The sequence below is a fragment of the Pinus tabuliformis genome, chromosome 1_2 (assembly GCF_031772625.1).
Source record: "Pinus tabuliformis cultivar Carrire ecotype Pingquan chromosome 1_2, CPIR1, whole genome shotgun sequence".
Taxonomy (NCBI): Eukaryota; Viridiplantae; Streptophyta; class Pinopsida; order Pinales; family Pinaceae; genus Pinus; species Pinus tabuliformis.
In genome coordinates, this window is record NC_142298.1 from 350,930,907 (window position 1) to 351,002,995 (window position 72,089).

General features: G+C 38.8%; 1 protein-coding gene across 5 annotated transcripts; it reads right to left on the reverse strand.

The window, feature by feature from the left end:
• Positions 1-5,931: 5,931 nt before the first annotated feature.
• Positions 5,932-57,876, reverse strand: LOC149205812 (uncharacterized). Of its 5 annotated transcripts, none has more exons than XM_089395160.1 (3): positions 57,179-57,875; positions 56,054-56,343; positions 5,932-5,973 (listed from the first exon to the last, which is right to left on the reverse strand). In XM_089395160.1, coding segments are annotated over exons 2-3 (270 nt in total). In that variant the 5' UTR covers positions 56,323-56,343; positions 57,179-57,875; the 3' UTR covers positions 5,932-5,972. The 5 variants fall into 5 exon arrangements, with proteins under 5 accessions (XP_089251286.1, XP_089251287.1, XP_089251283.1 ...); XM_089395161.1 differs by lacking the exon at positions 5,932-5,973 and adding an exon at positions 12,366-12,793 and having other exon boundaries at positions 57,179-57,876; XM_089395157.1 differs by lacking the exon at positions 5,932-5,973 and adding an exon at positions 12,765-12,813 and having other exon boundaries at positions 57,179-57,876.
• Between the last annotated feature and the right edge of the window lie 14,213 nt (positions 57,877-72,089).

Sequence of the window (72,089 nt, forward strand, 5' to 3'; positions counted from 1 at the left end):
CATTTTTGATGATGTGGTCAACGATGAGGCTGATTTGGAGGAGGTCAATAAGATGATGTGGGTTTCTTAATGACCTGAACTTCTTGATGATGTGTTTTTTTTCTTGATGATGTTGTTTTCTTGATAATGTGGATTTTCTAATGATGCAGACCTCTTGATAATGATATAGACTCAATGATAATAAAATGGAATGAGGTTGTTGATAATGATATGAACAAGGTCAACTCTTTGATGGTGATATGCAAACTCATTGATAATATGGGCTCATTGATGAGGATGTGGAATACTTGATGATGAAAACTTCCTGATGTGGACTTTTTTGATGATGTGAACGAGGTGAATTCCTTGATGATGATGAGGACTCCTTGTCTCCTTGATGATGACATGACCAAGGTTATCTCCTTGATGATGTGGACAAAGTTGACTGGATCTAAAAAATTAAAATCAAGAGGGAGCTAACACACTCTCAAGAGATAAGTACTTTTGATTATTACTATTGTTGTTTTTTTACTTATTAGTCTCTTGTCCTTATATATCTTGCTTGGATGGTTTTTTTCTTCCATTGCCTCCTAGTGAGGATTGCAGGTGCATAATGAAGACTACCAGAGTTGTGGCAGAAAATGAAGAAGAACAAAGACATGAAGACTAGTGATTGGATGAGTTTTTGGACTCAAAGAGCGTAGATAAGATATGCCATTGTTTTTTATTCATGAAAAAATGAAGTTGATCGTGACTTCCAAGATGAAGATGGCTTGAAGTTTGAAGAGCGATGTTGATCCAAATCTACTGGAGATGGGGATGTTATGTGCTCATGACATGTTTTCGACAAAAGTTAAGGACCTTTATGCCTAGTGTAAGAGGGAGTTGATTACTTGTGAGATTGAAAGTGTGGCATGAACTTGATCTTGGCAGAATGCACTATGAGTCCATGAACACTTGATGAAAATTTGAGGAAGCTACAGAACTCGGTAGTTGATATATCCCCATGATTGGCATTACTGACCCTATCTGAACTAGATGTATTTTGGATGACTTGGATGATCTTGTTGCATGTTGTGTGAGGGAAGCTCATTGATTTGTGAAGCTTGTTGATGATGTATGCTTCTACAAGAAGCCACTTAGTGTTTGATGGATACGACTGTGGTACACATTTATGTGGTTGGGTTGTTTGTTGATGATTATGTAGATGGGCTAAGAATGTTACAGACAGAAAGTGCTCATCTAGATGTTGCTTTAATCCGAGATGATTTCTTCGATGAGCAGGAAGCTAAGATCCATACAATCAAGGCAGAGTATATTGCAACTAGTATGGTTAGTTGTGAGGCAGTGTGGTTGCGGAAGCTCCTTGCAAAGTTGTTTGATCATGTGCTAGATGCAATCTTCATATACTATGACTATCAAAGCGGGATCAGGTTTTCAAAGAATCCAATGTTCCATGACATGACAATATACATCGATATCAAATATCACTACATCAAAGATATGGTACAAAAAGGAACAATGAGGCTCCAACACATCTCAACAATTGAGTAGGTTGCATATGTTCTCACCAAGCCTTTTCCAAAAGTGATATTAATTTTCTTCAGAGAGCAGCTTGGAGTGCAGGAGAATGTATCCCTCCTTGAGAGGGACCATTGTTGATTAATAACACAAATCATATGCTTTTCCCTCAATCTTTTGACTTGCCATAGACTTGGTGAGGGCGAAATGAGAAACAAGGCTCCTGGATGTGAGGGTACTCCTTAGAGCCATGGAATTGGCTAAGTACATGCCCCAGTATGCAACTTACCTACAAGTCAACTTTATGTCTTCATTGACCAAAGGCCATGGAATTAGTTAACCTGGTTGGGACTGTCACCCATCTAGTCAGTGGGTGAGGAGACTCAAGTGCGTGTGATCTTTAGAAAGGTCATTTATGACTACCATAGACTTGGTTGTGGTAAATCAATCTCCCCTATTGTCATTGTGGATCATTCTTCTGAGATGAGATGCGATGAGATGATGCAGCTATCAACTTTCCTTATGTTGAGTCATATGTATATGAGATCTATGATATACTCTTTTAAGTCATGGAACTTGACCTAGAGACCAGTAGGGTGTGTGTAATCTTTACCAAGGTCAAATGTGACTGCCATGGACTTGGTTGTGGTAAATTGATCTCCCCTATCATCCATTATGGATCAAGACATCATTGTTTAGCTGAGATGAGATCTATGGAGAAGCCAGAAGAATACCTCCCTAGCTGAGAGGGAGCGTTGAAATTGGATTGTGATGTTAGCTACTGTCCTTATGATGGAAGAGATGAAAATAACTTCCTTGGATAAGAGGTATTGTTATAAATTGTAGCCATGGTCAGTATTTCCCTCAACAAAATAAAAATGAAATAAATGTGAAATTTAATATTAAAATTTTCCCTCCACAATGTTTAAGTCAACCTCATGATTAATTCAAGTCGTTTGGGCCCCCAAAAGGCACTCATTCGAACCCCCTTAGATGTCTATATAGAGGAGTAGGTTCCTCCTCATTTGACAAATCGAATTTTTCTTGTGCAAATATGATCCAACGAATTTCAAGAGGAGATAAGGAGGCTGAAAATCTGAAGGAGGGCTATGGGACTTGGTTTGGCATATATCTTGTTTTTGGGTATTGGTTTGGCTATTCTATTGATGTTGCTTCTGATGTATTGATGTACTATTAACTTTCTCTCTCTCATAAGGAAGAATTTATGGGTTTTCCCCTGGCCTCAGGGCTAATTTCTGTATCTCGTCTCATGGTTTCTTGGCTATTTTTCTACTATGATTTTTATTGTTCTTTCATGCTTATGAATGAATTTTCTTATAGCTAATTAATGATGAATAATGTGAATTCTAACAATGATTGAAGTTATTATCTATACAAGAAAACTACTTCTAGCAATGCCCTCAAAATTAGCAAATGGTTAGTTGGATAAAGATGCTAGATGGGTTGGTCTATTTGTGATCCTCCAAGGCACCTTGTTCCTCTCATTTGTACTTTATTGATTCCCTCCAAGAAACCTTCTTCCTCTCAAGGTGGGCAAGCATGCCTATGGTTTTGTGCATGGGTTTTGAACATGGTTTTGGGCATGATGGTTTTCTACCCATGGTATCTTGTAGATCCGTTCAAGGGAGCTACGGTTATGTTCTAATCCAGGGCTAATGGATTGGGCTTTATGAATGCTCCGATATATATATATATATAGTAACATTGAAAGGAACATAATGAAAAATCAATCTGGTAGTCCCGATTTTGGGATCCAAGGGAAAATGTCTGTGTATTTGTTTTGTGTTTCTCGCCATTGTATATTTTCTGTTTTTTAAGAATTCGTTTGCAAGTAATTTTTGTACATGGTTAAAACCTACAATATGATTATGCTCATCAAGTTTGGTAGTCAACATACTCTAAAATCAATTACAAAATGGAAATGCCAAACTCTTGGTAAAATAGGTTTACTCATATGCCAAAAGTTATAAAGGGTCTTCAAGGATAACCATTTCTTAAAAAATTATGGGCATCTCTCCCCAATTATCTTTGCTAGAAAATTTTACTTTATCATAATAGGGTTGATTTCAGGTAAGAATTGGATGCCCCCATTAGAGTGGTGGCAAAGGTTAAAGGAATTTTAGTATAACACATCAATTTTAATGGTAAACATATTTCTAGAATCTAATATTGGGATGAGGATGAAAAAACATGGATCTAATGATTTCAAATATCTCCTAATGTGTTCAATAGAGTGAATTATAAGCCCTCCTCTAGATCAAATTGACAGCTCCATTTGGATGCTACTAACTTTCAGTTATGGAAATCAAATCAACACTCACTTTTTTGTTTTAATGGAGCATCAAATGAGAATCCAAGGGCAACATGGGTAATGGGAATCCTCATCGATCCTAGAGAAAAATCACATTATCATATACGTAGAGTTTCGAGACTTCATTCAACAATTAGGAAGGAACCTATGCATTTCTCTAGGGGTTGAGGCTAGCAATGGAAGCACAAATCCATCACTAACAATTATGGGAAACTTCAGCATAATTATCAAATTGAAGCGCAAGAAATTCCTTCCAACCTATTTTAAACCTACCCCTATCCTAATTTAAGCTCAACTTGAGGCTACAAGCATTCAAAAAATATCATTCTATCAAGTCTTACAATGTTTCAATTGTTAAGTTGATATATTAGCCAATAAGGAAATGGGCCTAAAATTGGGGGAGCTTTGGGTTAATGGTCAATGAACCACCCAAGTCATACCATAATCACCCGTCTTTAATTGATGACAAACACCTCAAATTTATTATGACCCACATATTTCACATGCTAGTGTTTCCCCTGCCATTCATGCCCCCGCACCCCCCACCCCCCTACTCAAGGAAAGACAATAAACTTGACACAACCCAAGGATAGCTCATGCATGCTTGAGCTCTTGGGAATGCAATTTATTGAAGTTAGAAGCTTATTTCACCCTATACAAGGTGGGATAATTGAGCATTGATCCTAAGCATGGTGGAAAGATTGTTGGAAATTTTATCCAGTCAACCTCTGCTTGGATTTTTCATCGGTGGTTGTTCCTCTTGTTACTTTGCTTGCTTTGTGTTTGTGGAATCTGGTTGGTTTACAAGAGTTGGCTATTGATTTAGAAGGGATTTCTTACCTCAGTTTGTGTGGTATTGTGTTTGATGATTCAAGGAAGTGTGTATTGGATGCTTAGATATTGAGTTTTGATCTTCAAAACTCGGTCTTATCTCTGCTTTGAGTTGTCTTGTTGCAAGTATTTTCACTCTATGTCTCTATTGTATTGCATTGGCTTTCCCCTAGCTCTATGTTGATTTACATCGAGGTTTTTTAGGTTCAAGTTTGTTAGCCTATTGGATTGATAAGTGTCATATTTCTTTTGAGCCTTTTGGGTTGGTTTATCCATCATGGATCACCAAAATTTGCAACTAATATATAAAGAAATGAATCATGGCAACTGGACATACATTTTCACTCACACTTCTAAATTTCGTGATTATGAATAACAAAAGTATCTCAAAAGTTATAGTTGTTATGAGTACTTTGGTTTAGTTTAAGTAACAACTTGTTATTCTTGAGGTAGAAGGAAATATGATAAATAACTTGGTGGATAATTTGCACAAAAATACTTTGTCTACGACTTCTATCTAGCAATTATCTAGTTAAGTGGATGGGAAATTGGATGATACAATGCACCAACTTCTTAAATATGTGGAAATTGGAAAGCATGAGTCAATGCATACTAACATGAGCCTAGAAGAGGCCACCAATCATCATATTTTCTGCTCATTTATGTTTTATAACACTATCAATATTTAAAGTGCCTTTTATAAGTATAAACTAGCAACGAGCATAAATTTTGCATTAAAAACTTGTAAACTATGTGTTTTGTTTTGGACATGTGCAAACAACTTGAAACTTAAGGATATTATGCATGTTTTATTAATATTGCTAGCTATGCTACAATCATTTTTATAATTTAAAATTATTCAAGTTTTGCTAAAAAATGGATACATAGTTTTGAGAAAAAAAAATATTAAACATTTGTTATCATATTTTCAACTTATCTCACTAGGGGAGGCTTCTATTGTTGTACAGTGACCATTGGTTGTTATAGTACTAGTCCCACACATCCATCAAAAAATCATCATAAAACATCAAAAAAATGCACATAAATAGTTTATATTAAGTTATATAAGTTATTAAATTATGTCTAAAATAGCCCATATATTGATTGGACAAACAGTTGTCAAACACCAAGCTTTAACATAACAAGTTGGCAATACATATTGTCCCAACTACATCCAACTCTGAATTACCAATTAAGTCAAAATGCACTACAAAACATTCCATTGAATTTTTTCCAGGAGTACACCAATCCCATCAAACAATCACCCATTGATTTCCACTAGAGCAACATATCCCATTGTTGGGTAATACCTACACAAGAACAAGTGAAATGTGTGTCAACCATATCTCCATATGTGTTTAACAATTCAACCTTATGAAGGCAATAAATGACACCATTCAATTCAAGAATTAGTTCAGAGGATACAATAAATGATGCCAACCCTTTCAATTCAGGAATTAAACACAAGAAAGCACAAGGATGAACCATTGGATCATGTACAAATCAATCCAGAACACACATTTGAATTTGGGGCATGGCAATCCATGCCAATCTTCCCTACCAATCAAATTCTACATTAAAAAAAAAAAAAAAAAACTATAAAACAACCTCAACCCTTACTGATTTGCATTTGAAACATTCATTCTACTCATTAGCTGCTAGAGACATACAATCAGAGTGTGTGCACAATGTTACATTCATTTTATTAATCAGCTACTGGAGACATATAATCAGAGTGTGTGCACAGTGTTACATTCATTCTATTGATTAGTTGTTGGAGACATACAATCAAAGTGTGTGCACAATGTTATCAGGTTAATTTTGTTGAATAATGTTAGCATATTGATTTTTTTACCATTATTTTTGCTTACTTTTGTTGTTGTTATTGTTTATATGATTCATCCATTGCCATAATGTTTACACAATATATTCCTTGATAGACAGATTCTAACATCATGCATTCTTTGAAAGATAGAGTTCACATGCGTTAGAGGTAATATTTGATTAGCAAAAGCACCCAAAAAACGAATAGCTAAAACACATAACCAAGAAACCAAGGAACCTAGGAACACTTATTACTCTGCCACGCTTCTTATCCTTATTCTGATATTGAGGGCTCCCTAATCTGATGTAGAAGAGGGATTAAGATCAAGACTACACCCTAATTGTACGAAGAATACAAGAACTGTGTAATTACATGCCCAAGTCTACATAGACTATTCACCAATTACCATTGCAAACAATATGTAGTGTTACAAAAAGAAGACTGAGCAAAATCAACATGTTTATTTTCTAGTGATGTATGCTCTCTGGTACAAGTTATGTTATTGTTTATACACCTCACATAATTTAACCTATCAAAGAAGTAATTGCGATCAAGCTGCAAACAAGGATTTGATAAACAATTTTAAATTATTTGCAACCCATAATTGTTTAGGGACACATGGCTTACCATGCACATAGTCCCAGAATTCAACAAAAGGAAATGTTAGATTGAAGTTATAGTACATAGCTAAAGCACTGATTGTTGTTGCTCATTGATTACAAAGGCCAATGAATTACCTTGTTTGCTAATACTACATTGACATGGTATTATTCATTCTATACTTATTTGCAAGAGTTGTGTACCTGTAATTGACTAGAGGCTTAGTGGGTTTTGGTTCTTCCGGCCTGTAGCAATTAGGGTATAATGAGTAGTGAACTGGGATTGTTGTTTGGTTAGATTAGCAGGTCCAGTTGGGTCAATGTCGAGATCAACAATTTTGTTTTTGGATCAGGGATTTCATGCTTGTATACCTTGAAAATATACATCAAATTCCATGCAATAAGCCTTATTTTAACTAAGAAAATTCCAGTGCATGAATGATTGGTGATCTACTAAGCAAAATCAACATTTTTTTAAAATCAAAGTTTCGTGGTAAATTTGCAAGTTGTTGCAGCCATGCAAAGAGTTTCTATTATAGATCGTACAAGGAACATGAGGAGGCGAGGGACCAAGGGGGCCCAACTGCAATCCAGTTCATCGAATGAGGATGGGGGGGGGTGATGGAAATGCTCCCAATTCTCCCAGCAATGTCGTTGAAAATGACATTGTGGTGGTAGATCATGCTATCCCACCATCAACCACAGAGCCACCTTCAACCACAGTGCAAGGTGCAAGTTCAACAAAGAAAATCAGTGCCATAAGAGGCTGGACAAAGCAAGACATGCTAGTTGCAATTGATGACATAGAGTTTAAGGGATATTCAATTCGTGCCTCTGCAAAAAAACATGGTATTGTTGCCTCTAACATACATTATTGGATAAATGGGTTGATTAATACAAAGTGTAGAGGGCTCGTTACAGTTATGATTGAAGAGGATGAGGACGAGGTGGTTGAGTGGTGTAAGGAGATGGCCCAATTGGGACATGGGTTAAATCTTATACAACTTAAATCCACAGTAGCTCAAATCTGTCAGCGGAGGCCAAACCCCTTCAAATATGGGGTTCCTGGTAAATCATGGTGGAGTGGGTTTTCAAAAAGGCATCCAGACCTTGTGCTACGTACAACCGAGGGCCTTGACAGAGATAGAGCTTTAAATCTACGCCCTGCAATTGTGTCCAAATTTTATAACACTCTTTTTGTTGCATATGAGAAACACTCGTATGCCCCAAACCATATAAGGAATTGTGATGAAACATGCTTACATGCATGAAGAAATTGTGGTATGCAAGTAATTTCCAAGAGAGGGCGCAGAAATGTGCCCAAGATTTTGTCTAGGAGCAGGGTGTGGATCATTATTCTTTTTGTGTCAATGCAATTGGTTCTTAAATCCCATGAGTTTATCTATTCAAAGGTAAAACTCAACTAGAAAACTATATACATAATTGTGAACCGAGTGCATGCATGGATACACATCTGCATGCATGGATGACAAATGAACTATTCTTGAATTGGCTTTGTCACTTTGTGGCATCTTCTGTACCAAGTGGTATCTCGCCTGAAAACATACACCTACCGATTTTAGATGGCCATGGAAGCCACATGGTTGTGCAGACAATTGAGGAGGCCAACAATTTGGGGATTTTGTGTAGTTTTGTCTTCCGGATTTATCGCATCCATGATTTTGTTGTATCGACGTTTCTAACCAACCTCTGTGGTTCATCATCAAGATCAGAAGGATCAGATGTGTGAAAAAGTCAGATTATAATGGGGTAATAAATATGGGATGGAGATGAGTGGAGCCAACATGTTTGATAATGTCCAAAAATAAATTTGGTTTAATTGATTAATTGTTATTATTAAATGTTTATTGAGTATGAACATAAAAAATAAAAATAAAATGAAATTCAAAAATCTAAAAAGAGAAAGGAGTTGCCCAAGGAAAAGAGAGTTGCAAGGATTGCAGCAGCAGAAGCTCGAGCAAAGGAAAGGTTGGAAAGACAAAAAGCAAGGGAAGATAAGGAACATCAAAAAAATTTGGCAAGGCAAGAGAGGGAGGCAAGAAAGGTTCAACAAGTGTTGGAAAAAGGAGGAGGGGTGACAAGTAAGGAAGACTATGGTCCAAGACAGTTTGAGGCAAATATGATGATGTCCAACACTCTGGACCACATTGCAGAGCATACACCATCATACCAAGACTTAATTAACATCCAAGTCCCCCGCTATCATCCAGGGGTTATGCCCACCTCTTATACCCCTACCAGTGCATGTTTAAATCCTAATTGTGTTTATCGGACACCTACACTCAGTGTTGGGGTTAGTAACACAAGAGGACACTTGGGCTAATCAGTGCCTCCATGGCTACAAGGAGCAAATTGGAGTCAAGCATATGGCAACATTCAAGCATATCCTAATAAGCCAATCTTGGATAGTCCACCATACTTGGGTCAAGAAAACAACTCAACAATTTTGGGCAATGCAAGAAATGGAGGCAATCAAGCATAGGGTTGGCATGGCTTAATTTTTGTAACCACATTGCAATGTGGATTTTGTAAGGATGCAATATGTTGCATGGTTAATATAATAGTTAATGGTTCTTGGTCCATTTCATGGTTAATATTAGGTAAGCAATTCTGAAGACACTTTCTGTATTAGGTTATAGCTGCATTCGAGGAAGGAATTGGACCTTTTCTCTGTTATGTCCATGGAGCACACCTTTTAGATTGGTTTCATAGTAGAAGCTACACTACTAAAGACCAATTTATATGACATAGATGTTGAACTTAAGCATAGAAGACACATGATGACATATCGATTAAGTTGAAGGACTTATTTCGATGTGAAGATCCAACTACAACAAGTATGACCAAGATAATCATGAACAGGTCTAAACACTTTAGCAAATGGCAAAAGTATACCCTTAGTAAAGAAACTATCTTACATAGTGACCATTGTATCTATAAGAAACATAAAAATTAATCAATCAAATAAATCTAAATTAACAAATTAAAAACATCAAACATGAATTGTGGCCTTTCATTATGTTATAATGAACTCTAAAGATTAGACAAGATCCAGATAGTGCAAAATAGTAATAATGAATTATTGCAATTTTGGAAGTAAGAGATAATCACAATATCATATTCTCATCACTATAAGATATTAGTAAGCCAAATCCAAAACAATAAATAAAGAACCAAATCCACTTAGTGTGGCAATGCTCTTAATATAACCAAGTGTTGAAACATGTATTAAAACAAATTCACAAATTATGGATTCAATTTGTTCTAACAAAGGCACTATATACCACACCAGGAGATATACCTTACCATATCCAACTTGCTACTATATAATTATGCCTCTATAAATGCTCAGACTAGTGCAATTAGATAAAGTTAAATCCATAAGAGTGATATCAACTCCATGTTGCACTGGCAAGTAAGATGTAACTGGTATAATTACTGTGTATTTAACTAGTAACCTACATTTAGTAGACTAACCATAAGCAATGCGAGCTAATGAGTGTTATAAATAGGTAAGCATTATGACATAGATAAGTAATACACTATTTAGCCTAGATAGCCTTTGCTGGGATTTTTAGCTTTTTGTGCTAGTAATACATATCAAGGTATTAATCAAACATGGTTACTAACTATATAACTCACATTAGAAGAGAAAGATTACTCCTATGGTCTAACATTAAAAATCAAATCTTTACCAAGAAAACAATATCCAAATTTTCAAACCCACATGCTCTGACAAACATTGAAACAATATTGTTAATCTCATTTAGTGCAACTTTACATCCATCCTATTGTCAAAAGGAATACATGTTGTCCTTCTAGCTAGGACTTTTAAGAGATTTCTGTGACAAGCACAGTTCAGAATAGCTCCTTAAAAGAACATACACAATAAATAAAATTATGCTTTTACTTGCATGTCAAAAACAGAACCCTGAAAAAGACAAATATATTTCTACAAGTCATTTCAATAAAAACATGGATAGATTTATTATGCTAGAGTCAATTGTTAACCAATTCCAAATATTTCACAATAGGAAAATATGGAAGTAAGCGGGTATGAGAATGATGATTCTGATCGGGGCTCCAAGATAGGAGACTCTGAGACCCATAAGGACATTACTGAGGACAAAAGATTCAACACAAACAATGAAGTCTTCAACTCTGAGAGTGACAAGTTGACAACAAGGAGAACTGTATAACGACTTACATATGGCAAGGTTGTGCAATAGCCAAATAACCGACACAATACACTGGAAAAAACCACATTTCCATATATGATTTTGAAAGAATTATATCACAGAAACTCCAACCTTTTCCAATTTTTTAATACACAGATCATCCAAAACTCCTCTTCCTGATTCTCAAAAATGAGAATTGAACATGAGATAGAGTCCTACCAGTCAACCTAACCGACAATCACTGAAACAACACTGGCTGAAACAAAGAAATAGCAATAATACATAGTAATACAAAGCGGTTAATAGGTATCCATTCTAACATGCAATATGGGTGTGAATTTCAAGCCTTGGGGAGACCATGCTTAGATTTGAATTAGCGTGTCCCAATTACACAAAACCCACACAACAAACTTACTGAATTCGGTGCATAGCCTGTGGCATCACAGCAAAACAGAGAAGAAAAAAAGAGCATCACTACAAAGATCGGTTAATACAAACTACGTCCTACTAATGCGCATTCCCAAAAATTGAACACAACCGGTAATTTCTCTTTATTCAAAATTTAGCATTTTCAAAAACCTTAAATAGAAATTTGAAGTTTGGTCTGGTTAAGCTCTATGCCTTAAACATACCTACATTAAGTCTAAAAGATCTGAACACAGTGGTTTTCACTTCCTAATTATTAAATAATTTCAAACAATAGCGAACCTTTTTAGCAGAAAGCCCCACTAACTAAGATTTGAAGATTTCATGGTCATAATTACTATGGCAAAACTGAGGATCTTCAACAAAACTTCACCAGCGACTCCTTCAAACTTACACGACATACAATTATACTGAGAACTGCACCATGGCAGTGTTGCACAAATTCTATTGCTTTTCTCCATAAAGTAATGATCACAGATACATTTTCGTTAAAGAAAATAAATAGTTTCAAATCGCAAAGCATTTTAGCTAATTTTACAACAACAATCCCCTTAAAACAACGATTAGCGTGTTAAACCACACTATTACATCACATAAACTCCAACAACTCAAACTTCTTCCATTTTTTATCATTCAAAACTCCTCTTCTTGATTCTCAAAAAATGAAAGTTGAACCTGAGATAAAGTCCTACCAGTGAACCCAACTGACACTCACTGAAGCAAAGAAATAGCAATAATACACAGCGATACACAGTGGGTAATAGGTATCCATCCTAGCATGCAATATGGGTGTGAATTTCAAGCCCTGGGAAGACCATGCTTAGCTTTGAATTAGTGTATCTCAATTACACAAAACCCACACAACAAATTTATTGAAGGTGTTTAAAAACACAGGTAGAGAAGTTGAACAAATGCACAATAATCCATTAGGTTGAATGTGTTTAAAAACACAGGCAGAAGAGTTGGTAGGACAAGTGTTCTACTTTCCAGTTGTTTGCTCGACTTCCTCCATGCCCACATTCCACAGGAACCCTAGATGCTCCAAAATCCTTAGCTACAACTCCAAATCACACATAGTGACCTACAAGATGGGAATTAACACTGTCGTGGGGTTAGACTTATAAAAACCTGCATAAAACAAACAAAATGCTCTCAAGATATCATAAAATCGCTAATTTACCTGAAAAGAACCCTCTAGAGCACGAAAAGGCCATATCCAGCACCGAACCGAGCTAAATCCAACAAAGTGTCAAATGAAAACGAATACCCCAATTGCTAGTGTGCGACGGGGAAGAACAACCAACCCAATAAACTAGACAAAATGGCATATCACAATCGAATGTCTCAAACAAGAACCAATCACACCCCATAACCCACTATCTACAGTGCTAAGAACGGTGATGGTTGTGATTAGCATTGCAGCAGGGCCACACAAGTACCCGAGAACCGAAACGTTCAACAACCATCCCTGAATATAATAACACTGCGTGTTCGAGAAGCCTCTAAGACAAAGGCCAAAATAAAGCCTAATCCACCCTAAATTGCGTAAACTAATCAACATGGCAAGTGAACAAGTGGATGTATGCAACAGACAGGAGTCGTACGACAAATCCATTCACTTACGTGGCATTTTAAAGTGTGAGGTGGGAGGCATTCGGCTAATGGCGTCCCTCCCCTATAGGTTTGCTCAAATTTCAAGTGTAGACATTTATTGGATTCAAAATTAAACTCCACATCCAACAAGTACCCACTTTACATTATTTACAAAAAATTACATGAAAAAATATGTTTCTTGAAATATATTGGACAACAAGTAATTCTACACCTAATGAATGCATCGTTGTTACTCTTGTAATGCTTTTACTTTATGCTCTATCATTCATGCTATTATGGTTAAAGAGATGATATAGTCAATCTTCGAAGCATTGATCAAAATTATCACATTGTATATGGATTCATCCTACATTGATCTTCATTAGGACTTTTCGTACTGTAGGTTATTTAGATAGAAATTCTTCTCTTGTGTTTCCGAGACAGGTGTTGATTTCATATTCACTCTTTTAGAATTGTAATTTTTCCATATGTATGAAAAATGTTGTTTATATTGTTAGATATAAAGCTTACATATATAATAAGTTCACTTTGTGACTTTAGGTTATGTTCATGTTCACTTTTTGTGTAAAGCAATCCATCTCACATTCATAAACAAAAATTACATTCTTAGTGAACAATGATATTGTAATGATCATTGATAAGAATACAAGTGATAACAAGCAAATAATACATGCAACAAATTACAAAAATGAAATATTCAGCAAACACCCATATAAAAGCTGCAAATGGAAAACTCCTGAGCCATTTTATTATATTTCTGCAAGTCAAATACAATAGATGATGGAATGGTGCACCTGGGCTTGTTTGAAATGACAAGCAAGACCAAACCCAAGTAGGAAAATAGACGAGTTGAAGGCTGCCCCGTTGCTTCACCAATCTGCACTGCGCTGCCTAGAAACTACTACTCTACTAAAGTTCGAATGGCTAGAAGGTGCACTAAAACTACCCAGAAATTTATATGCTTTTAACCCCAAACTCCTTGGCCCCCACAAAACCCCAAAAATGGTTTGGCCCAATTTGGACTTCCCAAAATCGACCCCCAAAGGCACTATTCAATCCCCAACAATTCTACACCGTCTCCTGCAAAGATACAACGTAAAACCCCACCTCCGAGTTTCAAAAAATTATGAAACTTTATATTTGGGATCCTTATCAAAAACCCAGAAAATCGCAAAAAGGATTTTGGCTTGTTTAGATTTCTAATTTTCGACCCCCTTGGAGCCTCACCTCAGCTCTAGCTGCCAATTTCGACTTGCTGGAAATTGCCTATAAATCCACCTGAAAACTTCTCCAAAATGTTGAGTTCACTTGTGTTATCCAATCCCTAACTCCTCGGATGATCTCTTGGCCCAACTCAGCTGCTCCCAAGTACCACGAAAATTTGTAGTGTGGCCTCTACACTGTCCCCCAACCCAGCAGTTCGAATTGATGGAATGTTGGCTCAGTTGGATGTAAAACCCAGCAAGAGCATTGGTATAATGTTGCTACCTCAACTCCCCAACTCCCGGACAAGCAATCAGATCTCTGCTTGCCTCAATATCCCTCTACGTGTTTCATGGCTGCCCAGAAATACACACTCCATGCTCTGCACTGGTTGGTGGTGATATGTCACTGCCCCAAAACCCCTAAAAACCTTGTATAACTGCCTCTCTAGGGCGGGCAGAGATGGTTCCCCAAAGTAGAAGTTGAATCTCCCACTTAAGAGATTCGTGGCTAAACAGTCGGTTGACTCAGCTAAACAACAAAGTGAACAGCCAAGTGATTTTGTTTGCAAGATGTATGAATGAATCCCAAAATGAGCGATGTGCCCTCCTTATAACTCCTTGGGCCTCCTTTGCCTCATGTGGGCCCCTCCATCCACCTATTCGGCTTTCCCTCCAAGCTATTCGAATGAGCCAATTCGAATTCCCATGTGGGTGACCCCCACATTCCATTAGCAAACAAATTAAGTTGAATTGCCTCCTAAGTCAAAAATGATGGGTTCTCTTCCTTAGCCAAAGTTGTGCAAAATTGTGCAGCAGCACCTTGTTACAGATGTGTTTGAGAAGGGACATGACAGATATATAAGGAGATAAACTCCATTGTAATAGATGCACTAATGATTCATTGATTATATCATATAGTGTTATTGTGAATATCTTCCTTTAAGCTTAGTTATGTTTCTCTATCCTATCTAGGCTTTTCTCATTTAGTGATCTAACTCATTTTGTAATATGGTACCAGAGCAAGGAAGAGTCTATGAGTCTAAACACATTCAAGAGACTTATGCCTTTGCAAGACAGTTTCCACTATTGTGATTTCAATGGTCTAGGTGCCATAGACCTAGGAATCGTTACCAGTGAATATGGATCCATGGATCACCAACATGTTTTCACTAACTTTAGAAGACGTGATTTTAGTGCTCTTAATTGGAAAAAAGAGAACCATTATAGGTGATACAGAAGGTAATAGTCAACTTAAGACTACATTATACTCAAGACACAATATAGTAGATCAATTAAAGATAATGGGGAGATAGAACATCATTATTGTAAGAAAATGGGTTACACAACTTGGCATTATAAATTTCAAGCTAAAGATGTTCTCAGGGGAAAGCTCCAAGACAAACCACATCTAGAAAATGTAGCCATTGTTAAAGATCATCCTAGTGTTAACAATGATGACGACCTTACTAAAGAAAGGAAATCTCGTGCATTTCAATATGCCCACAGTTTTAAGATATGAATGGATCTAATGCAAATATGACTCAACATGGATGGTTTACTAGATAGTTTGAGAGTGTGAATCTTGGGAATTATATCCTTACAAGAGTCACGAGACAACTTGATGGAGCACTGTGAATGTAGTTCAAGATGGATGGTTGTCCAATAATTTTAAAGATTCATAATTCAAGTGTTTAGGTAGGTGTACACTAACAACTTACGATAAATTTAGCTCAAAAGCTACGCCTTTAAAGGGGTTATAAGACAATGTGATGGAGCTCTACCTCGCCCAAGAATTATTTTCAAAGAAGAAACCTTTGAAGAATGTTTGGTTCGAATGTTTTAGTTTTCAAATAGCGTATTTTATCTTTAACTAGTAAGCCTTAAGACAAGGTGTTAGGATATAAAGTTTACATTTGAAATAAAGCCAATTTATGATATTAGGTTCTTTTCATGTTCACTTAGTGTAAAGTGACCCATCCCACATTTACAAGTAGAAAATGACATGCTTTGTGAGAAACAATATTAAAGGAGGTGAACTCCATTATAATAGATGCACCAATTATTCATTGATAATATCATATGTTGTTATTGAGCGTATCTTCCTATGAACTTAGTTATGAGGCTTAACCACATCTAGGCTTTTCTTATTTATGGTCAACTAGTTTTGTAATATATACTCATATACTCATATTTCATATTTCATTTATTGTTTGTTAATTTGTTGAGAAATATAATGATTCTCATAATTTGAATCACTTGAGACTCCCTTGTAGTTTGTATCTCTATTTTAATTTTGGAATAGTCATTCTATATCATTTCTACTAGTTTTGTAATATATACTCATATTTCATATTTCATTTATTGTTTGTTAATTTGTTGAGAAATATAATGAGTCTTATAATTTGAATCACTTGAGACTCCCTTGTAGTTTGTATCTCTATTTTAATTTTGGAATAGTGATTGTGTATCATTTCTACTAGTTTTATAATATATACTCATATTTCATATTTCATTTATTGTTTGTTAATTTGTTGACAATATATAATGAGTCTTATAATTTGAATCACTTGAGACTCCCTTGTAGTTTGTATCTCTATTTTAATTTTGGAATAGTCATTATGTATCATTTCTAGTGATGTATTGATTGATAACATTTCAACATCAAATTTTTGGTGTTGATTGGCTCTGTTTTGGGTCCCTTCCCCATAGTTTGAGTTTTAAGTGTTGACATCTTCCTTTATTCAATTAGTCTAATGATTGTTTATTTGTTAACAAATTGTTTTAGCTCTTTATGTTGTGTCTTTTTCTCATCCTTATTGATTTGTGCAAACAATTTTTTATTATAATTCCTTCTAAAATTTTTGGTTTTTTTTGTTTTTTCTTTCATAATAGTTCTTGTCAAAATTTTATTTTTTTGTCATTCAAAATGGATTTCATTAGATGTTCAAAATTGCATAGCGTACAAAAATGCTCTCAACAACCACCTCTCCCTCATTTCGGCAAAACTTTTTGAGATTGGGGTTGGAGAATACCAAGATAGACAATTTACATATATTATTTTCGAATGGCTTTGAGGCCTTAACATTTTATGCGAGACACAAAAAGAAACCAGAATTAATGGCAATGAATCAAGGAGGGGGATGGAGGGGCATTACAGGGGGAGATGCAAAGAAACCAACATGGTCATGAATGTGGGAGTCAATATGCTCCACACATGCCTCTAAGCTGCGGAGATGGTCATTTTTGCGACGTTGGTTGTGCTTTAGGTTAACAATGTAAAGTTTGAAACATAAACTATAAACTCAAAAGGGAACTCTAGCAAACACATCCCCCAAAAACATGAAAAATCAACTCGAAAATGAAAAGTGTTGATGTTGGAATAACACTTTTTTTTTTAAGGTAAATTTTCAACATGTTTTAAAAATGGCAATGAAAACCATTTTTTGGTGCAAAAATTATGCAAAAAACACCCTGAAATCGAAAAGTGTTGATGCGTTGATGTTGAAATAACGTTTACTTTTTTTTTCAAGATAAATTTTCAATATTTTGAAAAAATGGCGTAAAAGATTTATAATGACTCCAAAAAACATTAAAATTTCAAAAAAATAATGAAAACATAAATTTAAAGATAAAAACAAAAAGTTACAAAAAATAACAAAAAGTAAATAAAAATATATATAATAAGAAAAAAAATCAAATAAAATAAAATATTAACTTAAAATATATATATAATAACAAAAACATGTTCTCTAAAATAACCCCATAACAATAAACGAACGACCAAAAAAATAAATAAAAAATAAATAAAATTTAAAAACTATTAAAAAAAATAAAAAAAACCAAAAACATTAAAACAAATTTAAATAATTAAAAAACAAAAATTAAAACAAACTAATAAAAATTTAAAAACTATTAAAATTAAATTTAAATTTTTTTAAAAACATATAGAAAAAATAAAATAAAAACAAAACTAAAAATAAAGTTACATAATGAATTAAAAATTTTAGAACATTAATATTAAAATCTTAAGGAGGCGGGGTAGAAATCTGATTTGGATTTCAACCCCGCCCAAGGTCACGCCCCCTAACCTTTGGGCGGGGCTAAAGTCCGATATCGAACTTCAGCCTCGCAAAAGGGCCAGGAGGCACAGCCCTAGGCAGGGAAAACTGCGTGAAGCTCCGCCCTCCCAGGGTTGCGCCCCCCGAGAACGATATCGGACTTCAGCGCCGCAAAAGGGCCAGGGGGTGCAACCCTAGGCAAGCAAAACTGCGTGAGGCTCGCGCCCAGGGTTGCGCCCCCTAAGACCTTAGGCGGCGCTGAAATCCGCTTCTCAGAATCAGAGATCAGCCCCATCCACACACACACACACATATAACACAATTGTTTTTGTTAATAACTTCTTTTTTAAGTGAGCAACGCTGAAATCCAATTTTAAAATATTTAATTAATTTTTTTCTTTTAATTTGATTTTTGTTGTTTTTTTCTTATGTTTTTTTTTTAATTTTAATAAGTTTTCACCTGATGTTAATTTGTTTTTATTTTTGTTTTTAAATTATTTAAAATTGTCTTAATTTTTTTGGTTTGTTTTGTTTAATTTTCTAGTTTTTTCCTAATAGTTTTTTAAAAAATTGTATTTTTATTTATTTATTTTTATAGTTTAAAATATATATATATATATCATTTACAATATATGTTTTTTTAATTCATTTTTTATGTTTTTTGTCTTTTTTATATTTGTTTTTTAAGTAATCAACATTTAAAAAAAGAAAAATAAGACAACTAGAAAATTTGTTAAGTAATCAACATTTAAAAAACAATTGGACATACAAAAAAAAGTGTCAAAAAATGTAACATTTAAAAAAAATATCCACAAAATATAAAGTGTCAAAAATAAGCCCTCTAAAAAAAGGGGTTGATGCTGCATCAACACGTTTCAAAATCAGCATGAAAATCACTAACATTTAAAAATAAATATTTATATTTGATACATAAGAAAATTTAAAGTGTCAAAAATATGCTACGAAAAAAAATATATATGTATTCTGCATCAACACTTTTCAAAATCGGTTGACTTTTTTGCTACCTCAATGAAACGGATAATCATATCAAGGCCCGTTTCAAAGTTTACATTGTTGGTTGTCCAACTGCTCCGTAATGGTGTTCTGAGCGTATTGAATGTCAGTGAGATAAGCAACAATTTCATTGCAGTCTTCGTACCTATGGTCCCAGAGAATGTCAATGTCAATTTGAATGTGTCGCAGATGCTCATCGATCGATTCCATAGAGGTAGGACCTACTAGGCGGCTTGGAAAATTAGCAGGGGAAAGAGTCTTGACATCCTTTGTTTCATGACTGGAAGAGGTAGCAAAGGACGAGTGATGCCCTGGTACAGGGCGACTTGCCTGGGCCTACTGCCCCTGCTTGCAACGAGGGCGGCCCCACTGGCGTGGCATTTTGTTGTGACCAGATTGTGGCAACTCGCAACAAGGGGAGCCCGCAGAGAAAGTTGTCAAATAACTGTAGAGAAAACAATCAACACCCTACCCGCAGACCCACAGTCCCAAGCAAGGATGAGCTCCTATCCCAATACTGCTACCAGGACAGTGAGAGAGGCTCCAATTTACCCAACCCAGGTGTCGGAGCAGAATACCTCTGAGACACCACCCGAATGTTGCGCATGAACATGACCCCCACCCCCAAACGCTGGCCAAGAGACTGTAAAGTCCTTCGGGCCAAAGGCGAGACCCAACCTCATAACATAAATTCCCAAATGCCACATGAAAACGCACACACCTGTAAAGTTCTACGATGGTCCGCTCAAGCAGGGGAGGATCCAAGAGCTGGCGGAGTGATGAAAAGCCTTTATTTCCACTAGAAGCGAGCGAGAAGAACCACATCGCAACTACCTGCGTACCAAGGTCCCAAGGGCAGACCAAGAGACCAATGTCAAACCACTTCAAGTTGTCGCAAGTGTCATCTACCTTCCACACCCAAGGCTAGAGCCCCAGTGAGACGCCATAGACACAGGTCCGACTACTCTCAAACTCATGACCACCCAAACTAATTGCCCAAAATGTCAAATTGAGCCAAAACATGCACCTGGGTTCAAATTTATCCTCAGAGCGCTTGAGTGTCATGCCAGTGTAGTAATTAGTCGGTCTTGTCATCGTCGCAGTGTAAATGGGCACATGGAAATGAGGAAAGCTCGGATCGCCGATCACATGCCAAATGTACCGACACATGCGCACCCCATCGAAGGAGTTCTTGTAAAATTTCTTTCTAAGAACTTGATTTCCAATTTAATTTTTATTGTACTTTTCATCATTTCAACTTTTTTATTTATGCTAGAAATCACTCATTATAATTTCTTGGAGGATAATTTTTTTTCATCTTCTCTAATAATTTTTTGTTGAATTTTTTTATTGAGATCTTGATTCCCCTATTCCAATTTTTTATTGCAATGTTGATAGATGGCTAGTTTATATTTTAAGAATTTCAATTCATGAAAGCCTATTTTCTTTAATTCCCTCTAGTCTTAGAACATATCTAATCATATTTAAACAGGCTCAGCCCCGTACCAGACTCCATATGTGGAATATCCTAGCGGATAAACTCCCTACAGGTACCACCCTTAAAAAGCGGGCTTTCACAGGTCCAACTTGGTGTGTCCTCTGCAAACATGAGGAGGAATCGACGGCTCATCTTTTCCTTCACTGTGAAGTCACCATGAACATATGGACACAAGTCACACAGATGCTTAATCTTAACACTGTCTGGCAAGGCGCTGATATTCACACTGCTTGGGATCATTGGTGGACTGCGGTGTCCTCTGAAAAGGCCAGGAACCTTCCGCTGGTGGTCTCCTGGTACATTTGGAACAGTCGAAATGCCATTATCTTTGAGGACTATAAAGTCACCTGGCATCTTCTCCCGTCTTCTATCTGTGCGGCCTACACTGAAATACCCTTCGAGCATAAATCTAATACTCCTCGCAACATTCAGCCTGAAATCATAAACAAGGAACAGCCCTGGGCTTATTTTGATGGGGCTGCGCCCCTACAAGGATGTGGGGGGGGTATCGTTCTCCATATAACTGACACACATTACTATCACTTGAGACTGGGATTGGGAATGGGCTCAAATAATTTTGCTGAGCTGATCACATTGAGACATCTTCTATATTTTGCTCTTACCAAACAGTGCAGACAAATTCAAATATTTGGGGATTCAAAGATTGTTATTGATTGGGCAAACAACATTTCTACTTGTCATGCATATACTTTGAAACATATCTTGGAAGAAATTGTTTTTCTAAAAACACATTTTGACCGGATCACTGTTTCTCACATCTACAGGGAAAGAAATGCGCTTGCTGACCGGCTCTCGAAAGAAGCGGCGGATCGTCACATAGGAGATTGGCAGATTGAAGAGTACACTCCAGAAGGCATGCACAGCTACTACCACCGCCCATATATCGACGGCCTTCTACAGGGGGATCCCCCTGATACATAGAAATTTTTTGATATACATGGGTTTTATTGTATACATCAGTCACCAATCGGCTCTATGTCTATAATTTTCTGTACGAGGATGTATAAGCCTCTGTTACTTGTTATATTTTCCTGGTACATAACTCTGATATATTTCCGGCACTTTGTGATGTGGATACTGTTTCACAGTATCTACCATTTTTGACATTACAGGATGGATTATAAATCCTCGGATCAGTGGTTTATGCCACATTACAGCATATGCTTCGGCATCAACAACATGTAATCTCTGTTATTATCTTTATAATAGAAATTGCGAACTCTATTTCTTCGGAAAAAAAATATCTAATCATATTTACAATAAATATTGGCCAAATTATCAATAATCATTTATTTATATGAATTTGAATTTATATTATAGGTTTTTATTCAACAATACAATCCTTACCCTAGGATCAGAGTAAAAACTCCTAATGTAGGTTCCAAATTACAAATATCTAATGTATGGTCCTTTTCTAATCCTTCAATTTGTTCCTTAAATTGTTTGATCTTCTAGATATTTTGAAGCAATTTTAATTCATTCATTATCATTGATAACCACTTTTCGAAAAAATTATCCAAGACATCATAATATCATCATCATTGTTTCTTTATATGAATTGTCATCATAATTGTTGATTCATATGAATATACCATGATTAAATAATAAAACTCTCATAACATGTATTTTAGCTTCTAAATATTAAATGGGTGTCTTTCCTTTTTAATTAGCGCTTTTAAACTACATAAATCACTAATTACAGGACACAACACATATTCAGGGATTGTTGAACAAGCCATTTATAAATATTATCTTGGTTCTCGAGTAAGAACCATATTGCAACTTGCAACTACCTCCAACATATCAAAGCCTTGTAATGGGGATTCCACTACCTTCCAATCCAAAACCTTTCCCTCTAGCAAAGTATATTCAACCATATATCACATCCAAAGAAGAGACAATGAATTGACTTGTCCTTTTATATATACTTTGATACTATATTATCTGAGAAAAAAATTGGTACCTTATGTTAAGATATCTGGAATTTATTCTTTATTTTTGTACCTCCAATACAAAGCACATCAAACGCATTCTTCAACTTCAAAGTTATCTTTGGCATAACCCTAGTGGTGATGGAGAAAACGATATTTAGCCACTGTGAAATAACATGTATAGGAAGTCTTCAATATGAGCGAAATTGATAATTTTAGATAACAATGGTATGTTCTATGCTTAAGAGTAATTTTACTTCAATTTTCTTATAAGCCCAATATCAATATCTAGATTAGCAATCACATCAACCTGATAGTAAAATACAGATAGAACATAAACAATAACAGTATAAAACAGGGCAAGACAAGAGGACACAAGATATGGCATCAGCGAGGGACAAACCCCAATGTGGGGAAACCCTTGATCAATTCTTCTTATAATTCTTCAAAAGTTCAACTAAGAAAGAGAGAGTACAATATACAATTTTCACTTGCCCAATCAAAGTGAAATATGACCAGTCAAACAACAGTAACAGAAAGCCCTAACCAGAAAGTCAACGTGGGTCAACAACGTAGATTTTGACCTCAAAACAACTCAGTCAAACTCGGTCAACTCGGCCTGCATCAACTTGTCAAATCAGTGCAAAAAAGTCCAGTGAAATCTACTCAATGCTACAGCAAACCCTTTTGCAGTCAACGTTGGTCAAACCGCTGTCAAACAGCCTCGGTCTATGTGCCCAGAAATGCGGCCTACCCAAACAGAGATCCTCCACACAAAACCGCAGTCAACACTAGTCAATGCAAGTCAAAACAACCTCATGCAATTTCGGTCAACGACTGCAACAGAAAAGTATAGTGCTTCGCACGTGTGGAGAGTTGCCTCTGAAATTCGTACCTAATCAATGAAAGAGAAGAACGAGTGTGAGATGAGATACCAAAATGAGGAGGTTCCTTATATTTATATGCAATGTTGTGGGCTTGAGGGTGCAAATTAGATGGTTGGCCAACCTTGACAATTTGTCCATAATCAAAATAAATTCATAATTCAATTTGTACATATCAGAATGGGATGATCTTTAGATCAATCCTACACACCTTGGAGAGAGGAATCCAATAGAAATATTAGCTGCCTCATATGAGTTGTCCAAGGTGAAGTTTGGCCCTAGTTGCCAAATTTAACACTCCCTCTCAACTAGGAGAGCTTCACCTGCCAAGTTGTCTGACAATTTGTACCATCTCTGTCTCTGCTCTGCTCTGCTTTGTTGAACCCTGAAGAAAGAAGAAATGATCCAGAATGTATCATACCATTCTCCACTGACCCAAAGTCAATCTCCAATAATAGAGAGTGTCATACTGCTCTTAACTGACCCGAAGTCAATTTCCATTAATCCCAGATCAATATCAACATCCTAGCATAGGGAGTACGGTAGTACACGATGTGTCCATCGATAGTACTATGGTCCCTATCCTCATTTCCCTACTCATTGGCCAAATGAGAGGTACTTTGCATGAGTCTCACACTGCATGGGTAGGATGCGCCGGCAGGAGAAGGTGAACCACTCATCTTGCTCATATGCCATAGGAGAAGGTGAACCACTCAACCTATGCATATGTCACCATGGGGTATCACAGGGGAAGGTGAACCATTCACCCTGTACATTGCGCACCATTAGGGGAAGGTGAACCACTCACCCTATACATCGCACACCATTAGGGGAAGGTGAACCACTCACCCTATGGTCGCTCATCACTCCAAGAAGTACCCCAAGCCCCCCAGAGCTCCCAGAGCTCAACATCCATCTCATACGGGACCCTCATAAGAGGGTCTCTCCACGACTCCAAGTCGTTCATGGAAGGTTAAGAATTTGACCTTCCCCAAGGGCTTCGTAAGAATATCGACGACCTGATCATCAATCCCAATGTGTTGGAGCCTTATTGCTCCCCGTTGTACCATATCCCAGATAAAGTGGTACCTAATATCAATATGCTTGGAGCGGTCATGAAACACGAGATTCTCAGAAAGACGAATCCCACTCTAGTTTTCGCAGAAGATCACAATGGTATCCAACACATGTCCAAACAACTCACTAAAGAGCTTCTTCAATCAAACAACTTCACAAGAGGCCATACTAGCAACAATGTATTCAGCGTCAGCGGTGCTCAAGGCAACCAACTTTTGCTTCCTGCTCATCCATGATATTGAAGCAGAACCTAAAGAGAAGCAACATCCATATGTGCTTTTACAATCCATCACATTGCCAACCCAGTCTGCATCAATGTAACCATGCAACCACACATTCCCAGCAGTGTATCTCGAGCCATAAGTGTTTGTGCCCCAGAGATATCTCAAAAGATTCTTGGCAGCAATCCAATGTATGGATGAGGCTCGACCATAAACTAACTCAATGTATTCACTGCAAAACATATGTCCAAACGGGAGTTCACCAAGAACATCAGGGCCCCCACGAGTTGACGATACTCAAAAAGATTTCCCAAATCGGGCCCAACAACATTTCCACATAACTTCTTGAAGTTAAGTTCCATTGGAGTAGTCACAAACTTGCAATCTACCATCCCAAATCTTTCAAGTAGCTTCACAATATATTTTCCTTGAGAAAGGAAAATCTCACCTAGCTTTTGCCAAACCTCCAACCCTAGGAAATAATGCATTAGTCCTATGTCCTTCATTTCATATTCGGAAGCCAACTCCCTCTTACATTGAAGAATAAGAGGGTTTGCACATGTCAGAAAGAGATCGTCCACATAGAGTACCAAGATGAAAGGTCTATCATTCTCAACCTTAAAGTAAAGGTTTGGATCAGCTTCACTTCTTGTAAATTCAAACATCATTAGATAGCTATTGATCCTCTCATACCAAGCCCGAGGTGCTTGCTTTAATCCATAGAGGGCTTTCTTCAACCTTCATACATGTATCACGATCTAGAACTTCAAACCCATCAGGTTGTTCTACATAGGCTTCCTCCTTAAGTGAACCATGCAAGAAGGCAGTTTTGACATCCATCTGGGGTAGATTCCATCCTTGCGAGGCAACAAGGGCTGTAATCAAACGGATGGTGGTGTAGCGGGCAACTGGTGCAAATATCTCATCATAATCTACACCTTCCTTTCGAGAGAAGCCTTGAGCAACAAGTTTGGCCTTGAACTTTTCAACACTTCCATCAGCTCCATGCTTGATCTTATAGAGCCGTTTCGAGGTGATAATGAATTTGTCCTCGGGTCGAGGGACCACATCCCAGACATCATTCTTTATAATTGGCTCATACTCTTCATTCATTGCATCCTTCCAAACTTGGTGCTTTGCAGCTTCTTCGAATGTGCAAGGCTCATATTGAACAATGGTGCTCATTGCAGTTAAGTACCCTTGGTACCTATTCGGCTTCTTGCTTTCATGAAATGTCCCTCTAGGTGCAACATGTCTCTTGGCATCTTCGAGAGTCTCCCTAAACCATGAGGATCTCCTTTTCGAGGAAGAGGGCTCATGAGCGGGTGGATCAATGGGATCCATTGGTCCTTCAACAATGGGCAATGGCTCATCCTGCGGTTCCCCTGGCTTTCCTGAATCTGCTTCTTTGTCCTTCCTTGGAAGAGGAAGGTTATTAATCTTCCCAAGGGCAGCATCCTTATCGAAGGTGACATCATGACTTATCTCCACTTCTCTTTGGCCAAGCACATAGATTCTATATGCCTTAGAAGTTTCACTATAGCCCAAAAATGTTCCTTTTTTCCCAGAAGCATCCAATTTGCTTCTCTTTTCTTTTGACACATGAAAATATACGAGACTACCAAAAATTCTAAAGTGAGAAACATCAAGTTTATTCCCTGTGAAAACTTCGTCGGGGGTTTTGGAGTCCAATGCTTGATGAGAGCATCTATTTTGAACATACACGGCGGTGTTTGTAGCTTCGGCCATAAGAACTTCGGAAGGCTTTGATCATGAAGCATGGCATGAGTGGCTTCTATGATAGAACGGTTCTTTCTTTCAACAACACCATTTTGCTCAAAATCATATGCGGTAATAGTCTCCCTCTTAATGTCAGCTTCTCTACAATCATTTGATTCATATTCGGTTCCATTATCGGACCTCAATATTTTGATCTTCTTTCCGGTTTGACTTTCAACCAAAGCTTTGAAAGAACAGAACCATAAGAATACTTTGTCCTTCTTCTTCAAGAAATATATCCAAGCCTTGCGAGAGAAATCATCCATAAAGATAGCATAATATAAATATCCTCCCAATGAGTTCACGGGCATCATACCAGATAGATCAGAATGAACCAATTGCAATATGTCAGTAGTCTTGCTATCACTTGAAGGTAATGGTCCCTTTGTATGCTTTCTTTTAACACACCCCTGACAAACACCTTCAAGTTCTACTTTAAATTCGAGCATACCTGTCACCATCTTCCTCACATCGAGTAGAGCCTTATAATGTAGATGAGCAAACCTTTGGTACCATAATTCGGATTGAAGTGATGTGTCGAGAGACATAACTCCCAATGAGCTTCCTCCAACTTGATATAACCTATCAACCCTGAAGCCAAGTGTAAATGCATCTTTGGATTTTTTATTCCACACACGTTCCTTTCCATCGATGAATGCCACCTTGAATCCTTTGTCCTCCATCGTCGAGATAGACACCAAGTTTTTCTTTAGATCAGGTACATATAGTACTTCTTGTAGATGAATGATGTTACCTTGATTCAATTGAAGAGTAACATTCCCAACTCCCTTCACGAGATAGGTGGCATTGTCTCCAAGGATAATTTCCAAATTTGTATCATTTTCAATCAGATTTGAAAGAGCTCCCTTATACCCAGTGAAGTGTCTTGAGGCACCACTATCAATCAACCAATTTCCCAAAGTGTCGGAGGAGATGCAGTGGAGAGGGAAGATATAAGATAAAATTCTTTTTGCTTGTTATCAACAACATTAGATTCACCATACCTGGTGTTTCTTGATCTCTTGGGAGGGCAACCATTTCCTTGATGAGGAGCGGGAGCATTCCTTTTTCCTCAATTGTTGAATTTGTCATTCCTTTTATTGTTGTTCCCCCTGAAATTGTTGCTCTTGTGGTTGTCATCATCATGAGGTGTATCCCTTCTATTACACTCCCTAGCATAGTGGCCAAACTTGTTGCAAATGAAGCATCTTCCCTTCCTTCCATTTTTGAAACCCGACCTTCCTTGACATTGCTTCTTTGAACCTGCATTGTTCTTTTTAGCATGAGAGGAGAATGCAGTAGGTTCATTCCTATTTGAAGGCATATCTAGTTCCATCATCATTGTTTCTTCTTGAGAACACCTAGTCAACAATTCTTCAAAACCTGGAATCATGTCGTTGTTAAGAATAGTGGTGTTAAACACGTGTCATTCACAAGGGTTCAAAACCTGGAATCATATCGTTGTTAAGAATAGTGGTGTTGAACACGTGTCATTCACGAGGGAGTCCTCCAAGAGCAATGAGAGTAAGCTCCCTATCAACAATAGCTTCTCCAATCGAAAGAAGATCATTTTTTTATCTCAGTAGTCCTCATGAAATAGGATTGAATATTTTTATTTCTTCCCTTCTTTATATCCTTCAGCGTGTTCTTGTGGAAAATAACTTGGCTTGCATTGCTAGATTTGAACATGCCAACCAACCTGTCATATATCTCCTTTGATGTCTTCAAATTAGAGATGTAAGCAACTAAATGCTTATGAATAGAATCCCTGAAGATCTTCTTGGCTTTGACTTCACCTTTCTTGTTCTTTGTCTTAGCAGCAGCGGGTGCATTTGAAAGAGGTTCTGAAATCTTTCCCTGTACATAATCCATAACATCTTGCTCTTCTAAAGTCAAATCAAGAGACATCTTCCATGCATGATAATTAGACTTATCATGAAGCTTATCATCCAACTTGAAGTAGGATGTGGAGGCCATTAAATCTTGTCCTTGATCAGTGATTGCTCTTCTCACTATTGTTTGGGCTTTGTCTACACCTCAGCTCCAATACCATGTTAATTTTAGATAACAATGGTATGTTCTATGCTTAAGAGCAATTTTACTTCAATTTTGTTATTAGCCCAATACCAATATCCAGATTAGCAATCACATCAACATGATAGTAAAATGCAGATAAAACATAAACAATAACAGTAGAAGACAGGCCAAGACAAGAGGACACAAGATATTGCACCAACCAGGAACAACCCCCAATGTGGGGAAACCCTTGATCAATTCTTATAATTCTTCAAAAGTTCAGCAGAGAGAGTGTACAATATACAATTTTCACTTGCCCAATCAAAGTGAAATCTAACCAATCAAACAGCGATAATAGAAAGCCCTAACTAAAAAGTCAACACTGGTCAACAAGGCAGATTTTGACCTCCAAAACAGCTCTGTCAAACTCGGTCAACTCGACCTCCAACAACTAGTCAAATCAGCCCAAAAACAGTCTGAAAAATTCCAACCAAATCTGGTCAATGTTGCAGCAAACCCTTCTACAGTCAACGTTGGTTAAACAACCTCGGTTTTTGTGACCATAAATGCGGCCTACCCAAACAAAGATCTCCACACACAAACCGCAGTTAAAACAGGTCAACGTTGGTCAACGAAAGTAACAACCTCCTACAATTTCAATCAACACAAGTCAAAACATCCTCCTGCAATTTCGATCAACGCTGGTCAACGACTAGAACATAAAAGTAAAGTCCTTCGCAGTTGTGGAGAGTTGCCTCTGAAATTCGTACCCAATCAATGAAGGAGAGAGAAGAATGAGTGTGAGATGAGATGTTGAAATGAGGAGGAGGCTCCTTGTATTTATATGCAATATTGTGGGCTTGAGGGTGCAAATTAGATAGTTGGCCGACCTTAAAAATTTGTCCATAATCAAAATAAATTCATAATTCCATTTGTACGTGTCTTACAAAAAGTGACCGGTGCACTTGCTAAATGTTAGATTTGGGCAGCATTTACTCATTTTGGTTTGTTGTTTGGGTGTTGTAGGATTGTGTGAACGACCAACAAAGGAGATAAACGACTTTTGGAGGTGATTCAAGGTACAAGAAAGTGGATTTCCCTTCCAATTTTTTTCTAGTTTTGCTACAACAATATGCCAATCCATTTTGTTTGCATGTGCAACCTCACAGCAGTGCAGTTTTCTTTATTTTTACAGCAATCATGGCTCAATCAAGGGCATCATGGAAAGGGCAAAAAAAAGGGAGGAATGTCCTCATTGGTAATCCCCCCCCCTTTTTCAATTTCATCAGGGCTTGCTAGTATTCCATCTGTTGCAAGTGGGGCTACAACAACAGCTTCAAAGGTTGAGAGAAACATCAATTTAGCAAGACAATACGCTCAAGAATTGAAATATCCCTTGTGGAAGTATGTTACAAGACATCAAAGACCAGGCAACAAGTTAAAGGGAGGAGCCAATGTTCTTTGAACATGCAGCTCTTGCAACAACAAAAGGAAAGAAAAAAAATTATCCCTCTACAGATAGAAACTACGACAAGCTAAGAATTGTGCGCAGACATTGATCGGCAAGACTTAAATTAAACTTGATTTCTTATCGGAGTATTATCACCTACCTCTGTCATCAAATTTACACAGTTGCCTTAATAGTGAAATGTTGAGTTAGAGGAATTACAAATTTCCTACTTGTTTCTGATTTTAGAAATCACAGTGAAAGATGAGTTTGATGAATCTAGGTCACACTTTCATTGGAGGGGAAAGCCATTGAGAATACCCACCAACCCTAGTATTTTGTAGAAGAACAGCTTCCTCGGAGAGAGAGAATCAGCAATCAATAAAAAAAGTTTGGGCCATCTTAGGAACATACAATTAATGATAGAGAAAAATGTACTTTCTATGTTTAGAATTAATCGAATTTATTTTCTTTTTAGGTCGGTCCTGCTGTTCATGGATTAAAGTGCTTTTGTGGCATGGCTTTGTGCAAGAATTACAGGCATAGTAATACATGACAGGACACATTTCTGACATTTGTTGTTTAGATACATATTTGCAGATTTTATTACCAAAATACACAGTGCATAGACAGTTGCAATGTTCTCTATCGATTAATTGCCCGAAGGAGGGCAAAGTAGCCTATCCAACCCCGTAGACTATAGTCATTGATAAAGGGGGGAAACTCATTATCCAATGTTTTGGGGAAACATTAGGTAAATTTTGGGGTAGCTAGGGCAAAATGCCTGAATTGGGGGTTGCACATGAACCCCTCACATTAGATTAAGGAAGAGAAACCCCCCCATGAAGAATCTATAAGTAAAGGAGAGATGGAATCATTTTCTCATCGTTGAATTGAATTGGATTATCTCTATTTCTTTGAGCCTGAGGCTCTGAGGGTTTTAAGACCCGTTTTCCTTTGTCTAGTTTTGGTGGAGGTGATTCCACCCTAGCTAGACTTCCTTTTCTGTCCTATTGCAGCACAATATTTTGAAGTGTCTCTGATTTGGTTTTTGGCAAGCAAGGAAGCAAACTTTGTATGGAGATTACTTGGTCAATCAAGTCCTGTTCAAAAGTAGCAAAGATATTTTTGTGGTATGCCTGGTCATCACAAGTCTTTCTGAAGCAGTGAGACATCTCTCTTTGGTTTCCTATAGCTCATCTGTGTTTCAGACTACCGGCTAAGGAAAAAAAGCCTGTGGGTCATCTGTAACAGGCAGAGGAGGTTGTAGGCCACAGGGCCGTAGGACTGCAGGGCCAAGGGTCGCAGGGCCGGAGTTCATTGGGCAGCAGAATTGGTCTTGGTGGTTCATCCTGAGGTAGCGGATTCCTCCTTTGGACTGTCCGAGTTCACTCAGGGTCTTACACAAGTGCAGATTGGGGTAGCAGATGAACTAGCAGCCCTCTAAGACAAGTGAACCAGCGTGGCAAGGTGCTCGTCCAACAGCAAAGGCAATTCTTGGATAGTAGGGTCGGTCATAAACCCCTTTTGCAGTGAATTTTTTGAGACAGTAAAGTCCAGGTTGATATTAGCAGCAACCCTAAACATCAGGGAGCCCAAAGAGTGAGTCATTGTGTTAAAGTAGTAGTAGCAGAATTGAAATTGTTAAGTTGTAGTTGTTAAGGTATTTAGTAAGAAACTGTTACTAAACTGTAGGGCTAACAGCTATTCCTGCTGGTGCAACAGCCATAAAATGGATATTGCAATTTGGTATACACTGTTGAATACTGTTTCCTTGTTGTATTTCTACTATCATCTTTGTTGAATCAAAGTTATTGTGATTTTGGAGCAAATACGCTTATGCTCTTAAACCCCTAAGGGCAAAAATTAACTTGGGGCATTAAAGTGGTATCAGAGCTGGCTCACCTTGCCAACCTGTGAACATTTGGGTTGATGTCACTAACCTAGGATCTTTAGGGAAAGCTTCAATGGAGGATTGGCAGAAGCAGTCTTGGGAGAAAACCAGGCAAACTATAGCTGCTCAATGGCAGCAGAACCAGCAACTGATAACACAGCTTCTTGCCCAGTTGGAGAATAATGTGGGTAACAACTACCATGTCCCTATTCAGCCTAATACCCGCTGACAGACTAGCACTGAGACAGCCAATCAGAGACCTTGGCTTCCCCAATTCCTAGATGGGCGGAAAACAGGGAATTGTGGACCACCAAAACAGAACAAAGATACTTCAGATTATTGGAAGGAGTACCAAACACTAGAAGAGGGTACTCGGGTAGCCCTAACCTTTCAGGAATTCTATGACATTAAGTACAAAGGTAGGCCCAGAAATTGTGGTAAGGGCACACAATAGAATGCAGTGGTCACTAGATCACAACCTGTAACAAAGCCATTTGGCACTCTTCAGACAGTGCCTCAAATGCCTATTGGTCAAAGAAAGGAATCTTCTCCTGTTGTTCAATATGTAGTATCTAGTTTGGCTATTAATGAAAACTCGGTGCAACTAAGGACAACATCTCTGTAGATTCCAAAGGAAAACCCAAGGGTACTTATTGCTCAACAGCCTAATCAATCTCCTGCATCTACTACATGAAAACCAACAACAAATACAAAGGAAATGGCTATACATACTAGTGGTAACATTGGGGCATCATCATTGGAAAAGACAATTACACAAGAGCTAGAGACAAATTTTATTATTCAGACAATGACAAACAATTTTATGGCCTTGATAAATTGTACGATTGAAAACAGAACAGTGGCTATAGGATGTCTGGGCCAATGCCTAGTGCTTCCCAGCATGCAATCAAGTCAATTGATTACAAGGTTGATGGGATCCATGTCCACACACAAACGGAGAGCGATACTTCAACGGGCCCAATAGGTTGTGTGTGCAATTATAAAAAGCATAACCAGACATGGCTGAAGAAAATGTTGATTCTGCAATCAATTTTGAAGGCAAACAATAAGACGAAGGTGGAATCTCAAGAACTCCCAGAGATTGAAACACAGCTTCAAGAATTCTCCAACCAGGATGGGGAAGGTTTTGCCTCTATGGAGTCCATAAAGTCCCTCTTCAGGATCGAACATTGGAAGAAGAAAATTTTAGAAGACAGGGAGGTGAAGTGCAGACTTAAAAACAAGGCTATCTGGCTTGAATGTGGAGATGACAATATAAAATTATTTCAGGCCTATGCAAAATGTAGGAAGATGGGCAATACCATCTGGAACCTTAGCGACCAAGGTCTCATCCTTCCAAGACTTAGCACAAATGGGGAAGAGACATTTTGAAAATCTTTACAACACCCAGGAGGAGATCACAATTGTTGACATCATACGCACTGCTGTCCCTTTCCCAAGCTTTGTTGATGAGGAGGGAAATAGAGATTTAATGGCCGAAATCACAAAGGAGGAACTTAAGAAAATTTTACACAGTTTCCAGAAAATAAGAGCCTAAAGTCGAATGGATGGGGAGTGGAATTTTTTATGGAGCTCTCCCATAGCATGGTATCAATCTTCTGGCAGTCGTCAAAGTATCCAGAAGGGAAAGGGAAATTCTCCCTGCACTTAATTCCACTTTCACTGCCCTAATTCCAAAAGTGGATTCCCCATCATCCTTTGAAGACTTTCGGCCCATCTCGTTATGTAACACCATCTACAAGATTATAGCAAAAGTTATAGCCCTAAGGATCAAGCCCATACTGTCCTCTACCATTTCAAAAACACAATTTAGTTTTCTTGAAGGATGACAGATTCACGAGATGATAAGGATGGCATAGGAAGGTCTTCACAGTATCAAAACTTATGAATCTCAAAGGGATGGTGGTAAAAATCATTCTGTCCAAAGCATGCGATAGAGTAAGTTGTATCTATCCACGGCTTCTTCTCACACGTGGATTTCTGTCTAGACTTTATTATGTGGTTTATGAGTTGGCATTCAATTTGTCTCTTTCGCTGTGCTCATCAATGGCACTGCTTCTCCCTTTTTCAATGCTCAAAGGGGCTTACGCCAGGGGTTCCCTTTCTCCCCTTTGTTATTTTTGCTGGTGGCGGAAGCTCTGAGTCACCCTTTGGATGAGGCAAAACAGAGTGGAGAATTTCATGGATGCCTGGTGGGTAGGACTTTGGCTATCACTCATAGAAAACCTGATGGAGATTTTATCCCTGTTTCGGAAAGCCCCTGGTATGTTTATCAATTACAGAAATTCCTCCATACATTACTCAAACCTGAAGGAAGAAGAGCTTCGTCAAATATCATGTTATCTCCCTTTTGATTCCAGGCCTATGGATGAGGGTCTTAAATACTTAGGTTTTCACTTGAAGCCAAACAATTACAGCAAGGAGGATTGAATGTGGCTAGTAGTGAAGACTGAGAAGAGAATTGAAAACTGGAGTCACAGATGGTTGTCTAGGGCATGTCGTCTAGTCCTAGTAAAGTCTGTTCTATAAGCAATCCCAGTTTACTGGGTGTCCCTTGCCTGGATACCCAAATGTGTGCTGGAAAAACTCAAAAGACTTTGCTACAATTTTCTTTGGTCTGGGAACAAGGAGTATGGCGTGTTACCTTGGGTTCGTTGGGAGAAAATAGCATGTCCAAAACTAATGGGTGCATGGAGCCTTGAGAATATTTTTCAGTTCTCCCAAAATCTGGCAGCAAAATGTTGGTGGAGGTTAATTTCCACTCCAAGCCTGTGGACCTCAGTGGTAATTCAAAAATATATAGCACCTAGTACTTTGGTAGACTGGATCCGCAGAGAGGATAAGCCAAGAATGAATATGTCAGTCATATGGAGAGCAGTCCTGAATACGTTTGATGTTATCAAAAGGGGTCTTGCTTGGAAGGTAGGTAGAGAAGACAAAGGTGAGAATTGGATAGAACCCATGGCCAGGCAGTGATTATGGTCATGTGCTCCCTCAGCCCTTAGAGGAATTCTTGCACGACAGGGGATTCATAAAGCTATCTCATATTGCTAGCCCAACCACCACCACAATCTGGAGACAAGGTTGGCGATCTGCTGAAGAATTGGGTTTAGCAGAGGCATTTCAGGAATCATGGAGGATAAATTCACTCTTGATTGGGCACATTTGAAGTTTGAACCATGGAAAAGGAGGATGAATTAGTTTGGTGTACTTCTCCTTCAAGCATCTACACCCCAAAGTTGGAATATATTTCAATTAATGTGGAAAGAATGCCAGATGCTCCTATATGGTGGTGGAAGCTTGTATGGAAGGCTCGTTGCCCGCCAAAGGTGAAAATTTTTATGTGGTGCTTAATTGAGAATAAAACCCCAACCTGGGATGTCCTTCAAAAAAGATTTGCCCAAGGACATCGATGGTGTGCTCTTTTGTAAGGCTTTTGAAGAAACTACCTCACACCTTTTCCTCGATTACTCCTTCGGCCAACAAGTATGGGCTGTGTGCAGGACTGTAGAAGAACAAATATGACAGCAGGCAAGTCAAAACGTGGAGGATGCTTGGCAGGTTTGGTTTACAAATCCCTCATCTCGTCTTCGTAAAGCTCTTACATTGATCATATATTGGGGGGTTTGAATTGAGCAATTTTTCAGGATAAGCTGACTGTCCCTATGGTTGTAGCAGCAGAAGCAATGGCTATTCTAAGCCATTTTCCACAAGATAAAGAAGTTCATCGAATTAGAGTCATTGAAGTGGAGAAACCAGACCCCGCAATCCTTTGGGCCTATTTTGATGGGGCCTCCACTGATTCTTGTCAGAAAAGTGGGGATGGTTTCATTCTCAACATCTCCGAAAACCATTCTTATCATGTTTCTATGGGTTTTGGACCTGGATCAAATAATCAAGCAGAGCTTCAAGCTTGCAGAAACCTGATGTTATTTGCCATAGAAAAAGGAGTCTCTCATTTACAAATTTTTGGGGATTCTATGCTGGTAGTCAACTACTTAAACAACACACAGTCATGCTGAAACACCACTCTTGCTCCTCTCTTGGATGATGCTATCAGTCTAAAAAACTGATTTGTTATCTTCCCATGCCTTCATCTCCTCAGGGAAAGAAGCCAGGCTACTGACAGACTGTCAGAGGAAGGATTGAACATTGATTCTGGATCGTGGCGGATTACAGCAAAAAGAGATGACTCCAGCTATTCATACTACCATAGACCTTTTGAGAGAAACTCGCACACAAGCTGACAGAGTACCACACTGAACAGCTACATGGATACATTCTCAAAAATGCTTTCTCATTCTGTTATGTTAAATATTGCTATGCACACAGGAAATTTACCTGGAGTTCTCATTATCCCAGATGACAGTCTTTTCTGACAAATACTTGAGAACCAGCACGCTACATATTTTGCAAAATTTTGATACTTTATAGTACCAATTTCATTTGAAAATTTCACGTTTACACACAATTAGTGTCTACAAAATGTAATTTTTATCATTTCCAATGAACAAAAATTACGGTGTTTTCCCCGGATTTAAACAAACAAACAAAAAAATTGTCATCATGAGTAGCACTTGTATTGATTTTTTCCTCTATAGATAAGAGGCTTGTATTCTACAGCAATATTCAGATCTAGATTTTAAAAGTGTAATATAAGTGCCTTTTTAAATGAGACTTTCCAACTAATAACTTACAATCATCATATTTCTATGTGGTTCACCATTTTATTTATGCATGTAAGTCATTATTCGCTAGTTAGAGATCAGACTGTTGATTTTCTAGTGCAATTAGGGTTAGCACAATATTTCTGAAATTTTGATAATTACTTTTGATGTAGATCTTCTTTTAACTTGTTCCAATATATCATTCAGCAATTATACTTTAGAAATTCAAAAATAGAGAACAGTAGAATAGTAGAGATCACAATGCACAAAAGAGAGAAGATTTACCCTGGAAAAACCCACTACAGGAAAAAACCAGGGAACCTTTTCAATAGAGAAATTCTTCTTGTTCAATGACAAACACATCCAAGTCTTCACCTACAAGTCAAGTCACCTAAATCTGATCCTGCACTTCAAAATTTTGGCCCTCCTGCAATATCAGTTGCCCCATAATTTCAACTTTCCAGCAGTTGCCCCAGTAACCTAGAAAATTTCGGCCCCCTGCAACAGTTACCCCAAAAACTGTGAATCACAAAGAGAGATTCTTTCACACATGTGAGTTGCTAGAGAAAGATAGGAGAGAGAAAATTCGGCCTTCTTCTTTGTCCTTCATGCACTTGCCCAAAAATTGTCTTGAGAGAGGAATGTGAATTGCCCAAATGAGGAGCTCAAGTTGCCTTTATATAGTAGTCCGTCTAGGGTGAATGGATGTGTCTCTTGGCCAAGGCCGAATAGGGAAACTAACTTGTCACTTTTGGAGCCAAAAAATTCATTTTAAAATTTAAAATTTACATCTTTTAAAAGTCGCAATGGGATTTTGACTCAAAATAAATTTTCCTTTGGGGTGGCAAGAGAGCGAGGGATATTACTTAATCCCAATGGAATTATAGAAATCAAATATGCATGGGGCTTCTTCGGAAGGAAAACCAATAATCAAGCTAAAATGTATCGTCTCCTTCAAGGACTTCGCATTGCTAAAGACAAAGGCATCAAAGACATAATTATTCTTGGAGACTTGCTAATAACAATCCACTATCTCCTTAAGAGAGATAGCCCAAAGGAAAATTCCCTTGCCCTGGTGCTTCAAAGGATCAGAGATATGGTCGCATCCTTCCATTCCAAAGGGTTCTTCCATGTTCTCAAAATCAACAACATGGATGCCGATTTGCAAGCAAAGAAAGCTTGATCTATGGACGAGACAAAGCTTGAAATCAACGATTTGAATTATTCCTGCCCAATCCCCTAAGTCTATATGCCCCTTATCTTTTGGGATCACCCTTGGACCCTCCCTATGAATAAATGTCCTCTTGAATTTATCCTATGTCCCCTTTTTTTATCCCCTTTACCCTCCCTTCTCCCTTTCTATTCCCCATCCCCTCCTATGTGATGTCGCATATCCCCTCATCAGACACATTGAAGGCTTAGTGATATGGTTAATTGATCAAACTTGTATTTCTCTTGACATGGCAACCAGTGATGGCCAAAATCGCGATAAAATCGCAATTTTATCGTTTTATTGCAATTTTTTCAAAACAACGATAAAATCGCCCGATTTTTTCACGTATTTTTTTTGGCGATTTTTTCCAAAAAAATCGCGATAATTTCGTTTTTATCGCGATTTGAAGTGTTTTTATCGTCGAGCCAGCAGACAGCGAGTTATAAACACCAAAAAAAACGATTTTTTTTTATTCATTTCATCAGACAACGACAGTGGTGGATTGGGAGTGACCTAGGAGAAAAACCTTGGTCAATTGGGCACTGATTGGAGGAGAAAACGACTCAAAACCCAGGTGGATTGAGAGCTGAGGAGGAGAGGATCAATTTTCTTCGGCAAACTGGTATGGGCACCAAATTTATGTGTTTTGTTTTGGTTTTTTTTGTTTTTGGTTGGGTTTGGATAACCCATTGGTTTATCAAATATTTTTGAGTTGATTTGATGGTGTTTTTGTTTGTTAAATTGTCAAAAATTCAATGTGTTTTGTCATGTTACTCATGTATGTAATTTTTTTTAATTTTTGTAACTTGCAATCCTTATTTTGCCATAGGTTCACCATTCAACTTCAAAGTTCAAACTTCATCTTACAAATTTAAAACTCAAGAGTCAAGAGTTCAACCAAGTTACAAACATGCCAAGGAAATTGGATCCTCTATGGGAATTTGGTGAACCTGATGGAGGGCTTGATAGAATAAACTTATCTTGCAAGTTGTGTGGGCAGCATATGTCTGAGGGTGTTTATAAATTGAAGTATCACCTTGCACAAATCTCTGGATTTGATGTAGGGCCTTGCTCAAATACAAATCCGAAAATCATCCGAAGAACCATGAGATTGTTGGAAAATTTAGAGCACAATAGAGAGGCCAAAGCAGAAATGAAGAAGCAACTAGCAAAGACGGTGTTAGGCTCAGGTGAACAAGGAAATGGCACTGGTTTTACTTCAGCATCAATATCTACAACCAACTCGGTAGCTGCCTCATCATTTTTTGTTCCTAGAACCACGCCTAGTTCACAACCATCTATCACTTCAATGCTTTAAAAAACTGAGAAAGAACAAGCTGACAAGTTGTTGGCCAAATTTTTCCTTTGGAGTGATATTCCTTTCAGCGTTGCAAGGAATAATCCATTTTTCCAGCCTATTGTTAATGCTATTGCAACTGTTGGCCCAGAGTACAAAATCCCTTCTTATGATGACTTTAGAGGCTGAATTCTTCAAAATGAAAAGGTTGACTGCACCAAAAGATTGGAGGAGTTCAGGGCATCAAGGGCACAAACAGGATGCACTGTGATGTCAGATGGTTGGACCGACCAAAAGGGGAGAAACCTTATAAACTTCTTGGTTAGTTGTCCCAAGAGAACAATGTTTATGAAATCTATTGATGCATCTTCACATATCAAAGATGCAAAAACTTTATGTGATTTGCTAGATGTGTTTATTTTGGAGATGGTTGCAAAACATGTTGTCCAAGTCCTAACGGACAATGCTGCAAATTATGTTGTTGCTGGCAAGATGCTTATGGAGAGGCATCCTACTTTCTTTTGGACACCTTGTTCTGCACATTGTATTGATTTGATGTTGGAGGACATAGGGAAAATTTCCTTTGTCAAAGATATTGTTGAATCATCAAAAAGCATTACAAAATTTATATATAATCATACATCTGTGCTTAGCTTGATGAGAAAATTCACCAACAACAAAGAGATGGTGCGCCCAGCCATTACACGGTTTGCCACCAGTTTCATATCTCTTCAATCCCTCTTGAATTCTATGTGGGATGTGAAGAGAATGTTTCTTTCAGAGGAGTGGCATGCTTTGACAATGAGCTGCAAACCAGAGGGAGAGGCCATATGCAGATTAGTTTCATACCAGGAAGACTTCTGGGCGGGTGTGCAGGAGGTGTGCACCGTTACTGAACCTTTGGTAAAGGTTCTTCAATTAGTTGATGGTGAAAACCCGCAATGGGCTATTTGTATGAGGCCATGGACAAGGCCAAAGAATCCATTCGGGCCTACTATGATGATAAGGGAGATGAGGGGTTTCAGAGACAACTCCTCCTATGGGAAGTGATTGATGAACGATGGAACAACACACTCCATCGTCCCATTCATGCTGCAAGGATCTACCTGAACCCCGCATTTTCTTACCCATGTGGGTTCGTATTTGATGTTGAGATCATGGATGGATTCTTACCCTGTGTTCAAAGGATGGTGCGATCTCTAGCAAAACGTGCAGAAATCTCCAAAGAAATTGAGACATACAGGATGGCAGGTGGCACATTTGGCTTTGACATGGTTGTGACTGATAGGACGACTAAAATGCCAGGTATTTTTTAGTTTGTTTCAAATTTCATTGTCTCTTCAAGTTCATAACTTCATACTTTGCTTCAACTTTCAAATTTCATTTTTTTTTCTTATGTTCATTTAAAATTTTATTTGTAATTTTGTTGTAGATGCATGGTGGAGAATGTATGGTGCCAAGGTACCCCTTCTGCAAAAGCTTGCCATTCAAATCCTCAGCCAAACATGTAGCTCCTCAAGATGCGAGCACAACTGGAGTGTATTTGAAAAAATACACAATAAGAAGCGCAACTGGTTAAACTTAAAACTTAAAATATTGCAAATTTCCAAATAATTTTATGAATTCATTAAACAATATTTCTTTATAATTATTATTTCATGATCTTTGTACAGGTTGGAGTCCCAGCGACTTAATGACATGGTCTACGTCTACTACAATCTTCGATTGTGGGTGACGCAACTTGAAAGGATACCTAAAATGGAGGCCATCTCATTGGATGGGATTGACACCACTGCTGCATGGAGGGTTGAGGCGGAAAGGCCTCTCATGGAGTCTGTCGATGATTGGTTAGAGCAGAAGGTAGTGGAGGGGGAGGAGGAGAAGGAGGCGGAGCATCAGGAGGAGGAGGTGACACCACCTACTCCGGCTACCCCTACCACCAGTAGAGGACGTGGTCTACCTCCTATAGCTCCTAGTTCTTCAGCTTCTAGAGCACAGCAGAGTCCACAACCAACTCCACCGTGTTAATTTTATGTATGTTCTATGCTTAAAGCAATTTATTTCAATTTTCACAGTTAGCTCCATATCTTTTCCAGATCAGCAATCACATCAGCATTAAAGTAAATTGCAGATAGAACATAAACATAAATCACAGAAGACAAGCCAAGACAAGAGGACACAAGATGTGGCGCTAGCCAGGGACAAACGCCAATGTGGGGAAACCCTTGATCAATTCTTCTTATATGTTCTTCAATAGTTCAACAGAGAGAGAGAGAGAGAGATAGTACGTTTACAACAGAAGTCAATACTTTGACTTATCTAGATAAGAGCATAGATCATCTCTAAGAAGATGATACATGAGATAAGTTGAAGACATGCTGCTTCAACTAATTCTCCAAGGTGACTCCTTCACCTATCGTTGTGTTGCATTTCATCATCATGTTGCACCTCACCACGTTGCACCATGCTGCACCCATCATCACTATGCTACATCTCATCACACTTCATTAATCATGACTATACCCATAACTGTATTGCATTATGTGCCATTGCTGCACCATGTTGCCATCCCGACCTATGTGTTGGCTGCACCTTGCTTACTTGTTGTCCCTTGCTTGCTTGTTGTCACTAGCATGCTTGTTGTCCTTAGCATGCTTGTTGTTGCATGCTAGTTGTCCCTTGCATGCTAGCTATAACATTGCATGCTTGGTGTATTTGCTGCTAAGTACCATACAACTGTCCCAATGTTAGTTAGTTGTCCCTTGCATGCTGCCCTCCTTCGGAAACAGATGTTCCAGCTCTTTCGGCAATTCCCGGTAGTTCTGGCAATTCCGGCTGTTCCCGACAGTTCCAGCAATTCCAACAGTCCCGGCAGTTCTAGCTTTTCCGATAGTTCCGGCTTTTCCGACTTTTCCCGCTTTTTCCGACAATTCCAGCATTTCCGGCTTTTCTGGCAGTTCCGTCTTTTCGGCAGTTCAGGCTTTTCCGGCAGTTCCGATTTTTCTGGCAGTTCCGATTTTTCTGGCAGTTCCATCTTTTCCGGCAGTTCCGACTTTTCCAATAGTTTCAGCTTTTCCGATAATTTCGGTTTTTCCGGCAGTTCCGGTTTTCTGCCCTTTGGATCAGGGCAACATTATTCCTTAGGATCTCTCCTCCTACTAAAATCCAAAGACAAGTAGAGAGAGAAAGAGATCCTAAGTGTGTTGAAATGACTTGAAGGCCACCTTTATTTATACTAAAACTTTGAGCACATGTGGGATTTATTTGGTTGTTGGCCAACCTTGACGAATTGTCTTATAACGCAAATAAATTCATAACTCCATGAATACTTATCAGAATCGGATGATCTTTAGATCAATCCTACACCTCTCGATGAGAGGGATCCAAGAAAAATATCAGCTACCATAAATAAGATGACCCACATGGAGTTTGGCCCTAGTTGCCAATTTTAACACTCCCTCTCAACTAGGGAGAACTCCATCCGTTGATCCATATGTCCGATTGTACTATCTCTGCCATCAGTGCCCTGCACTGCTCTGCTCTGCTCTGATCTATTGAGCTCTGCTCTGCTCTGATCTGCTGAGCTCTGTTCTGCTTTGCTTTGTTGAACCATGAAGAAGAAGAATTGATCGAGAATGTCTCGTACCATTCTCTACTGACCCGAAGTCAGTTTCATCTGAAGAGAGTGTGTCACATCACTCTTACTGACCCGAAGTAAGTTTTATTGATCCCAGATCAATATCACAAGAGAGTGTCTCAAAGTTCAAACCACTCATATTGATCCCAGATCAATGTCACAAGAGTGTCTCAAACCACTCATACTAATCCCAGATCAATAGAGGTCATCCTAGCATAGGGAGTACAGTAGATACAGCGATGCCTCCATCGATAGTACTACTATGATCCCTATCCTCATTTCCCTGCTCATTGATCAGATGAGAGGTACTTCCCATGAGTCCCAGACTGCATGGGTAGGTTGCCTCGACAGAAGAACTAATCATCATGTCCACGAGAGAACGAATCATCCTGTTAGTGGATGCCATGGAGAACTAATCATCCTGGCCCACAGGAGAACTAATCATCATGTTCCACAGTCGCCACGGAGAACAAATCATCCTGGCCCAAAGGAGAACTAATCATTCTGTTCCATAGTCGCCACGGAGAACAAATCATCCTGGCCCACAGGAAAACTAATCATCATGCTCCACAGCTGCCACGGGAGAACTAATCATCCCAACCCACAGCAGAACTAATCATCCTGTTCCACAGTTGCCACGAGAGAACTAATCATCCCGGCCCACAGAAGAACTACTCATCATGTTCATAGCACACCACCAAGGGAGGGTGAGTCACCCTGTGGTCGTATGTTGCTCCAGTAAGTACCCCAAGCCCCCCAGAGCTCAATGCATGCAACATGCAGGACCCTTATAAGAAGGTCTCTCAATGACTCCAAGTCGTTCGGGAAAGTCATAGATTTGACCTTTCCCCGGGGCTTTGACAAAATGTCTGCGACCTGTACATCAGTCTCAATGCGATGGAGCCTCCTCGCTCATCGACTTACCATATCGCAGATAAGGCAGTATCTGATGTCTATCTGCTGGAGCAATCATCGAATACGGGATTCCTCAATAATCGAATCCCCCCTCTGGTTGTCACAGAGAATCACAGTGGTATTCATCATGTGTACAAATAGCTCACTTAAGAGCTTCCGCAACCATGCAGCTTCACACGAGATCATACTCATAGCTATGTATTCGGTCTCGGCGGTGCTTATAGCAACCGACTTCTGCTTCCTGCTCATCCATGATATCAAAGCAGAATCCAAAGAGAACCAGCACTGAGAAGTGCTCTAGTGATCCTCCACACTGCCTCCCCAATCAGCATTCGAATAATCATGCAGTTTCATATTTCCGACAGTGTATCTCAACCCATGAGAGATTGTGCCCCGAAGATATCTCAGAAGATTCTTGGCACCAATCCAGTGAGGCTCAACCAAATATGAGTTCACCATGCTAACTGCAAAACATATGTCCAGACGAAAGTTCACCAAAAACATCAACACAAATGAGTTTATGAAACTCAGAGGCATTTCCCAAATCTGGTCCGACATCACTACCATATAACTTTTGAAAGTTAAGATCCTCGAGGTAGTCACAGGCTTGCAGTTTATCATTCCACATCCGGAATCCAACTCCCTCTTACTTTTGCAAATGAGAGGGTCTGCACCTGTCAGAAATAGGTTGTCCTCATAAGGTGTCGATATGAGAGGTCTATCATCCACAACCTTCAAGTAATGGTTTGGATCGGTTTCACTCCTAGTGAATCTCAGCTTCATTAGACAGCTATCAATCCTCTCATACTATGCCCGGGGTGTTTTGCTTCAAGCCATAGAGGGCTTTCTTCCACCTATATACATGAAATTCCCGATCATGAATCTCAAACTCCTCAGGTTGTTCCAAACCTATGGACCTGCTACATGAGGGGAATGGTCCCCTTATAAGATTTTCCTATGGTACATCTCAGACATGTACCTTCATGCTCTACTTGAATTCAAACATCCCTATCACCATTTGACTCACATCAAGTAGGGTCCCATAGGTAGACCTCCGATGTTATAGATGCGATATGTCAATTGACCTGATCCCCAATGGACCATCCTGCAACTTGATACAAATTTCCAACCCTGAACCCATGAGAAAAAGCATCTTTGAAAATTATATTTTTTTACACGTACCTTTCCATCGATGAATGCCACCTTGAAACCTTTGACTTCCATTTCCGAGATGGACACCAGGTTCTTGCGATTAGGTACATAAAAGAGATTTTGTAAATGAATCGAGTTACCCTTATTCAATTGAGAGTTAACATTCCCTACACCCTTCCCGGGATAGGTGGCATCGGCTCCAAGTATAATCCCACGATTGTTTCCATCTCTACCAAATTAAAGAGTGCACCCATCTATCCGATGAAGTGCTTTGAAGCACTACAATCTATAAGCCAGATTCCCAAAGAATCTGAAGGAGAGGGCCAATACAAGATAACGCTTCTCTATCTTATCAGAAACAACATTTGATTCTTCATACCTTGGGTTCCTTGCTTTCTATGAAGAGTCGGCCATTTCCTTGATGACCTGCATTACCTGTCATTCATTTGATCATTGAAGATGTCCCTGGAATGATTGTTATCATCATCAAGTGATGTGTCCCTGCCATTCGGACACTATAATGGCCAAACTAGTTATCTGCCTTTCCTTCCACCCTGAGATCCGGTCTTCCAATGAAGTGATCTTTAGGTAGGCCATATTCCGCTGCGCCATTCTGATAATATTCTCTGCTTCGACTTCACCCTTGGTGAATTTGAAGAGGGATGAAGAATCCACTGATCCTTTTGTCCTTTCCCAACTGTCTTCGGTGATTCACTCTTGCTTGGGCATTGTCTTCGCCTCAGCTCTGATACCATGTTAATTTTAGGTATGTTCTATGCTTAGAGCAATTTATTTCAATTTTCACAGTTAGCTCCATATATTTTCTAGATTAGCAATCACATCAGAATTAAAGTAAACTGCAGATAGAACATAAACATAAATCGCAAAAGACAAGCTAGGACAAGAGGACACAAGATGTGGCGCTAGCCAGGGACAAACCCCAATGTGGGGAAACCCTTGATCAATTCTTCTTATATGTTCTTCAATAGTTCAGCACAGATAGAGAGTGAGATAGTACGTTTACAACAGAAGTCAACACTTTGACTTATCTAGATAAGAGCATAGATCATCTCTAAGAAGATGATACATGAGATCAGTTGAAGACATGTTGCTTCAACTAATTCTCCAAGGTGACTCCTTCACCTATCGTTGTGTTGCATTTCGTTATCATGCTGCACCTCACCATGTTGCACCCATCATCACTATGCTGCATCTCATCACACTTCATTAATCATGACTGTACCCATCACTGTATTGCATTATGTGCCATTGTTGCACCATGTTGCCATCCCGACCTATGTGTTGGTTGCACTTTGCTTGCTTGTTGTCCCTTGCTTGCTTGTTGTCCTTAGCATGCTTATTGTTGCATGCTAGTTGTCCCTTGCATGCTAGCTGTAACATTGCATGCTTGGTGTATTAAATATTTGCTGCTAAGTACCATACAATTGTCCCAATGTTAGTTAGTTGTCCCTTGCATGCTGCTCTCCTTCGGAGACAGATGCTCCGGCTGTTTCGACAGTTCCCAGCAGTTCTGGCAGTTCTGGCTGTTCCCAACAATTCCGATTGTTCTCGGCAATTTCGGCAGTCCCAGCTTTTCCGGCAGTTCCGACTTTTCCAGCAATTCCGGCTTTTCTGGCAGTTCCGACTTTTCCAGCAGTTCCGGCTTTTCCGGCTTTTTTGGCATTTCCGGCTTTTCCAGCTTTCTGCCCTCTGGATGAGGGCAACGTTATTCCTTAAGATCTCTCCTCCTACCAAAACCCAAAGACAAGTAGAGAGAGGAAGAGATCTCAACTGTGTTGAAATGACTTGAAGGCCACCTCTATTTATACTAAAACGTTGAGCACCTGTGGGATTTATTTGGTCGTTGGCCGACCTTGACGAATTGTCTTATAACGCAAATAAATTCATAACTCCATGAATACTTATCAGAACCAGATGATCTTTAGATCAACCCTACACCTCTCGATGAGAGGGATCCAAGAAAAATATCAGCTGCCATAAATAAGATGACCCACATGGCGTTTAGCCCTAGTTGCCAATTTTAACACACTGGCGTCTACATCTAGAGGGAAAGGGAAAGCTATTGCATTTTCTCGCAAGAGGGGCAGAGGAAATCCGTAGTATTAGACTTTAGTTATTCGGTTCAATTCAGTGTATATGAAATTATGACTCATGATATGAGATACATTATTATATTTTTTGTTGATATTTTGAGGCTGATTTGGGACTCAAGAATCAAGACTTACTATTCAGGACATGATTCACTGTTATGTGTGATGTATCATGTAGCACTAGAAATGATATTACACATCTTATATATTAGTTATTTTATCATATTTGTGTGTCAATGTATTTATTTTATGTTGTAGATGCTTTAGATATTAAAAATTTGAAAAAAATGAATATTTTTGTATTTTACGATTTTTTCCAGATTTTTACGATTTTTTCCCCTCGTCGATAACATCCCGATAATGATAACTGCAACATTGGTGGCAACACACGCGATCCACTGTGTTAGGACCTGTGGTCCGTGCGATGGGCAGTGCAACTCCATCGTGCGAAGTGCGTGCAAAATATGAAACGAAACGAGCCAAGAAACGAGTTTATAAGGTGTTGGGCGAGTTGAGGGGGCGGTCCCATGAGTTGGGCGGGCCGACCATCCTCTTGGGCGAAACAACACATGTTGAACGAGTCGGCTTGGGCATTTGGTGTGGGTCGGCCGGGTGACACAACCCGCCACCCGCACGTATATATTGGAGGTCGTTTGGAGGCAAACGACCATCATTCGATCAACACGAGTTCGAATAAGGAGTTATGCAGTGCGTGGATGACCCCGCACGACGGGTGGAACTCGGGTGTAAACTCGTTCAAAAAAGTCGTTCGGACAGTCGTTCGGGAAAATCGTTCGGACAGTCGTTCGGGAAAATCGTTCGGACAGTCGTTCGGGAAAGTCGTTCGGACAGTCGTTTGGGAAAGTCGTTCGGACAATCGTTCGGGAAAGTCGTTCGGACAGTCGTTCGGGAAAGTCGTTTGGACAGTGGTTTGGGACAGTCGTTCGGACAGTCATTTGAGAAGTCGTTCGGACAGTCGTTTGAGAAGTCATTCGGGAAGGTCATTCAGAAAAGTCGTTCAGGAAGGTCGTTCAGGCAGGTCGTTCAGGCAAAACTCGGGCGAGGTCGTTCGGGCGACCCGGGCGAGGTCGTGTGGCGACCCGGGTGAGGTTGTTCGGGCGACCCGGGCGAAGTCGTGTGGCGACCGGGTGAGGTTGTTCGGGCGAACCAGGTGAAGTCGTGTGGCGACTCGGGTGAACGAAGTTGGGTGAACGAGTAGACGGGCGGGGGCGCGTCGTGCACGCCGGAACGAAGAATCGTGTGAACGGGCGACCCGGGTAGGGCGCGTTGTGCACGACGAAACGGAGGAAACGGTGAAGTGTTGAGATTGTGAACGAAGGTGTGAATCGTGCAGAGGCGCCCGTGTGTGACGACTTGGTTACGACTAGACGCGCTCAAGTTGGGAAAACAACACAATCGTGCGACGAGGTGAACGAAGGGTTGGTGAGTCATGCGGCGACCGTGCGGAGGCACTAACGAGCTAGGCAACCGAGTTTGCCGAAGTTTGAAAATTGGCTAAGTGTAAATTTGGGGTTTCCCAAAATTTAACTTGTACTTGTAAAAGAAGATTAAATATATTGATTCGGGAAAACTCATATTGCAGGGAGTTGCCCCTCCCTTTATATTGTTGTGCATTTCTCTTGTATAATGTTGTTTATGTGAATGTTATGGGCTTTCACTTGTATAAGGGAACACATTAATAATACTTGGTTGCGAAACACAAACTAAGTAGGATAAGTGGAATGTTAGACGTAGTCTACAATCGTAAGTATTGGTGAAAAGAAAACGATTGGTAGTGCCGCACCTCGCTATAAGCGGTTGAAAGACTACCGCAGGTGTAGGGGCGTGACAGTTGGTATCAGAGCCTAGTGCCGGAGAGCTGGTGCTGGTGTTGAAGCGTTGAAGCTGATACACACCTGCACTTCGTGACAGGTGGTATCAGAGCTGGTGAACTGAATCAAGGAGCTGATTCTACGAAGACCAAAGACTTGGTAGGGAGCTCAAGTTTTGCAGGTGACGAGTGGAATATCAGGGTAATTCAGGTGAATGGTGAAACAGGTTTAGCAGAGGTGAAGCTTCGTGCTTGGGCCAAGCTGAACGACAAGGCATGGCAGGTTTGGAAGAATGCGAAGGGAAGCTCTTGCTTACCTTATACAGGTTGAAGCAGATGAAAGAAGAAAACCCCCGGATTCGAAAGGAACTTGAAGTCTTGGAAAAGAATGTTGAAGACGAACTTCTTCAACTTGGTTGGACAATGGAGCAGGATGAAGTTGCAGATTGTGCTAACAAGGAAGAGGAAGCCGTGATGATCGAGGATGTTGCAGATGTGACAACGACGGGGGATGAACTTGAAATTGATCAAGTTGGACCAGGATCGTGCAATTTGCAGACATGGATGGATGAGGATACTCACATGGAAGAGCCTCATGATGATGAAGTAAGTATTGATACTTGTGTTTCATTTGAGCATTTGATAGATGGACCGTATGCAGGGAAGGGCAAAGTCAGTTTGCCGATGCAAGGGAGCATCTTACCATGGATGACTATGATGAGACCTTGTATGGAGAAGCAAGGATTGTTGATTGTTGCAGGACTTGTTGGGGTTGTTTGTGACCTTATGGTAGAAGGTACAAAGGCCCGTGACAAGGGAGGAACATGATGATCGTTGCGGAGGATTGGGTCATGCTTTAGCCACATGGAGAATTGGCTAAGTGCCCGGCATGACTCATGGGCAGATTGAGGAGGGCACACACTTGGATATGATGATACTTGGGTGGACTTCTCATGGTCGAGACCAAAAGATAGTCTTGGTGGAACTTTCAGTGGGGGAGCTATGATGGAAGGGACTCGTGATGTGGTGATGATATGGTTGGATGACCGAGTTCACTAGACCGAAGATTGCAGACTTGGATGAGGATGACCAATTGTTGTGATGAGTCTACTTGGTTGGACTACATGGGCAACTTAGTCATGGACATCAGGTTGGAGACATGGAGCATGGCAATCTTATGCAGGGACATTATGCAGGAGCACTTGTAGAGGTGTCACTTATGGGCATCCAATGAGGAGTGCCAAGGCAGGGATGTTGTGCAGGTGGATTTGCTGGTGTGACATGGAGATGTTTTACTTATGAGCCGATGGAGAGGTTGTGCACTCTTGTACAACAAGGCCATGGACTTGGATGGAGTTATGAGCAGACTATGGAGCATTCCTACTACATGGAGAGCTGAGGCATCTTGCAGAGACCTTTGGGCCGAGACTTGTATGCTTGCTGAGATGTTGGTTGGAGATGACTCATGGAGCTCATGATGACATGAAATTGTTGTGACTTTTAGGTGACTTCATATATGGTGGACTTGAGGATCTGATACATTGAGGAGCTGAGGTCAGAGACTTTGATGCAGGATGGGGTGCATACTTTCAAGTACATGTATGGGAATGGCTTGAAAGAGTGACTTGATGTGGAGGATCGATATGAGACACTTTGGAGTGATGGAGTTACAACGATGATGATGCCTTGGTGGCAACACTTGGGCATGGATTGAGCCGAGACTCAACCACCTTTCGACACATGGGAGTTGATTGATCTATGATCATGGGCATCACATGGATAGATGAGACAGGTGTATACTTGTTTCTATGGCAGACTTGAGGGATGGCACATTGCAGATATGATGGAGGTTGCTTCATGGACCTGGATGCGGCACATCGAGAGTCGGAAGATGGTCTCTTCATATTGAAGAGATACACAAATGGATGATGATGTTGGGATAGATGTGGTTGATTTCAGGGAGTACATTGGTACCAAACATCATGGACAGCATGTTGCAGATGAGATGGAGGCTACTTCATGGACCTGAGCATGGCTTACACTTGTATGGAGATGGATTCTTGATCGAGTTGAGGATGTGACGAGATGTTCTGAGAAACGACTGATGATGGCATGAGGATGTGCATTCTCATGGTTTGAGCATGATAGTTGGATTAGCTACCCAACTAGTTCAAGTCATGAGGGGATCCAGTGTACAGAGATGTGTTAGCATTGTGTTGGAGTATCATGGCAGCAGTTCACATGAGGACGATACATGATGAGGTCGACACAATATGTTGCAGGAAGCATGTAGCTTGAGATGGGGGGACCAGCCTTCCACGATGGGGAGCAGCAGGTGGAGATTGTGACAGGGTGGTTGATGATCATGGATTGAGATGATTTCCAATGTATGACATACCGATTGGGTGTATACCTTGGTATGGTGATCTTGGTGACAGATGGTTGCCGGGATGAGATAGAGGACGACAATGACTTCCAATGGGGGAGGATGTTAGAACCTGCGGTCCATGCGACGGGCAAGGCAACTCCACCGTGTGAAGTGCGTGAAAAATATGAAATGAAACGAGCCAAGAAACGAGTTTATAAGGTGTTGGGCGAGTTGAGGGGGCGGTCCCATGAGTTGGGCGGGCCGACCATCCTCTTGGGCGAAACAACACATGTTGAACGAGTCGGCTTGGGCGTTTGGTGTGGGTCGGCCGGGTGACACAACCCGCCACCCGCACGTATATATTGGAGGTCGTTTGGAGGCAAACAACCATCATTCAATCAACACGAGTTCGAATAAGGAGTTCTGCAGTGCATGGATGAGCCCGCACGACGGGCAGAACTCGGGTGTAAACTCGTTCAGAAAAGTCGTTCGGACAGTCGTTCAGGAAAATCGTTCGAACAGTCGTTCGGGAAAATCGTTCGGACAGTCGTTCGGGAAAGTCGTTCGGACAGTCGTTCGGGAAAATCGTTCGGAGAGTCGGGAAAGTCGTTCAGACAGTCGTTTGGGTAGTCGTTCGGCAAGGTCGTTCAGAAAAGTCATCCAGGAAGGTCGTCCAGGCAAGGCAGGTCGTTCAGGCAGAACTCGGGCGAGGTCGTTCGGGCGACCCAGGTGAAGTCGTTCGAGCAAACCGGGAGAATTCGTGTGGCGACTCGGGTGAAGGCGTGTGGCGACTCGGGTGAACGAAGTTGGGTGAACGGGTAGACGTGCAGACGGGTGGGGGCGCGCCGTGCACGACGAAACGGAGGAAACGATGAAGTGTTGAGATTGTGAACGAAGGTGTGACTCGTGCGGAGGCGCCCGTGTGTGGCGACTTGGTTACGACAAGACACGCCCAAGTTGGGCAAACAACACGATCGTGCGACGAGGTGAACGAAGGGTTGGTGAGTCGTGCGGAGGCGCCGACGAGCTGGGCAACCGAGTTTGCCGAAGTTTGAAAATTGGCTAAATGTAAATTTGGGGTTTCCCAAAATTTAACTTGTACTTGTAAAAGAAGATTAAATATATTGATTCGGGCAGACTCATATTGCAGGGAATTGCCCCTCCCTTTATACTGTTGTGCATTTCTCTTGTATAATGTTGTTTATGTGAATGTTATGGGCTTTCACTTGTATAAAGGAACAGATTAATAATACTTGGTTGCCAAATACAAACTAAGTAGGATAAGTGGAATGTTAGGCGTAGTCTACAATCGTAAATATTGGTGAAAAGAAAACGATTGGTAGTGCCGCACCTCGCTATAAGCGGTTAAAAGACTACCGCAGATGTAGGGGCATGACACACTGTCATGCATATGCTACTCACTCCTCACATGCTTGCCATTACGGTTTTCATCTGCCAAAATCTTAGAATCGACCTCCTTTCAGAACCATGATGAATTTCTTTGGTAGTTGGGTTGGTGAAATTAATGACAGAATGATGAGAATCGTGGATAGGCAAATTGGTGATAAATTTGTCTCCAATCTGGCTCTTGTCCCATTCATGAATGAGTCTGTTATGTGCATTGATTCACCACCTTCGTGGCCCAATAATCTGGTGATAGCTCTGTCTTTGAATTTCATTGTGGCATCCAAGCGTTCATCTTCTCGGTAGCTCTACGAAGAGCTTCGTCTCCGGTTTCAGGCTCTTATCCTTTGGATAGCGCAATTGTGGGCTCAGCACTTCATCTCGTGGAAAATTTGGCGAAAGGGGCTCTTTGGCTCTCAAACCACCTTGGCACCGCCTAGTCTCTCGTACACAGCCGGTCTCAGACTGATCTAGCCTCCTTTATGCAAAGGTCATTCCTGGTTCCCTATTTTTTGTTGGAAACTTACAATAGACAGAGCCTGGATGGAATCCCCGCCAAAGTAGGCTCCTATTTCGATGCTCTGAGCTCCAATTCTGGTTTTTTAGAGTTGATAGAGGCTAGGTCGCCAGCTGTCTATAGGTCTTTCCTTTAAGAAGTTTTGAGGAAGCCTCTGGTTCAGAGGAAGTCGGTCAATTCTGGGTCTATAGGTTATCAGTCGATTTTTCTCTGCCTAGGGAACCTGGAATGATGCATATTCAACCATCACGGTGCATAAAACAGTCAGAGTATCACCAATAGGAGATTTGTCACTGCAATTCAGTTTCCTCTTTCAATTCTGGTGAATTGTCCTCCTATTCAGTTATATTGGGGAGGTCGGGCTCATTCTTTCATGAAGCCTGCTGCATTCGACGCCTCTGCCAGTGTAACATCATGAACATTGACTCCAATTCCACATCTTCTTCAACAGCAAGCCCATGTTACAACTGCTTATTTGCTCACACAGCCCTGCAGAGGGCTGATTATGAATTGCAAGTAAAATTCGGTCATATGTATCACTCACAAGTAGAACATGCTGATAAAATTATGGCTCTCCAACATCAGATCTCACGACTAGAAGATGAGGTGGACCCGCTCAGGGTAATTATAATGGACCTCAAGCTCAGCAGAGATGCACCCACAAGTCAGGACCAGCTTCAGGAGGATCCAGGCAAGCAGGACATCGATCTCAACAAGCCAGCAACTGAAAACGATTAATCTGCATGCAGAAGAATGCTCAATATAGATGTCTTTTGGTCTTTTTGTCATTTTGTAAGCTTTTCGAAAGGAAGTCTCTCAATGTAATGGGTTTACTATCAATATGTCAATTGGTCAGTATCAAAAATGTAATGGGTTTATGGTCAATCTGTCTATGAGACTACTGAAATGGGCAATGTAATCACCCACGTATTTGCCGTGATAGGGCGCGGACTTAATACCAATACTACTCATTTTTGTTTAAAAAAAATACTGTTTTTTACTCAAGCATTTATAAATATGCTTTACAAGATAATATAATTACATCAAGTGACCACAAGTACATTATGAAAACCGACCATAGTTACAAATTCAACACAGGCTACATGCTTCAATTCAATGGCATAGTGAAATATAAAATTCACCAAGCACCATAACATAATGATTAGATAGCAATCATGTTTTCAACCTTTCATAGAACATAGATACAGAATTGTTAAAAGTCAAAATAAGCAGAATTGCAACTTGCACAATAGCATTACTCATATGCCAATTCTAAAGTTGATTCTTTTGGTCTGGCTGATTTGGGTTTCAGCTAACGTCATAATGAACAACTTACTATCAAATGGATATCATGCATCTTCCCAGCCTAAGGTACAGGAGCAGTGCAAGCACTGGTCGAATGATAACGTTGTAGTTACTAGTTATCTTTGCCTAAAAAAACTGAAGAGATGAATATAATAGCAGTAAAATGTAAGTTAAATGAAGGGGAAGGCAGCTTAACACCCTAAATGTTTGAATTCATTGTAAAGAGGTATGTTGGGCCATAATTTATATTTGATAATAAGATACATCCATTTGCATATAATGTCATCTCAAATAAGAACATTTCTATTATCCTAGCTTATGTAAAGAAAATGAGAGGAATAAAGTCTTGAAAAATAAAACATTTATAGTTTATTACATTAGAAGTCATTCATGATTTATCATAGGTTTGAAAATCATCAGTATGGTGATGAATAGATCATTTGTGTGCACAGGAGGAAAGAGACGATTGTATGCTTTGAAAAAACCATGGACTGGAGAGAGCTTTTGGAGAGAAGTCAGCAAACCAGACAATGGTAGATGTGTCACTTAAGAGAAGCTTGAGCTCTCCGAAACAGAATTAACTGGGAAGAAAGGCAAAAGGGCAAAAAAGGTCAAAAAAATAAGGTTGTTGATAGATGGATTATTTATATCCATGCCTACCTATCTTGAGTTCAAGTCTGCCCTATCTGCTGCCCTAACTCCCCTACCTTAGGGTCATGCTGAGGAACCTACCTCACTCACCTACCTTCCTTAGGGTCATCCTACCTACCCACTCACCTACCTTGGGATCATGCCTGCAGTCAAAAGCACTTGAACTCGATTTTCTGGGTCTAATGGAATGATTGTCTTTCAGGGTTAGGATTTAAATCTGCTGTTAAGGATGGGAAGCTCTGTCTTAAGCTGTTTCTACAGAGTTTGTCACAGTGACCAGCTTTTCTATGTTCCAGAGCTTGTTCCACTGCTTCTGGATGCAGGATCCAGTCTTCTATGTGGTCTCTTATTATCAATTATATTACATGTGTGCTATTGAGATCAGTTTGTTCTCTCTAATAAGTTTCATAACAGTGATTCAGTGAAATAATAATGTTCTTATGCCTGTAGCTTCTCCTGAACTAGTATCTATCAGAGTAAAATCTGCCCGATGATGATGTTGCTGTACCCAATATATTTCGCCTGATGATGTTGTATGCATATAGTTTGATTAGTCCAAATAGTAAAGAAAGAGAGAGTATGGTTGAATTTACTAGATATTCTTTGGCAGTTGGCCTTTCTGGAGAAGAGAAAGAGTATGGTAGCCAGCATCCATGAGATCAGCAATATTATGCAAAGAACGTTCTTCAGACGCTGTCATGAAAATGGCACGTGCCTCTCCCTTCTTTACATGTCTGGCAGCTAAACTAAGAGGCAAGTCTCCTGAATTCAAAGCCCTTAGAATGCTCCGATAAAGGGATAGAACAGCAGGTTTGTTGCGTGCAAGATCTTCTGTTGTTGCCCATATTATTCCTTTTGCCATTTGTACTATATTCCTTCCGTTCTACCACAAGAAAAAGAAAAAGAGATTAAAAAAAATCAGCTTACAGAGTAAAAGAATTAATGGATCTAGCTACTGATCATCTCCTTGAATTTAGCAAATAATAGATTCAAGTTCACATTCACACGACACGAAAGATTATTGATGAAAAATATCATCAGGGAATTACTTTAAATGTTAAAACATTGACAACTGAGCGAAAATAATGCGAATATACATAAAACGATGCTAATATTTACTTGTTTTTGTAGGACTCCTATGTAATATTGTAATTATAAATAAATAACATAAACATTAAAGATGCATTTTATCAAAATTTGATTAAAAAACTTATGAAAGAATGGATTTTCTATATTGCATATATTTCTTCAGGGTATATGTTTTTTCACAATATTCTAAATTAATTATATATTGGAAAAGCTTAACAATAATAATAAGGTCACTGTAATGTCCTAAGGAAATTTTTTCCCCTAGGGTTTCTAGAATGCAATAAGGTCACTGTAATGTCTTAAGGAAATTTTTGCCCTTACGGATTCTAGAATGCAAGAAATATTTTACCAAATTCACAGGTATTCCCCAAAACCTTTGCCAGTGACAACTCAGAGAGTCAGATACAATAATGAATAAATAAACAGCATCAACATAATACACCAATTTATAGATCTCACGGGCTCAACTGAAGCACTAGTCTATTAACAGTAATACAGAGACATCTTTGCAACCATTTTCAGTTTATGAGCTTCAGGTGTGAGGAATACAATTCACACAATAATTGTAATACAATTGACTGCTAAATTACTTAGTTTAATTCTACTAGTCCACCTAATCTAGTCCTGACCTTATAGCAGTCCACTAGCGGCTTCCTGCTGTTTACTTCTTGCTGACCGATTACTGGCCCCAGGCCCCCACGAAATGATATGGTATGGTCCGCTTCTTCTTAAAGACCAGGAATGACCCTCGCTGCTTCAGGTGGTCCTGGTTCACGACTTTCTACCACCGAATAGGCTGAGTGATTGGTGGCTGAATCGATCTGCTGCCCTGGAATATTTAATCGCTCTGTGTGAATTGCTTTATTTGCAACAAATCTAGTACATGTGACTCTGACAGATAAAGAAGGGGATCCGGTGCTGCCCTAGGTAGCCTCGGGGAGAAAAAACGAGATATAGAAGTGCCCTAATTCCTTCAGCGAATCTCCAGTTTGACTTAGGAAAGGCCTTACTGTCTTTTACTAGGCTTCGGTGCCTTAGAGAGAATTACCCGCAGGCCTCCTTTCCTTCACCCAGCAACTTCGAGCTTAGTTACACCGTAGACAGAGAGTTTTGCGTCTCAGAACCCTTTTGTTCCTCCTTGATTCGCGCAAACTCCAAAGTCCCTTTTCTTCCTTCGCCCATTGCCGATTTTCTTCCTCCAACCAATGGCTATGCCTCTGCCTGCCCTGCTCAATCTAGAGTAGTCTCTCGTAACTGATTCGTGGGTTCACAAAAACACTGGGATAATTCATGATTGCACAGCCTAATCTCGCTATGATAGACCCACATCAATTGTAAACAAATGAATTTTATTTAATCAATTTTATTTTTATTTAATCCATTTTAATTTTATTTAAACAAATAAATTTTGTTTAATCAAATTTAATTTTATTTAAACAAATAAATTTTATTTAATCACCGTTGCATATTTCAATCCACTTATTTAAACAAATAAATTTTATTTAATCATTGTTGCATATTTCAATCTATTTATCATTATAGGTTTTAAATTTATGATTCCACTGTAATATCTCTTTTATAGACACACATCAATTGCAAACCTTAATTTAATTTACAACATTACTTAATTTTATTTAATCAATATTATATATTTCAATCCATTTATTATAGGGTTTCAAATTACACAAAAATGGTGGGTTAATTCATGATTCCACAATTCTTTGTCGTTTGATAGACCCATTTCAATGGCAAACTTTAACCTAATTTATAACATAAGTTAATTTTATTTAAACAAATGAATTTTATATTAATCAATGTTGCATATTTCAATCTATTTATTATTATAAGTTTCAAATTACATTGAAGCAAAAGGTTTGGGCTTGGACTAAAAAATGTAAGGAATAACAGTATAAGGAACTTTGTGAGATTGAAAAGGAGTTGGCTACTTACATGGACCCCTCCTTACTGGATATTTTCTTTGATCATCTCAACAACGTGGTGATGTAGTTAATAAGGAGAAAATTGCAATCCTAAAGGCACAGGAGGATGAATGGTGCCTTAAGAGTAGGGTTGTTTGGATAAAAGGGGGTGATAAAAATACAAGATTTTTTCACAAGGCAACTTCAAAAAGGAAGGCATAGAATTCTATCTGGCATGTTCTGAATGAGGAGAACAGGGTTCTTACATCCCTCAAAGAAATCAAAGAAGAAGCCTTCAGATACTTTGAATTTCAATACAGAGCCTCAGAGGAGGATAACATTGAGGAAAAATTGAAGTTGGCAAGCATATTCCCTCAATTTGTCAATGACGAGGATATCAGTCTCATGGAGAACCCTGCCACTGACGAAGGGATCCTTCACACTCTTAAAGAGATGGATAAGCACAAGAGTTTGGGGCTGGATGGTTGGCTCATGGAACTATTTATTTCATTTTTCGACCTCATGGGCCCTAATCACATCCAAATGGTGGAAGCATCTCATTGTTCTGATCTTAAATCAGGTGTTGTTAATGTTACATTTCTTACTCTTATCCCAAAAAAATCTCAGTCATGTTTTTATAATTTTAGGCCTACTTCTCTTTGTAATTATGTTTATAAAATCATTTCTAAATTGATAGCTAATATAGTCAAAAAAAAATTATCTCCACATATATGTCCAAAGAAATTTGGCTTTCTTTCTGACAAGAGAATTCAAGATGTGGTGGCTATCACCCAAGAGAGTATCCACTCTATCAAAATTTGCAAATCAAATGAAAATTGATCTATTGAAAGCTTATGACCGTGTGGATTAGGATTTCCTCCGTTTGATCCTCCATGGGACCAGTTTTCCTCATAGACATGTAAAGTGGATCATGGCTTGTGTGACTTCTGCCTCAGTGGTAGTCTTAATCAATGGATACCCTACTAATTTTTTCAAAATTTCCAGGGGTCTGAGACAGGGGTGTGCACTTTCCCCCCTCCTATTCATTTTGGTCATGGATTCACTCAGCAGAGGTATAAGAGAAGCAAAAGGTACTGGGGCTATTTCTGGGTGCAAGGTATCGGTGAATTATTCAACCACCCATCTCTTATTTGTTGACGATGTCCTCTATTTTGGAGCAGCGGAGATTTCAGAATGGGAGACTTACCACCAGATCTTCTCTAGATTTGGGAGGGCCTCAGGCCTTATCATTAACCAACACAAATAAGAAATTATTTCAGATGAGAAGAATTCTGCCACTATCTCTCAAATTGCGGCCCTCTTTGGCATTAAATCAATTTTTTTGTCCTCTGGATTTAAGTATTTGGGTTGCTTTCTCAAGCCATGTAATTACTGAATTTTGGACTGGAACTGGTTGATCTACAAAGTCAAAAGTAAACTATCCATATGGGACCACAGATGGATTTCCCTTGGTGGTAGAGTGATAATGATCAAAGCAGTGCTTTAGAGGATTTTTGTCTTCTAGATGCATTTGTTTCTTATCCCCTCAGCGGTCATAAAAAAAATCGATGCCATTATTGCAAACTTCCTTTGGTCACGTGTTGGTAATAACATAAAGTATCACCTTTGCAGACTTGAGTCTCTTACTCAGCCCATTAAAATGGGTGGATGGGGCATGAGAGACACCAAGTGTTTCAACTTAGCCCTACTATCTAGGAACCTTTGGAGGGCTTTTAACTCTTCAAGCATCTAGCATGAGATTGTTCAAGGGAAATACCTTAGGCACCGTAGTCTGGAAGAGTGGGTTGCAGCAGGGACTTCGTAAAATAGCAGACAATCATATATTTGGAGGAGTATGATGTCAACTAAATCCTGGCTATGTGGAAACTTGTGTTGGCAAGTTGGAGATGGCAAGAAAATTCACATTGGGTTGGATGCTATTAAGGGATTTTCTGGGGACCACTGCCTCTCTCCACAAATCATTTACTATTTAAATCAAATGGGTATTTATTACATGGATGATTTGCAGAATATTGATCATTATGGTCCTCTTGAACAATCATGGCCTCATTCGTGGGACTTGGGCCTCCCTGCTGAGATGGAACTAGAATGGGAATCTTATAGACATAAATTAGTTTCTGCAAGGATTTCTATCAACAATAGGGTTGATTCACTTGCTTGGGGTGGCAGAAATGTGAATGGCTATATTGCAGTTAAAGAATTTTATCTATATATTTCTGGTTGTCCCTTGACATCATTGGACTATTTCAATGTGGAAATGGGAAGCTCCTTTGAAGCTCAAATGCTTCTCTTGGCTAGCCCTTTTTAACCACATTCTCACTTGGGATAATTTGATGAAAAGGGGACATATTGGACCAGGTAGATGCCATTTGTGTGGGGTTGCTTTTGAAGATTGCATCCATTTATTTATGGACTGCTCTTTTTCCAAAGAGGTTTGGAGGTGAGTTGCTGAGATATTGGGGATTACTGTGGATTGGAATTGGCAGTCTATCTTTTCTTGAATCGAATATTGGACATCCAACCACAAGCCCCACAATATTATCCCATTGTATGTACTCTGGGGGATATGGATTGTGCAGAATGTTGTTTTATTTGAGGACAGAGTCCCTAATGCTATTGTCACTCGTCTTAATATTGTTGGTCATTTTCTGGAGATAGGCCCATGGAAACCTCGACTCTCTAAGCGCTATGTATCCATTAAATATTTTGGAGATTCTTTGTCACTGGGTTTTTTTATGGGGCCTCAAATTGTGCCATCTGTGGATGTGGGGCGCTTATCAAAATTAGCCCTGAACATGAATATCACTTTTATTGGCATGGGGGGAGGGGACAAATTTCAGGGCTGAGATTGTGGCACTTTGGGGGCTCCTAAAATGTGTGAAATGGTTGGCAATTGAATCCATTAAGATTGTTGGGGACTCCAAATCGATCATTGATTGGGTGTTGGGACAAAACTCCCTCCAAATTCCCCTCCTACATCACTGGATGGACCACATCTTGTAGATCATTCCTTCATTCAGAGACATCTCCTTTGTTCATGTGTTTAGGGAACAAAATAGGGAGGCAGATGCTCTGTCTAAACGTGGAGTGCTCCTCTATTTTGGTAATATGTTTTTTGAAATGTTACTGCATGGTTCAATCGAAGTTGAGTGCTCCTTTGATTTTTTATTCAAAGGTTTTCTTTGTTTTTTCCATTCTGCCAGTTACGTTTGGATGCTCTATTTTGGTATGCGTTATAATTTTGAGATGGGTTTTCATAACTATAGGATTTGTTGGATATCCTGGCAATTATGTATGTTTTTTTATTGCACCTTTCATGGCTAAATGTCTACTTTCTGAAGAGGATAGTTATTCTCCTTTGTTGTATCAAACATTTTTTAATGAAGATGTTAAGTTTTTTTCCTGTTGAAAATAAAAAGGTTTCAAATTACACAAAAATAGGCGGTTAATTCATGATTCCACAACCTTGTCTCGTTTTGATAGGCCCACATCAATGGAAAACCTTAAGTTAATTTATAACGTAAGTTAATTTTATTGAAACAAATGAATTTTATTTAATCAATGTTGCGTATTTCAATCCATTTATGATTATAGGTTTTTAATTACACAAAAAATAGTGGGTTAACTCGTGATTCCACAATGTTGTCGTTCTAATAAGACCCACATCAATGGCAAACCTTAATCTAATTTACAACTTAGGTTAATTTTATTTAATCAATGTTGTATATTTCAATCCATTTATGATTATAGGGTTTCAAATTACACAAAAATAGTGTATTAATTCATTATTCCACAGCCTTATCTTGCTTGATAGACCCACATCAATGGCAGACCTTAACTTAATTTATAACATAAGTTAATTTTATTTAAACAAATGAATTTTATTTAATCAATGTCGCATATTTCAATACATTTATGATTATAGGTTTCAAATTACACAAAAAGAGTGGGTAAATTCATGATTCCGCAACATTGTCTCGTTCTGATAGACCCACATCAATGGCAAGTTAATTTTATTTCATCAATGTTGTATATTTCAATCCATTTATGATTATAGGGTTTCAAATTACACAAAAATAGTGGGTTAATTCATGATTCTAGAGTTTTATTTGGCTCTGATAGTCCCACATCAATGGCAAACCTTAACCTAAGTTAATTTACTAAAAGCCTTAAATTTAAGTTAAAGGTATTAATTAAATTTACTTAAAACCTTTACCCTAATGGACCCAAGGAGAATTAAACCCACAACTTATGACAAAGGGCCAAAGACTGGGCAACGGGTTTCAACCAAACAAGCTACCCATTAGGGCTACTTAAAACATATTAATTATGCATAATTTAATATATATGTCCATGTTTATTATTTCATAATGTATTTTTTAAGTTGTGAAATGGTTTATTTTTGAATGGGAGAAATCAATTTTCCATTTTGTTGTATATAATTTTGTATTTTGAAATTTTAGTATATGTTGAATTTAATGTCTAATTTTATTACCGAATTTTCAATTGTTGAATTTTTTTCGGATTGCAAGGTCGTCAAATTTGGATTTGAACTGGAACCAATTGACTTAGGGTGGGATCACCTCCACCGAAACTAATAAAAAAGAAGCGGTCTTAAAACCCTCGGAGCTTTAGGCTCAAGAAAACCAGAGATATTCCAATCCAAATTCATGATGAAAAATGATTCTATTTCTCTCTTATTTATAGATTCCTTATGGGGTTTCCTCCAATGTGAGGGGTTACAAGTGCAACCCCCATTTTGGGATTTTTTCCCCAGGTACCCCAAAATATAACCATAGTTGCCCCAAAACATTGGATAATTGTGTTTCTCCCTTTATCAAAGACTATAACCTATGGGATTTTCCTATGTTCTATGTTCCATACCCATATCTTTCTAAGGAATGATTTCCTCTGGTTGCCATCTCATAGTGGTCACAAAATGCTTCAGTAACCAATGTTGATATAGTTTCATGTGAAGGGGGTCCCTCATTTGTTTACAGTTTTCCATGGTATATTTTCCTAGTTGGTTGTACTTTGATCAAACTATTTTTGTTGGACGATAAAAGGGGCACTTCTTGCCTTCAACTTTTGTTGATTGGGACTGACGTATTTTGAAAACAATTTGCATTGATTTCAAATGTGGATGGAGTTTTACCTAGTTCCAAATCTTGTGTTAATACATGAGAATATGAAGAGGTATTTGCCAGTAAAATAGGACTAGGAAAACACCTCAGCCTATGTCCATTATTTTCATGATCTTCATTCTCATAACTTTGTTGGTTGTTGTCCGAGGGGGGCAGTTCAATTGGTGATCAAAGTAATGTGAATCCTAAGAAAACTGAGAGATCTGAGGTTCAAATCCCCCATGGTTGTGACCTGGTTTACAAAGAGGTGGATAGTTTGTAGACCCTCAGAGGTTTACTGGCAGCTACATGTTAGGTGGGCTATTGGGTTCCTATGGGATTAAAAAAAAACTTTATTGGTTGTCATCTTCCTATTTTTTAGGACCATTCAACTCGTCGAGATCAAAACACTCTTTACTATTGCCTAAAAAAATAAACTTGACTTCATGACTTTCATTTGGCATAGCCTCTTTAGCTTTCTCACTGTAGTTCTTAGGTGACATAATTTCTTAAGCATCCTAGGTTTCTTTCTTGGAAAATTATTCATCAACAGAATCCTGATGCCCTTCAGTGGTTTTTGAATTATTCAATTCTAGGCTTTCACCATTAATAAGTGGTGGGGATTTTCCTAAGCATTGTATGAAACCAAGATATACCTATTATTGCATTCTTCATCAGCTTGAACTTCGTTGTTTGATGTTTGTTGTATTGGAACTTCTAGGACTGGATTTTTAGGGATACTTTCAATTTGACTCCTCTCATTCCAATTGCCTCTGACTGAAACCGAACTCTTCTCTTCATTGGTAGTTTCTTTAGTAATGTATGAATCATGTGATATATCTTCACCTTTGTCATAATGGAGTTCGTTGTCACATTCTTGTTGTCCATTGAAGCATACCATGGCGTATTTTCCTCTGTTTTGTCCAAGAAACAAATTAAGATTGCAGCGTATGTCAAGTCTATTGTTTTCACCATTATAATTGTCCTAAATATCTGTTACAAGGGAAGGGCGTCTCTCTATTTTTACTGTTGAGCATACAATTTGTGTTAAGGATTTGTTAAAAATTCCATCACATTGCCCCCCCTTAAATTCTTGATAATGCCTATCCAATTGTGTTGTTCTCTTTGTTGACGTCAGCTACACAACTTGTGGAATTGGACATGGCACCAATTTCAATGTTAATACACTTCTCATTCATTTTATTAAGTGGATTTGCCTCGCTGGGACTTCCTATTTTGATAGTATTGCTAACCTCATTGGATTTTGTATCAAGAGCTTCCTCTTGAACAACCAATACCTTGTTGTTGGAAGTGGTTTCAAAATCCTTGGATGATTGTTCCATGCCAATGTTGTCTTCACTAATAGCAAAGACACATTTTTCTAAGGTTGTTTCATATTCATCTATGTTTTCAAAATTGATTGAGGTTGTGTCTACTTTCAAACTAGTGAACACATTATTGCTTTCAAAATTGATTGCGAAATCAATAATCTCCATAGCCATGTCCATTTTTGTTTCTTTGTAATTGCATGTAGTAGATGCAAGAGGTTGATTAGGTTGTTGAGTAATAAGTATCCTTGTTTTTTTCTTTGTGATGAATATAGAATTTGCCTTTGGGGTCAACATGGATGTTTCCCTTGCCTGTACAGGTTTTTCATTAACAACCGAACTATATATTTTGCTTGAACTAAGGGACAAGATTCCACTCTGTGACCAATAAGCACTGGAGGCATGGCTTAAAAGTTGCCAAATGGATTTGCTACAGGTTGTGGTACAGTGACCATTGTGTTATGTTGAGTGGGTTTCCTAAAGGTGCTCTGCCCAAAAATTGGTGTTGATACGCTACTAGAACCATCAAATTTAAGAGATTGATCTCTTGTATCCATTTTCGGATGATATAACCAATCAAAATTGTAAGGTGAAGGCATTGAGTTGCCCATAGACTCTAGAGATTGAGGTTTTACATTATTTTTAGGAGGAAACGGTCATGACCAATCTTTTGGGTGTGCCTTTACCCATGCTTCGACTTCTCTTTTTGGGTTCTTGTGAAACTCTTCACACTTCTGTAAAGACTTTGCATACTCCTTCCCAAAAACTAATTTGAGTGGCTCCATTTTTCAAACAAACCCTCTAGGCTAGTAGGAAATCCAACTTTGATACCACTGTAATATCCCAAGGTAATTTTTTGTCCTTAGTATTATTATTTGCAACTATGAATATTTCATAATATTACAACAATTATGCACATTTTCCCATCCATGTAACAGTAAATAGCATTGAACAGTATAACAAATTTCCAATAATGATATGATTCTTCAACTAAACAAAATAACACTGAAATCCACCAGTATAACTCCGTGTACAATGTCAAAATTCAATAAACAATCATGCTAATTATAACTAACACTGTAATTATATGGCTATTGGACTAGAGGTCTAACTATTATTTATCTGCAATTATTTCCAGATGTTTATTACTTTGGATCCTTTACTGATTAGTATGGTGTTAGGAACGAATCCCAATTATGCAATCTGTTGTTCTCAATAGCCTCAAATTCAGCCCTGCTGCCTCAAGACAAAACCCAAACACGTCGTTTTTGTACCTCACATTGGGTCTCAATATCCTTTCACTGCCTTAAGACTTCCTCAACTATAAATTGTGGTGACCAATCCAACGAAATTCACTGAGAGATATTTGTTGTGTATGGATCTTCCTAGACGAATTTGATAACCAGATAAACCATCAAACCAAAACTAGAGATGCCCTAATGTTATTGTTGTGCCAGAACAAGGAAAAGAAATGTCTAGGTAGGGTGGGATCACCTCCATCTAAACTAGACTAAATTAGCTAAGGTGGGATCACCTCCATCGAAACTAGACTAAATTAGCTAAGGTGGGATCACCTCCACCGAAACTAATAAAAAAGAAGGAAACTTAAAACCCTGCCATAGGCTCAAGAGAATTAGATATATTCCAATCCAAATTCATGATGAAAAGTGATTCTAATCCTCTCTTATTTATAGATTCCTTGTGGGTTTTTCTCCAATGTGAGGGGTTACAAGTGCAACCCCCTTTTTGGGCTTTTTGGCCTAGCTACCACAAAATTTACCCAATGTTGCCCAAAACATTAGATATTTGGATTTCCCCCTTTATCAAAGACAATAGCCTACAAGGTTGGATAGCCTATTCTATCCTCCCTTCGGCAATCAATCCATAGGGGAAATTACAGTCATGAAGCTAGACACCAAATTTGAGTCTGAGACCCCCTTGTTGCGGGACAATGGACCCACCTCTGCACAAGGATTTGATTGCCAAAGTCTACATAGGCGTACATAATCTACCCCCCTCTGAATTTCACCCTATGACCTCTTACGAGGAAGCACGTGATCTTAACATTAGGCCCACCCAAGCTACACAAATCAATAATAAAATTAACACCTTCCAAGTTGTCACTAATGGTAAGGACAATGGTGGTAAAATCCGTCTACATTAACAATGGAAGAAGCTCAAACCCTCATGATTGAAGTTAAATTTCAATGGTGCTTAAAGGAACAACCTAAGGCATGCTAGATGTGAGGACCTCATTGAAGGAATTCTTGGAAGAATACTTTAAGCATACTCAATCTACATTTGAATTAAACCTAACAATAGAGTAGAGGCCTACACACTAGTACAAAGGTTCCTCCTCAAGAAGGACTCAAGGATCCATCTGCTTGAGGCTGAGGGTGCTTCCCATATAGTGATTAACATCCTCAATATCAAGGCAAGTAAATAGGGGTTCACATTGGTAGCTCAAGGCTATTGTCTCTCATGCCAAATCCATCTCACACTATTTGCATTGCATATCATTCACACATGGGCTTTGGAAGTTTTAATAAGACCAAAGATCTACTTGCCAGTGTAACAATAAACAAATCATGTTGGCTACCACATCTTCCATCCTAATCACCCACCAAGATATGACAAAGACTTTTGGAAAAGTTTAAGGCCATCAATTGATAAGGATCTCAAATATGATCATGAAATTCATTAGTGGTTGACACCTCCTAATTTATTTTGTTATTTCCTATATATCTATGATTGTGTTCATCCTTTAGATTCTACTTCTCTCATTGATTCCCTTGTTTGATCAAAACTAAGTTGCATGATACAACCAAATGAGTACGAATGTTTGAACAAAAACACACTAGAAGTGTGGAAATGGGGAATGATATAATGTGGTATTTTATAAGTAGCACATTATATTGAATCTTTGAAAGATAACATTATGAATAAATTAGCAAGAAAATTTAAATGAAAAACAATGTTTCACCATCGCTTATATTGGGATCCTCATCATTAGTATCACCCTTTGCCTCTTGTCTAGCCTTTTCCTCTACTTCAATCCTCTAAGAACATTGGTCAACACCATCCAATTTTGATGAAACTGCCTAATCCAAGCCTTCAAATACGGTATAAAAATTTTAACATGCCTAATCAACTATTTTGGCTTAGTGAAGGGTACACTTTTGCTAAGGTCGTGATAGAGGATTTCAACAGTTAATGCCACCAACATCGAGGTACATAGAGGATTTGGTGCTCAACCCTACCAATCATGAAATCCTAAAAACTATATTGTCTGCTAAATTTTGAATGGGATATGAAATTCTACTTTCTTCATGTAAAGTACAATGAGGTTTGAACCACCACTCTCAAACATCCTAAAATAATTAATGATCGTGTCAACTTTTACTTAAGAATTTAACATTACCATGAATTACTAGCAATTTTATCAAACCTTAAAAAAAGAGTTAAACCTAATCAAAGAGTCAAACCAACTCAAAATAGGTAGATTTAGTGTTGGAAACACATCATATAAATGCATGTACAACTCAAAAATGCATTTTTGGTTGTATGAAATGTGTTTCCCACACATTAACCATGTTTGTGTGGCTGAAAATGCATCTCAAGGCATAACACAACATTTCCATACTAAAAAGAGCTTGGCATGACCTTGTACTAGATGTTTTTTGCAACTTAGCATCAAAAGTAATACACATGCACCCGTAAAATCTAATGTACTAATGGGTTTACCAACACGAACCTCTACAATAATTTATACACGGCAGGGGGTCCATGTGTCTTCTTATCCCCTCACTTCCTTTTACTCATATTGTTAAGCTCATTCTATTGTGGGTGCTTGTCTTGTTGCTTTATGCCCCAATCCTACCTAGCCATCTAACACTTACATTTCCCTCATTATCATCCTTATTCTCTATGGTGGATCCCAATACTAACCTAACCCTCATAATCCCCTTATCTAAGAAGATTCATCCTTCCCTTACCAACTATAGATTGGAAAGGTTAATGTGATTCCTTGACAATAAATATTTGAGCAACGAAAGCCTTAAAATAGTCACAATAAATTAAAAATGGCAAAGACGCTACTAAGTTGGTGGAAAAATAGGCCATAAAATATGAGGAACCCGCCACACTAGGGCACTCAACCCATAAACCCATCTCTTTCCTTATTACAATATAATCTTCATGGCAATAGCCATAACCTAATGCAAGATAATCTTGAACTTCAAAATGTTGATATTAATTTCATGGCTAAGTTGCTTGAGGTGGTGAATGCCCACCAAAAATGTTTTTGTGATGTCCTTTTCTAATTAAATACCCTAAGGGGGACGAAATATCCTATCCAACCCCATAGGCTATAGTCATTGATAAAGGGGTAAACCCATTATCTAATGTTTTGGGGCAAAAAGCTCAAATTGGGAACTACACTTGTAACCCCTCACATTAGATTAAGGAAGAGAGAGCCACATGAGGGATCTATAAATAAAGGAGAGATGGAATCATTTTCTCATTGTTGATTTGGATTGGAATATCTCTATTTTTCTTAAGTTGAGGCTCTGAAGGTTTTAAGACCCCTTTCCCTTTAACTAGTTTCAATGGAGGTGATCCCACCCTAGCTAGATTTCCTTTTCTCTATTCTATTACATCATGATCTCTTGGAAGAACTCATACATGTTTTTGCTAGAAGAAATTCTCTATGTTTAGTCAATACGCTTAGTTTAGAATAACAAAAGTCTACCCTATGGTTTGGATGAAGAATTGTCTAAGGTTGTGGATCCTCTGTGACTCTCTCTGAGGCGCTGAATGCAAATTGAGGCCAGCAAGGCCCTTATCTAGCTAACTAAGCCTCTTTATTTGTCGATCGAGTCTTTTTTCAAGTAGTGAAGGTACTATACATTCTAATGCAAGACAAAATTAGGGCTTGCTCACTTTCTGAGGTCATTATTAAGAACAATGAAGTTATCCAAGGTGGTTCTAGGGCCAATCTCTACTCCCTAGGGAATATGATTAATGCCCTTCTTGGGATGTGGTTACCTACAACAAGATCAAATATTTCTAAGGACGGATTTGGGTCTAGGCTACCCATGGTTAACCTCACCCATGGAATCGTGTGATAACTAAGTAGTATAAAAGAATATCGTGAACTTTTGAAGCTCAGATCCCTGTGGAAAACACAATCACAACTCAATACAGGGAAGGCAAAAAAGGGGCCACTGGCACTGTAATTGTAATTGTGGAACTAGTTAGGGTTTCCACAAGCTCCTTAACAATAAATGAGTTAGAGGCAACACACTTAGGCTATGAGTTATCAATAGTTTAGTGGCAATAAAATTGGATAATGTTAGGGTGAGTTGCAGTTAATGTTGGTTTACTAAAATGTTGACATTGCAACCAGAGTTATATTAGTGGATCATTGATTGAATAATTGTATGTTCATTGGGCGATCAACCCTAACTTATTGTGGTTTGTGAAGAATCATATTGTTTTTGAAAGTTTTATATTATTCATGCATACCTATTGTTATATGAATAGCTGAATGTGCATTGTTGTTGTATAATCCTTTCTAATTTGTTGAAACCATTGACTAAAATAAAACCCTAAGGGCAAAAAAATCCCCTTGGGACAGTACTATTTTGCCAACAATATGGATGTCAACCCTTATGCCAAGGTTCATCATTTGCAATTCACACTAAACATTGAGCATAAGCTCCACAATACCCTATAATCGATAGTTTTTGACAATGTAGCTCTCAGAGGCAGCATGCCACCACAACAACACTAAATGGAATTGGTCAACCTATTTTTCAGACAACTAAAGCAGCTTCACACGATGAAAACTAAAAGGAAAGCTAACCCCTAGTGACTCTAGACTCTAGACTCTAAAGCACGGACACTAGTCCCATACTATTTGTTGTGAAGACGCAAAGCAAGACATATAACTTGTTATTTTGATTATGTATTGTGTTTAGTGGTCGATATATTTATGCTCTTATATTTATATCTAGGCCTAGTTCAATTATGTATCTTCTTCACATTTATAGTAAATCTATTATCTTGGATAGTTTTATGTATAATTTTTGGCATATGAAACCCACTACCTATAGTCTCCACCTTGGAGCTTAAATCACAAGCCTTTATTTCATGGTAAAAATATCAATTGTCTATAAACATATTTTGTAGTCAAATGGTCAAGGCCCTTGGTAATCACTAGAAGGGAGTCCCCTAATTTTGAATTGAAGTCCCCATGAACCAACATAGTTTCAACAAATCCCCAATGCTTAGAGCCTAGAGAAAATTTTCTTCAATTATTGTATTTTCTCCATTAATTTTTTGCCAAATACATATTTTATTAACTTCCAAGAAAATTATAGCTATTTTTGGTAGGAGAAAGGATTTAAATAATTTTTCCATTATATAAAGCCTCCTCCTATTTTGTACAAAATTGATAGAAAATATTTTACCACATAAAAAAGTTTCTTTAACTTGCAAATTCTTCGTGTAACAAGTTGCTATAATAGATAGTTAATAATTTTCCAACTATAGCAAAAGAGTGAAAGTTGTGTTCTTTTATATCTAACACTTGATTTTGGTCCTCTGCCATAATTTTCCTTAGAGAAAGGAAAATTGAGATTTCCTCGCATCCATCTACAAATCATCCAAGGCCCCTTCGTCATAGAGCCTTCATTTCCTTGTTTTTCCGTTGTTGTATTATGTTCCTCATTGGACTAAAGTAAACAATAAGACTCAAAGTCATCGAGTAGACATTTGGTTATGTCACGACTCACAACATTACCTTAACTATGATTTCCTTGTCGCAGTTTTCCCTTGCAACAGGAAGATAACTAACATTGAGTCACATGTGTAAGTTATAGATAGTGGCAAAAAAATGTCCCTTTAGCAACAAGTTCTTGTTGAACTCTTTGAAAAATGGACCTAGACATTGTAGGGCATACTAATCAATTGTTAAAGAAAAAGAAATACATATTAGTGTGCATTATTTATGTTACCAAATGGGTGGAGGCCAAAGCTTTAGCAAACGAAATTGAACATAGTAGTATATTTCATGTTTGAGTACAGTTTTGCCTGATTTAGAGTACTGAGGAAAATTTTTACTTACTAGGGAGTACAATTTACATC

Excerpts from the sequence above, each read along its gene's own strand:
- LOC149205812 (XM_089395157.1), bottom strand. The coding sequence starts at position 56,322 with ATGGCAAAAGGAATAATATGGGCAACAACAGAAGATCTTGCACGCAAC. Across the intron at positions 12,814-56,053 it reads CAACTGCCAAAGAATATCTA|TGTTAATTCCCATCTTGTAG; the intron begins GTAAATTCAACC and ends ACCCCACGACAG.